Here is a 72,089-nt window from a genome sequence, read left to right on the forward strand (position 1 = left end):
CAACTACAACTTGCACTGATTTTTCTTCAGGCTCATTTTGAGAAAAGCAAGGCAATAAACAACCGGTCACTTGCATCACTAGCCAGCACGCTTGTGTCTTAACTATATCAATTACACATGGTCAGTTCTGTACAGATAAAGAACAATATCTATTTGCCACTCAAACTGTAGTGCTATACAGTAGTGTGGGTATAAGACATATAAACTTACAGGCTAACTCTGCTGTCACCCTGGCTTTGCACTGTGGTAACTCCAGCCAAGCTATTCCTGATTTACACTGCTGTGAGTGAAATCAGAATCAGAATCCATGGGCCAGATCTTCAGGGGCTGTGAATTGGCATAGTTCCACTGACATCAATGGAGCAATGCAGATTTCCACCAGCTGAGGATCTGGCCCTCTTTCAATTGAATAGCTATAGTGGATACACCTGCTAGCGTTTCACACGGTAAAATAGGTAAGAGGAAAGGTTTAAAGATAAACCTCCATTGTAACAGGACTCATTCCTTCGTGAATTTTATATGTAAATTTCCATGAAATCCAAGTTGTAGCCAGCTTCTAGGTCTCCTTTGCTTCCCACAGAACAGCTGCGTTCCCCTCCTTCTGTTTACCCATTTCCCTCCTTGTCTGCTGTCAGGTGGTGTGGAGAATGATGGAGTTATATATCTATATATATCATATGCACCTCAGTTTACCTGTGTGATATTATCATGCCTGAAGGCACAGAGTTAAATTAAAGGAGGCTGTGAGAGAGCAAGCAACAGGAAATTGAACAATGGCAAAGATAATGTGCTACCATAAAGAATGCCACAGGTCCCTGAGGAAACGGTGAGGAAGGTACTGACTGGGGAATACCCTCCACTCAGGCTAGAATGGTTTATTCTTCCCAATGCTACGCCTATAATCAAAAGGAATACTTTGCTGGCCTAAAAGGGGGTGGAGGGTGAGTGGCTGAGGGCTGCCCAGGAAGCATCAGTGAGCACTGTCAGGGATGAAAGGAGACCCGGAGAGAGAGCTAAGTACTACAGGAAGCAGGCTGGCTCTCCCAACCCAAATATGGGAATAAGATGGCCCCACCTGAGCTATGGATGAAGAGGTTAAGCTCAGGTAAGGAAATGTACGTATAAGAGACACTGTTGTTTTAACCCATTTTCCTAGATTCTGTGTTCCTTTTGGCAAATAAATGCTACTGTGTTTGCAGGGGTAGGGTGTGGGGTTTTTTGGTTTGGTTTGATTTGGATTTTTTGTCACTTTAATCAGATGCTGGCACAGACTTAGAGGTAAAGTGCTTAGAGATGCTGAACCCAGTTGAGCCTGTTGGGTTAACATGCTTGGTAAATAGGGGAGCTGCAGCCAAGAGATCCAGCGTAAGCGTGCTAGGCCTGTGTGTTCCACACAGAGAGGGGGAAGATAGTGAAACCTGTCCCCAAAGGGGTACACCTGAGACGGACAACAAGGAGTTTCAGGCACAGCTCCCCCAGTAACCATGACAACTGGGTTAGTCACTGGGCCAACTTTAGATTATGAGCTCCTCAAGGTAGGAAGGTGGGTTTTTTTGTTTTTTTTAACCTATAAAATAGCTTATAAAATTATGGGCACTCCTGTGGGGCTATATACATACTACTGGAAGAAGGGTGCTGAGTCTTTTGGAAAGGAGAGAGTCCACAGCTTCTGAAGAGAAAGGATAGAAGGACAAGAGAAAAGGGAGGGAAGAAAGAAATTGGGAAGGTGAAAGATAAGAAAAGTGAAGGGAGAAAAGAGGAGCACAAAAAAGCAGGTTCCCTCTCCTCTTTTCTCTTCCCCTTTTATTGTTACCTTTCAGATCACTTTCCCCTTTCCCCCCCTCCATTCTCTTCATTCTCTGATGCCACCTCCCCCACTCTGAGCAGTTGTTAGTATTAATGACTCCCCCCACTTGGAGCCAAGTCAGCTGAGGTCAGATGCAATGTGAATCCTGTCAGAAGGCATGTACTAAATTGAGTCTCAATGAGTGCCATGTTCAAATGTTTCTATTACAGATAGGCCTGAACCAAAACCGTAGATCCAGAAACCACCACAGGAAATGGGAGCTTGAAATCCATATCCAAATTTTGCCTCTGAGGTTCATCGCTAATTTCCATATAAGGTATAATTTAGTTCAAAATATGTCGGGGTTTGTCTGGGGATTTGCAGGGCAATTTGTTAATTTGCCGCAACATTTTCAATATGCTCAGTGGTAAATATGCAGCGCAATTCACTGGGAACAATGGAAACTTGTGGTAATGTTGCTGTGTTACCTTGTGATAAATATCCTGTGTCACCACAGTAGCTGGTCTCCAGATTGAAGCAGACTTTTGCGAATCAGCAGGGTCAGCATTGGAAGAGCATGTGAATATTGTGCACTTGTAAATATTTGAGCACATCTGTTTAGCTCCCTCACAAAAGCCACTGGGAAAAACTACTTCTCATTGTGCCATGCAATGCTGTTACCCTGCTCTAATTGTCAAATCTGTCGAGTTGTTTTTCTCATGCGCACAAAAATTAAAAATTACTATCCTCATTCATGATTAATTCAGCTGCAGTGCAGCATGGTGTCACACTGCATTTTTTAAAGTATTTAATTCCACTTCACAATCAGAAGAGTTTTAATTAACTTTTTGCTAGTTAATTGTCCCCCCCCCCCCGCTCTACAGGTTTGTGCCACACTCTGGGGATATTGCCCCACTGTAATTGCTTGCAGTTCCCACTGGCATCAGGGGAAGCTAGATATGGGTATCCATGGAGCTCCTAGACAGGCTCAAAACCTGAAATTCACCTGCCAATCCCTCAGCACTTCCTGACCTCCCTACAGGTTAGAGCCCTCTCCTCTTATGTCCTGTTTGCTTGCTGGGGAGATGGCAGTGGTCTAACTCCTGCCTCATTTCTAATTTATTTGGGAGAGCAGCTGGCTATTGCTTTCCCTACATCCAGCTCTTTGTATGGCCATGGGATTACCTGGCTTGCTTGCTCCTTTTACTTTAAATCTTTGAGGAGGCCCAGTAAGATAAGCCCACTGGAAATGATTTGGGGGTGGGCTGCCTGCCTGCCCACCCATCCTCTCTCCCCCCTTCAAAAGGCTGTATGGAGAACAACTGCTGTTGCTATAGCTACTTGCCTTCTTCTGGAGCCTGATACACCCCAGAAAGCTCCATGCTGTTCACTCCCCTGGAGATACTTTCCTTGGAATGGACTTTTTTTGCCACAAGACTGATGACGGGGAGGTCTGATCCTTCCCCTCCTTCCTGCAAAGAGATTATTCCCCGAAGAAAGGGTTGCAGTCCAAAAGGTCTCCCCTTTCTGCGTTCAGCCTATAGCAAAAGACAAGAGGCTTGTTGTGAAGAAAGAGACCATAGGAGAAGGTGACCCAAAATAGGACCCACAGTCCATCCAGAACTTTGTAAACCTCTGGGAAATGGAGTGAACCCCTAGAGTGAGTTTAGGATTGGTGAAGAAACTGTGGAATTTTGCATAGCATTGGTGGGCCAGCCAGAGAACATGGAGAGAATATAGAAAATGGGGAGGAACTTCCCTCCACCCTACCTGAGTGCTAACAGTTGTTGAAATCTTGGGAAAACTGTCTCTTGTGACTTAACATCACCCCCAGGCAGCTATTTCTTGTACAACTAGCACTTACTCAGCACATCTTTAGGTCTTTTTGACCTAATATTACAGGGGTCATATTTTCACATGGATAAACTGTTCTGGAACAATTTCTCCAATGTATTAGGCACAAACATGCTTTCCATCAACATCAGGCATGCATGTCTTATCTCTCCACCTGTTTTTTATTTCCAGCAATCAGATTTAATGTGCATGGCAAATCCCACTCTCCATTTACGTTTGTTTCTGTCAGTTCCCTTTGGAGCCTAAAGGATTGCTGATCTTATGGTTTCTTAATTTTGCTTTCTTGAAGAGGTCTACTTCAAGTGCCACTTCCTTAAAGTCACTAGTACCATTCACTGTCCTTCCCTAACATTTTTTTTAAGGAAAGAGAGAGAGAGCAGCTTATTCTTATCTGGGCATGTGAGGATCCAATACGTGCCCCTTGGCGAGCATTAGCACTTGCAGCAGCATGGCTATGGAGGGACCAGCAGCTGCACTGTTCGATAAACATGTATGGCCAAATGCTACTTGTCTGTCAGTGAGGAGAGCCATTCAAAGCAGCAGGATTACTCAGCTGAGTAAGGCAAGTAGGATTTAGTCAATGATAGGACATTCACCACTATTAAATTGTAAATACTGGGCCCAATAGTGCCCTTGGATATGCGCACACAACTACTGCTGAGTTAAATGGGATCACTTTCCCAGGAGCTAAATGGGAGAAGCTTCTGCTGTAGCATGGGGATGCATAAAGTGAACTTGCTGCTGCCTTTCACAACTAAAATATATAGTTCCCCCAGCCCCAGATCTGAACCTCATTCCACCACAGAGATTCTACCCAGAAATCAGTGCACTGCAGTCCCATGCTTTTAGGGCAGAACTTTGTATGCTGGGGCCACTGACTCCATCCTGATGCATAGAAAGGTGAAAGGAGCAACAAAGGGAACCTGCATGGATTAGAAAAGCCAGTAGAGTCCTCAGATACTATTCTTCATTTGTATTCTGCATAAACATCCTTATGGTTTCATAACTTTATTTTCCCTTATTTAATGTTTAACATTTTTACATGTTAACAGCATTAATGAGTAACTCATCAAAGCCACACGGTACTCTCTTTTTGGGAATCAGTTGCTAGCATAAGGCTTGTTAAGAGGATGAAACCTGCATGAAACTTCTGCAGTACTCAAGTGAAAATGTAGGGCTATTTTCTTCTCTCACTGCATGGAGATTTGCAAACTCTGGACCCATCCCACCCTAGCTCCAGCTGACTTCAGTGGCAGTTTTGCCCACACAAGGATGGTGGACCATATGCTCCACCCATGGGAGGGGGCAATAGGAGAGGACATCTCCCCAAAGATGATGGTGATTCCCTTCCCTGCATTTCATCTTGGGAGGCATAGGGAAGGGGTGGGATTCACCCCAAACTTAGTGGATTCTCAGGGACTGCTTGGATCTGTGGAAGGCCACATGGCTCTTCACTACCTCTTGTCCCCCAGTATCCAGTTTCTGGCAGCATGGCTATGCTGGAGTTGTGCTACTAAGAATGCCTCCAATCCATGGCTACCCCTGGTCTGAGGGGCTGTTTCATAGAAAAGGTAAAAAATCCCATGCTGTGGACTTCAACGACACCCCTAACTTTCCCACCCTTCCCTCAGCTCACCCAGACGTGGTCCCCACGCTGGCTTCAGACTGTTATTATGCTGCATAAAGTGTCAAACATACTATTTTATATATATAGTCATTTTGCTTTCTTGTCTATTACATTCTGATATAGCCTTCATACAATGGATGAGCCAACCATTTTGTATAATATAACCCACCCCACCCTCAACTGAGAAAAAACAAACAGAACAAACCCATCCATTGTCCAATAACTGAACCAAAGCTTGATCAAACTTCCTTGTGGTTCAGGAAGTTTAGAAAACTCAGTTCCGCATTATTTCTCATCATTATTTCTCAAAGGTCCATGAACACACTGTTTTCATGTAATTTTTGACTCCATTGGAAACATTCTTCCTTTGTACGTGTTAAGTACAAAGGAAGAATTCTGGAAGGAAGGAGAATTCTGGTACTGCAAGGGATGACTTTGCCTCCTTGGACCCATATCAGGCCTTGGAAAGGTGGCTGCTGATATTTTTGACAATTTAGTCCACTACCTGGACACTCTGGAGGACAGTATTATCCTGTAAACATGTGCATGCATTGGGGATTATGTTACCGTAGTTTATGGAATTGTCTTTATATTGTTCTTACACTTTTTTCCAGATCTGAATCCATCCATATTTGGGGGAGGGGGAGGGATGAGAAAGAGGATTTGACTCAAATCATTTCTGCAACAGACCACTCTAACCATCCTATAACTGTAAGCATCCTGTAATCATCTCAGTTGAAGGTCTTGTCTACACACAAAGGTTGTACTGTTGTAACTAGCCTGGAATAGCTAAAGTGGTAATGGGTTTTGCTTTGCGTGACTGGAGTTTGCTTTGGGATCTTTTTCAGTGTTTAATAATATTATACAAATCAGAATGTTCAAAACTTCATTTGTGCCTGTTCTCATATGATAACTATAAAAAGGAACATATGTTAAAGAAGACAAGAACCCACCTTTTAACTCTTCTGACATACATTTGACTGAGAGTGGAAATGAATAAATGTTTTGCAAAAATAGGAAGTGTCCATCTTTAGTAAGAGTCCTGGGTGATTTACAGAGCAGTCTAGGGGATTTAGACATCTTTTCCACTAAAATTAAAGAAAGATGTGTGTCTCAATCCTGTAGACTGCTTTGAGAATCTCAGCATATTTGTCTCTGATGCATGTATGTTTGTATGCAATTGCCAGCTTTACCTTATTCTGAATGGCTATCAAGATAAGTTAAAGCAGACAAATGCATAAAAAGTCCTATATACACTGATTTTGGCAGCAGGATTGGTGGGATATATACTTTAAAAGCTCTTAGCAGTTCCATATGTTCTAATTTATGGACATTTTTCAGATGGAAATCTACATTATCCATTTGCAGGCAGATCTTAGAAGCATACAATTAAATCAACTGAACCAACTAATTAAAAAATCCCTCAAACACTAAATACAAATATAATGATGACAATAATGAACCTTAACCAGACCTTTCTGTGCTAATAACTGCCCCCTCCACCTATCCTGCTGCCAAGGTGAGGCTATGGATTGCTTTTCTGCCTGGTAAGTGCCAATTGCACACTGGTGCTTCCCTAGAGATGTTCACTTTCCACACCAGAATTTTTTCCAGGCATATTCCCTTTCTGATTCTCCTTTGGAGAATCTCTCCTGTGGGTTCACTCCCTGAGCAGAAAGGGTCAAACAGATGTTCTCTGTGGGCTATGGATCATGTCTTTCAAAGATGTTTTGTACATGTAGCAGTTTTCAGAAGGTGACGTCTACAATTTTCTGTATTTCTGAATAGTCGGCTGCTATTTAACCTCTGTTCTCTCTGATTCAATGTGTTGTTCTTTCTTTTTTAACCATATAGGTAAAATAATTGTGAAATGTATCTTGATGTAAAATCATAGCTTTATTTCATTAGCCCGCCTCCTGATGATTTTATAGTGGATGCTGCTATATGCAAGTGCATTTTCTGAATGAAAACTCAGTCAAAAGAGATCTGAAAGACACAGTAGCCTAAAACTTTCTAATTTACAAACCTCTGAGGGTTAACACTCTACACTAAGTGTATCCCCAACCCACTGCAATATGCAAAGCTATTAATTTTTGTAGGGAGAATTATAGCAAATAGAAATACATTAGTATAAAATGAATTAGTCTTGCTCTCCGCGTGTGAGAACAACAGTAAGACTTATTTTATTAACGAAGTGCAACCCCTTCAGCAAATGGGATATTTTGCTGTGATTCATAATAAATATATACACCATTACAATGATGTTGTGCTTAAAAAAAAAAAACACCACCACCCTCTAAACTAAAAACCAGATAAATAAATAGAAGGAGTATTATTTGCAAGGAGGAAAATGGGGAAAAGTTCTGCAAAGGGGGAAGGGAGCAAAAAGTAACAGCCATGCCACCGGCACGAACAAGTTCCTGGACTGTGGGAAGGGATGGGCTGAGACAGACGTGCACTTGGAAGGAAATTCTGCACACTCAGCCCTGCTATGGGAGAGATGCCTCCTACTTAAAGGAGAATGGGGAATTCTTAAAATGTAGGTAGGTAGATCGGTAAATAGAGCGAGTCGTAAATTTGAAAATGAATTTATATTGTTGAAAAATGATATTTTTTAACATCAGAAATTTTTATCAAAAAATTGTTTTATAATAAAACTGGAAAATGAAAACAATTTGATTTTTTTTGTTGTTTTGGTTCTTTCTATTTTGGGGTTTCCTTCTTCCCTCTCCTATTTGCCTTTTTCTGGTGGCAAAATGGAAAAAGAAAAAAGGAGTAGAGAAGTAGGAAGTGGGTTAAAAGGGAAAAAGAGTTTTAAAAAAAGTGAACAAAACAATAAAAATAAAAATGAAAAAGAAAACTTTCCAAACAGAACATTTGTGAACAAAATATCATTCATTTGAAAATCACTGGAATGAAAAGTATTAGGGCTGTCGATTAATTGCAGTTAACTCACGCGATTAACTCAAAAAAATTAATCACGATTAAAAACATTTATCACAATTAATCCCACTGTTAAACCATACCAATTGAAATGTATTAAATATTTTGGATGTTTTTCTACATTTTCAAATATTGATTTCTACTACAGCACAGAATACAAAATGTACGGTGCTCACTTTATATTATTATTTTTGACTACAAATATTTGCAATGTAAAAATGATAAACAAAAGAAATGGTATTTTTCAATTCACCTCATACAAGTACTGAAATGCAATCTCTTTATCGTGAAAGTGTAACTTACAAACGTAGATTTTTTGTTACATAACTGCACTCAAAAACAAAACAATGTAAAACTTTAGAGCCTACAAGTCCACTCAGTCCTACTTTTTGTTCAGCCAATCACTAAGACAACACAAGTTTGTTTACATTTATGGGAGATACTGCTGCCTGCTTCTTAATTACAACGTCACCTGAAAGTGAGAACAGGCGTTTGCATGGCACTTTGTAGCTGGCGTTGCAAGGTATTTACATGCTAGATATGCGAAACATTCATATGCCCCTTCATGCTGCAGCCGCCATTCCAGAGGACATACTTCCATGCTGATGATGCTTGTTAAAAAAATAATGCATTAATTAAATTTGTGACTGAACTCCTGGGGTGGGGGGGGGGGAAAGAATTGTATGTCTCCTGTTCTGTTTACCTGCATTCTGCATATATTTCATGTTATAGCAGTCTTGGACGATGACCCAGCACAAGTTCGTTTTAAAAACACTTTCACAGCAGATTTGACAAAATGCAAAGAAGGCACCAATGTGAGATTTCTAAAAATAGCTACAGCACTCGACCCAAGGTTTAAGAATCTGAAGTTCCGTCCAAAATCTGAGTGTGACGAGGTGTGGAGCATGCTTTCAGAAGTCTTAAAAGAGCAACACTCAGATGTGGAAACTACAGAACCCGAACCATCAATAAAGAAAATCAATCTTCTGCTGGTGGCATCTGACTCTGATGATGAAAATGAACACACATCGGTCTGCTCTGCTTTGGATCGTTATCAAGCAGAATCCATCATCAGGGTGGTTGAAGCATGAAGGGACATATGAATCTTTAGCGCATCTGGCACCTAAATATCTTGCGACGCCAGCTACAACCGTAACAGGCGTTTGCATGGCCTCACTTTCAGGTGACATTGGAAAAAAAAGCGGGAAGCATTATCTCCTGAAAACTGCAACCAAACTTGTTTGTCTGAGCAATTGGCTGAAGTAGGACTGAGTGGACTTGTAGGCTCTAAAGTTTCACACTGTTTTATTTTTGAATGCAGGGGGTTTTTTTGTACATAATTCTACATTTGTAAGTTCAACTTTCATGATAAAGAGATTTCACTACAGTACTTGTATTAGGTGAATGGAAAAATACTATTTCTTTTGTTTTTTACGGTGCAAATATTTGTAATAAACAATATAAAGTGAGCACTGCACACGTATTCTGTGTTGTAATTGAAATCAATATTTGAAAATGTAGAAAACATCCAAAAATATTTAAATAAATGCTATTCTATTATTAACAGCACGATTAATTTTTTAATCTCGACAGCCCCAAAAAGTATTGAGACAATTTTCATAAAATACATTTTTCAGCCAGCTCTGGTGAGTGATGTCAGAGCACTGATTCCTGCGAGGATAGGATTTGGGGAGGTGGATTTGAGCATAATCAAAGCAGACACTGAGGTTTTTAGAAACCAGCAGGACCAAGTTGAGTTCAACGTGCCATAGCAGAAATGACTTCTCATTTGTTTACTTTGGGTTTTCTAGTTAGCATGAGTGGCATAATGCAATTCAGACAACTAACTTAAATACGTGAAAGGCCTTGATGTCAGTGCCTAGAAAAAATAACTCTATTAGAAACAAGGTAAATCAATTTCTCCCAGGATACAAAACATTCAGGTCATGTACTTCCTCACATATTGTGACTGACATGTTCACTTTACCTTTAATCTATAGCACCAGCATGTTACTTTTAGGACACAATAGCACTTTCCCTGTGTCAGAGACATCAGCAAATTAGCTTCCTATTGTCTTGATAGCACATGGCATTGAAGGGGACACTAGACTTCTAAAACCAGAAAGAAGTGCTAGATGATGTGGCTCTTTTAACACTGAGCTGAACAGCTTGTGAACCATTTCTAGCTAAAAGTGTCAGCTACGATTAGCACAAACATCAAACAAAGAGAAAACAAACAGCTATTGTATGGGCAGAAATGGATTTTCAGAATTCTGCAGTAAATAAAATAATGTGCTGTCTTAGTCAGTGCCCCTGTGATGATACAGTTTGCAGAATTTTTACGGGCAGGCTGCCATACTTATTTTCATTTATCTGCCTCAAAGCACCATTTCAAAAAGTGCAAAAGCATGTTGTTGATCGAGTAGATTGTTTATAGCTGAACTGAGTATTTCAGAACAACATGCATTGTAATAAAGTGGGGGAGGGGAGACAGACGCATACACAGCTGCAGCTTCTTGAATCCTTTGTCAAAAATGACTGCCAGAAAGCCAAGGAGTATTTATTCTGTCTTAGGAAATGCAATAAGCGAATCCCTTCCAACCACATTAGGTGACAGGAATGGACAAAAGCCATAAAATCCACTAGGTCTAGACTTCCTAAAACGCTTTTCCTGCACCTTGTGCCCATATTGCCACCCCCTTTATGGTGCTGACCTTTGACATGTGCTTTGCTATCCAGTGATGATCTGGCTGATGGTAAATCCTGGATATCCACCACCCCTGTGCACCTTTTGAGGTTTATTGCCACTGTAACTAGAGGTCTTAGGGAGCAAACATCAACAGAAGACTTTTTGTGATAAGCAATCTTTTGGGAAGGAAAATGTATTTGAAAATAATTGTATAAATTAACCCCAAATCACTGCTGTAAGAACAAATGGATGCTCCCTAATACCTTGCTTGGTACACACCATAGCTTCAGTGATCCAGTCATTCAGTGACAATGATGGAAGCCAACATGATCTACTCCAAATAGGGTGATCAGACAGCAAGTGTGAAAAATCAGGACAGTGGGTGGCAGGTAATAGGAGCCCATATAAACAAAAGCTCCAAATATTGGGACATCTGGTCACCCTAATTCCAAATGCAAGATCTTAACACGCCAGAGAGGCCACAGCAAAAGCGAGGAGGGGACTTAACATGACTTTAGGAGATAAAGCTATTTGCTAACCTGACTCTGAATTCACAGAGATTCCAAAGCCAACCCACAAGCAGCGGGTCTGTGATTGCTGTGGCAAACAGCAGCACACAAGGCATGCGGCTCCAGCGGTTCTGATCACTAATAAGAGTTCGTTTCCCCAGCACACACAAGACTACGATGACAAAGGAGGACACTAGCTCCCACAAGACCTCAGTTATTCAAATCTAAACAAATACCAGACTGAAAAATACAACCGTTGCAGGGTGCTTGGGCCACTGATCTACGTAAATGTAAATCCTTGCCCCGCCCCCACTTCAGGCCTGGCTCCCATAGTAACCTTCCACATATAGTGCCCACAGAGGTTGGCGTGGAAATGAGTTCCGTATGAGGAGGCACTCTCGCCTGCCCGCTCACCTCACTGGACCCCTGGGCAGGGGCGGAGGGCCAAAGTGAGGCCCTCTGCACTGGGGTGAGTTTCACCCAGTGTGTGATTGGAGTAACTTTGGTTCCTGCCAGTTTGCTCAGCAGACATTTGGAGTGTTCACAGGATATTCTTTATGGCTCGATCCTGCCTGGCACAAATTACTCCCCAGTTTTGCTGAGCACCCTCAGGTTCCCTGGGAATCAGTGGTGGGGAAGGCACTCAGCACCCCACAGCAGGGCTTGGTACTTTACCACATCGAGCCCTGTTTGCTGATTTCCGTCATTTTCAGATGCCATATTTTCTACATTAATATTGAACCCACCAAGTCTTTCAAGGCCCATCTTTCCAAACCTCAAGTTCCCAGATGCTTTTTAATACCCTTCTCAATGGTGCAATAAAAGCTGGATATTTTATTACTTCTATGAATTATTATCCTAATTTATAATTTGCCAGACTTTTTTTTTTTGTTAAACGTCAAAATCTGGACTGTATTTTGCCGACACCAAAATATGCTGCACCCATCACATTTTTTTTCCTCTGAAAACCTGTAGCCTAATTTTTAAACAGACAAGAAGAGGATTTTTCTGAAAGGGCACAGTATCTTCATCTCATTGTCACGGACGTTGTTTTACATCTTTCCACGGAATGCGTAAAGGAGTTCCTAAAATAAAGAAGATAACCTAGAAACGTACACAAAAGATTGAAGCTGAATTAATTGGTTATGAAATCTTCTGAACTTTGATGTAATGTACACTTCTGGGACGAGTCACAGGGAGCCATATTTTTTAAATAAAAGCATCAAGCACCTCAGTTATCTGGAATGCATGTGCTGGGCAAAGTTGGAAGCCTTGGAACATGTGCACACACAGTAGACACCTAAGTCCAGGGAGTGAAACACATTCAGGGTCTGGTTCAAGCCTATGGGAGTCAATGAGAGTCTTTCATAGAAAGGTAGGGCTAATAGGGACCTCAAGGGCTCATTTAGTCTATCGCCCTGCACTGAGGATCAGGCCTTCAAACAGTAAGGCCCAGATCCTCAAAGGGATTTAGGCACCTTCGATGGCTAAATACCTTTGAGGATCTAGGCCCAACTTCCTACTGTGATATGCTACAGGCTTGACATGAGCCTAGGGTTGCCAGCTTTGTAATGTTTAAAAACTGGACACTCCAGCAGAGTGCTGGAACCTCCCCTGCCCCGCCTCTTCCCCCGATGCCCCATCTCATCTCTTCCCCAAGGCCCCGCCCCCATTTACTTCTCTTCCCTCCTCCCCTCGTTGCTCGCTGCTCTTCCCTTCTCCCCGCCCCCGATCCAGGCTGGGTCGGGAGGGACTCTCCTGTGGAGCCAGGGCTGGGAGCTGCAGCTGCCTAACGTGGGCAGGAGGTGGACCCAGCGGAGCAGGGGTTGGCGCAGGGGATGACCCAGTGCCTCCTGCCTCCCCCGTCTGCAGTAATCGGACTTTGGGTGTCCAGTCAGTAGATCTGACTGGACACTGCCAGGTCCCCTTTTCAATCAGACTTTCCAGTCAAAAACCAGACACCTGACCACCCTCCAATGAGCCAGAACAACAAGCTGAGTTTCAACTGCAGTGATGTAGTAGGTGGATGCACGCAAAGACAATCCAAGCGTCCAATGGGGGTCATGGAAGCTGTTTGCATGGACAGAGCATATTAAATAGTCCTAACACTCTAGGGACTTGCCTAGACTGGGAAAATGATCTGTTACTAACAACGGGTGTTAGCAGTGGGGTGCAGCTGAACTGATATGGAACATGGTTGATATGCTGTGCAGGACAAGAAAAAAAAACCGTGTTTGGATTCATTTGAAAAAAAGTGAGGTTTTATTAATTTACAACCCATTTTCAGATCTGTGAAAACGAAGAGCTTTCAAATTGTCAACGCAATTTTAAGGCTGGAAGTAGCAAGGACTAATTCTAGTTCCTTTTTCTTGTTGTTATTCTGTTATGAACAAAGCCAAAGAAAGTCTCGGCGAGTCTACCAGAGCAAACTCTTTGGAAGATGTTCAGTATAACTGTATTTTGCTGAATACCTGCTCTATGCTTTTGACTGTAACTAGCTTGACAGTTGACGAAGTAAAAATCTCTTTTTTCATCCCATCTCACAATTCGAGAACCAGAGACTTGGGAAAAGTAATATTACAACCTCCTTCCAACGTATTCAGTACAGTTTACTGAAATGGTTCACTTGAATCATACAGTTTCATTTTTAGCTTGAGAAAGAGAGCTGGGAAGTGCAAATTTCCTTCAGAATTCAGGGATCCTCATTTCCCAATACTTTATACCCTTTCACCCTAGATATGGAGTGTCACAGCCAACACCCTGCTAATGGGGACTACAAGGCACTTCCTTCAAAGCACATCAGTTCCACCTTGTAAACTGTAATTTAATACAGAGGCTAAAAGATTTCCGCTCTGTCTGTACAGTAGCTGGCACAACGGGGCCCTGATTCAGGTCTAGGGCTCCTGAGCACAACTGCAATGCAAATAAATAATAATACACTGCTGTGTAAAATACAAGACTGTCTGAGAAAGACATTTCCTCAGATGCTCAGGAATTATAAATGGCTTCTCATCCAACTGTGATGAGGAAAAAACTGCCTAAATCCAGCAAAAAAGGAGAGATGGCATCGCCCTACGTGACAATCTGCCACCGAATGAGGAATGGACAGTGCTGACAAATGGACACAAGGGATGAGACCCCAAGCACCGTATGTAATCCTACCACAGGCAGGTTGTTCCTGCCTCTGACCAATACCAGAGGGGTCTGTCTTTTTCTTGCACATTGGCATCACTGCTACAGCTTGTCAAGGCAATAAAATCTCAGAGAACTGAAATGGCTTGTGTGTCTGCAACACTGTCCTCTACTGGATGGACTCAGAACAACTTCACTGTGTACCAAAGCCCCTAAGGCTTTCTTTTAAGTAAGCTAGTGGGGGCCTGGGCTTTATCTGAGTTCTAGCTTAGCTGTGAGCATTAATTTGCAAGTGGCCAAGGTGTTCATCATTATGACAATTGTCAAGTTCTTAGCTGAGCTTTTAAACAAATTTAAAAAAAAAAGAAAAAAGAAAAAAAAAAAAGACTGACGTGACTTATTAAATCAGAACTAAAGGAGTACTTATGGCACTTTAGAGACTAACAAATTTATTTGAGTATAAGCTTTTGTGAGCTACAGCTCACTTCATCGGATGCATGCAGTGGAAAATACAGTGGGGAGATTTATATACACAGAGAACATGAAACAATGGGTGTTACCATACACACTAACAAAAGTGATCAGGTGAGGTGAGCTATTACCAGCAGGAGAGCAGGGGGAGGACCTTTTGTAGTGATAAGCAAGGTGGGCCAGTTCTAGCAGTTGACAAGAATGTGTGAGGAACAGTTGGGGGGGGGGAAGGGGGAGAGGAGAGAATAAACATGGGGAAATAGTTTTACTTTGTGTAATGACACATCCACTCCCAATCTTTATTCAAGCCTAAGTTAATTGTATCCAGTTTGCAAATTAATTCGAAGTCAGCAGTCTCTCGTTGGAGTCTGAAACAGGAATAGAATATGCTGCATATGTGCAATGTCATGACATTAATGTTGCTCTTGAAAACCTTCACTGGTGCATTTTCTGACTTCCTGTGGTTTCAACTGTATAGACCTAGTGTTGCCTCAATGCACTTAATTTCTTGGTTTGAGAAAACAAGGAAAAAATGTCCTGTGTTTAATAATGTTAGCATGAAGATGGCAGGAATTAGGTTGGGAAGTTATTTATGATTTGTATTGAGGTAGTATCTAGCAGGCCCAATCATAGACTAGAGCCCCATTTTGCTAGGTGCTGTACAAACCCATAACAAAGACAGTCCCTGCCCCAAGGAGCTTACAATTTAAGTATATGACACAAGACAACAGAATGGAACAGACAGATGGGAGGGATCACAGAGAAACAATGAGACAACACTAGTCAGCATGAAAAGCAATGTTCAGAGCTCACCACCTGTTCAGCCATTGTTGACGGGTTCTTGTTGTTTTCTGTTTATTTGTTTTTGGTGAGCATGACAGCAGAGGGGAGAGAGTTTTAAGGAGGGATTTGAAGGACAATGTGGTGGCTTTGTGGTTGTTACCAGGGACTGCTTCCACATTTGAGGGACCACCTGGGAGAATGCACGAAAGTGCTTGTTTGAACATTTAACAAACAGACTCTGGAGACTGGTGCCACTGGCACAGCGGATGCAGGGGTCGACACCTGGGTAGCATATCAGAGATGAAAGGCGGGGCGAGGATGGGCCGTGAAGGGCCTGGAGAGGAAAGATGAGACATTTGTGTTTGCTGCAGCAGAGAAGGGGGAGCCACTTCATTTCAGTGAATAGGCTGTGATGGGGGATGTTCTCACCTTTACTGCTGTGGATAATTTTCTATCACAGTTTACATTGTGTCTTCATAACAGGAAAATACAAAGTTGTTCTAAAATAAAAGCTCTATATCTTCTGAGTGTTTCCAGATGCAGATGTTCATTAATAGCCAGGAGAAGGAACAAGTTGATATTTCAATTCAACTGAAAACAAGCTCATTTGTTTTGGATTTTGTGTTTCTTGTATATAGTGTCAACACTGGATTAAATCTGTCCAGTTCTGTAGGAGGGTTGAAGAAGCTTGCTTTCCTCTGATAGAATGTAAACTTTTCTATGCATTCTGCTTCTGTCAAGAGTCTTACTTGGAACCTCTTCCATCTCCTCCATTGCTCCTTTTTCTGGATGACTAATCCTGCCTTCTTGTCCCAGGATTTGTACCATTTCATACCCAATTCTTTCTTTGTCCTATAACAGCATTTGGAGGTCTAAATACTTCTTATTCTTCCAAAACTCAAGCTTCTTCCATAATGAAGATAAGAGACACCAATTATGACACTTTTATGGCAGGCCCATGGGTGCACAAATACACCCAGATGCTGCTACTTTCCTCCTTTCTCTGGAGGTCTGAGGCATAATGGCTGTAAGCTGAACATTTTGGATCCTCAGAGATATATTGTGCTTGGTTTAGGGGGGAAGATTCAGTTGCGTTTTGATTTAATCTGAAGGGGTTCACTCACCCTCTTTATTAACAGTATGTACTGGGGTTTGATAGTGTTCACTTACATTGTAAGAAAAATAATGGTCTCCCCTTCAAGAATAATGGGGACAAATTCTATGGTGTGGGGTATGCAGGAAATCAGACTAGATTATCAGAGTGCTCCCTTTTGGCCTTACAACCTATAAACAGAATCAAGTTTGAAAAAGGAGGTCCCACAGAGTCCATACCCAGTGTCTAATTCTGGCACCCACAATCCTCAAGCACAATTCCTATTGCTATCAAGATCACTCGCTTAGTTCAAAAGTTGGTTTGTGCCAGGATGCTACAATATCAGTGAGAGTACTGTGAAGCACTGCTCAGGGTATCTGTCCTGCCTCTCACGCCAAGCTTTCATATTTTTACAAACACTTTCTATTTGTCCAGGGAATGTTAGAGTAGCTTGGTTTATGTTTACCCTTTGAAAGGAGTGAGTTAGTTTAGGTAAAATAAGAACTTCACCCAAAACGTAAACCAAGCCTGAAGCTTAGCTGAGTGTTGTAAAAGCTTGGTTAACATATCTTTGCCCCCGTCCCCCCAACGTACACCCCTTAAGGCTGCTTGGTCTAAGTGAGTTATCACAAAAGACTTCCAGGTATAGGGCCAGGTTTCTCTCTAACATCTACTTGGGGGAGGTGATGCTGGGTACAAATAGTTCCCTCCATTCATGTCAGGGCCAGGAACAATGAACGTATCTACACTGGGGCCGTGCAGGGACGGCTCCCTTCATACGCACCCAGAATTGAGAAGGAGGAGGGGCAATGAGTCACTCTCCTCACACATGGAGCTGACCAGCAACCTGTCTACATTAGCATTTTTTCACAAAATGTCACACTGTTGCAACTCCAATGGCAAGAGTGTTCACGTAGAGAAGAAACCATCAGGGGCTGGCATTTTAACCCATGTTTTCTAGATCTGCTCTGGGCAGGGTAGGATGACACAGTGGTTAAAACCTGGGAATGCAGGTTAGCTCTAGCCAAGTGCCGCTAGTCCTCCAATGCCTTCCCACAATTCCCCCGCGTGGCCAGAAAGGCCCACAATTCAATGAGAAAGAATTCACAGTGCCTTAGCTTACTGAGACACAAAGAACCATGGCATATGTTTGAGTCCTAGTGACACACATGAGGAGTGGAGGACCAGTTTGGACGCAGAACTCAAGTTTTATTTTCCAGTATGGCTGCTCCCACTTGATCTAGGCTAACTTGAAAGGAGTAACTCTGCAGTGGAAGACACAATCTTAGTGAAGAAGTGGAGCTAGGATTTTCAAGCATCCTCGTTAAACAGTGTCCAACAGCATGTACACAGAGATTGATGGCCCTTAACCTCGGTTTACTTCTCAAGGCCACAATTTTTAACAAGATTACCATCCCTGATGAAGAGCAAATATCATCGTGTGTACATTACTGGCATATCAACAACTGAACATTAATAAAAATAGACCTTGAGGATTAATGCAGCATGTGGCAAATTGCCAGTACGATTATGACAAGTCCCATGCTTCTTCTTCTTGGGGCAGGGGGAGGGTTCAGGGCACAGTTTCCTGCCCCTGAACTAGGGTATCTACTGTCCCACTAGTAACCCAGAGAAGGGTAGTGGAGAGGGAGGGACCCGGGCCCACCCTCTACTCCAGGTGCCAGCACTTGAACTAGTGCTTCCTTCCCCTGGGCTACTTCCCTGTCCTGCTCTTCAGCTTGTGGGACTTCCTGCCCTCTCTCTCTGCACAAGCCAGGTGTCTCTTTACCTAGTGTCTTGGTCTTCTAGCCATCCACAGCACTTCTCCAGACTGCTCTCTGCTCCAACTCCTTCCCCTGGCTCATTGAAGCAGGGGTTTTTTATCAGATGACTAGCTTCAGGTGCTCTAACTGGCTTCAGGTGCTTTTAATTAATCTATAGAAACCTTTCTTCCCTTTACAGGGAATAAGGCTTCTCCTCATCCTGGGACTTACATATCTCTCCTCTATCACTCTCTTGCTGTCGAGGAAGCCCCCCCGCTCTAGGCCATCAGGTAACTCAGGAGGGTGGAAGACCAAGCCCCCCGCTCTGGGCCCAGGCTAGCCTGAACAGTTCTCCCTCCTGAAAGCTGCTGTGTTATACCTTCTGTTTGCCTTGTTTTGTTGCATACTTTGATTTGGTTCTTGATAATTCTTGTAATTGTCACAATAAAATTTTTTTTCTGTTTCAAAAAAAAAAAAAAAAATCACTCTCTTGCTGTCGAGGAAGCCCCCCCGCTCTAGGCCATCAGGTAACTCAGGAGGGTGGAAGACCACGAGTGTCGAGGAAGCCCCCCCACTCTGGGCCCAGGCTAGCCTGAACACTTCTCCCTCCTGAAGGCTGCTGTGTTATACCTTCTGTTTGCTCTTGTTTTGTTGCATAGTTTTGCTTTATCCTCTTTGGTGATTCTTTGTAAGTGTTACACAAATAAAATTCTTTTCTGCTTTAAAAAAAAAAAAAAAAAAGCTCTCCTTAAAAAAAAAAAAAAAAATCCTGGGACTTACATATCTCTCCTCTATCACTCTCCTGCTGTCAAGGAAGCCCCCCCGCTCTAGGCCACCAGGTAACTCAGGAGGGTGGAAGACCACGAGTGTCGAGGAAGCCCCCCCACTCTGGGCCCAGGCTAGCCTGAACACTTCTCCCTCCTGAAGGCTGCTGTGTTATACCTTTTGTTTGCTTTTGTTTTGTTGCATAGTTTTGCTTTATTCTCTTTGGTGATTCTTTGTAAGTGTTACACAAATAAAATTCTTTTCTGCTTCAAAAATCACTCTCCTGCTGTCGAGGAAGCCCCCCCGCTCTAGCCACCAGGTAACTCAGGAGGGTGGAAGACCATGAGTGTCGAGGAAGCCCCCCCACTCTGGGCCCAGGCTAGCCTGAACACTTCTCCCTCCTGAAGCCTGCTGTGTCATACCTTCTGTTTGCTTTTGTTTTGTTGCATAGTTTTGCTTTATCCTCTTTGGTGATTCCTTGTAAGTGTTACACAAATAAAATTCTTTTCTGCTTAAAAAAAATAAAAATAAAAATGCTCTCCTAAAAAAAAAAGAAATCACTCTCCTGCTGTCAAGGAAGCCCCCCTGCTCTAGGCCACCAGGTAACTCAGGAGGGTGGAAGACCACGAGTGTCGAGGAAGCCCCCCCGCTCTGGGCCCAGGCTAGCCTGAACACTTCTCCCTCCTGAAGGCTGCTGTGTTATACCTTGTGTTTGCTTTGGTTTGTTGCATAGTTTTGCTTTATCCTTTTTGGTGATTCTTTGTTAGTGTTACACAAATAAAATTCTTTCTGCTTCAAAAAAAAATCACTCTCCTGCTGCCTTCTAGCCATGCTGTATCACAAGCAACACACTTGTACTTAATCACTGAAGAGAACTTCTAATAAAGAAAACTTTTCCTTTTTGTTCCTAAAAAGGTCAAAGTCTTCTTTTCTCTACGTGACAATGTGGAAAAAAGCCACAGCCTTGCTTTCTTCATGTGAATTAAATTATTTCCATCCATGTGTTAAAAAAAAAATCCTTTTCACAGACCTTCACCAATATTTTTGTGAGATCCACAGCTTCTGATGTCTCTGTTCCTTAAAATATGAATCTAATTGCGGAACACAGCAATCAAAATTTACTGCTCATCTTAAACATTAATCCTTTTTATTGACTTCCCAGCCAATAAACTCAGCTCTGAACTGTCAACAAATTCCCTTCAGATTTATTTGAGAAACAGAGGGGCTATACTACCTGTGCATGTGGTAGAAGCTGCTCTCTTCCCTGCGGAACTAAGTTTCATTTGCACTTCAGAACTAGAAACAGTGACTCTATTTATATTCTTTCCTTTTAAGGCCTGCTTCTGTGCCCACTGAAATCAGTGGGGCTTTGCCAGAGCCTTCAATGGGATCAAGGTGAAGCAATTGATTTGTTTACAGTTTTATAGTGGATGATTTTCTACCACTTGTTGCACTGAGTGAATCTCAGTGAGACAAATACCAGTTAAGTAAAGATTCCTATTTGTGTCTTCCAAGAACTTCAGTGGACTCAGCCCAAATTGTATCTTGACTTTAAAACCTAAATTAGTCAGCATTGATCCAGTACTGATAAGCACCCTTTTGCACTACCTAACTCTAGACCAGGGAGATAGGAGGAAAGGCAGGGAAAGTGTTGGGTCTAAATCAGAATGACTCAGTGCTGATTCTGATGATACATGGCTACATTCATCTAGCACACAGACATCGTAATTCTCCCCTTACTCACAACAGTACATGTCAGAGAATAGCTCCACTGAAGCCCATTCAGTGTCAAAGAGGGGAGGTGAGAATCGGGCCCACTGTCTGCATATAGGGAGCGTCAGGCATTAAGAACTCCCTCTCCAAAGTTCTAGCGCCTTTTGTCTAGTGAGTTGCAGGAGCAGCCACATTAGCTTATGTGACATCAGCCAGCTATAATCACCTGAGCACTTCTCACATGCAGCGTTTGGCAGACGGCTGTGCTATGTAGATACACAAGCCAGCACATTAGACCATCCAGGCACACTTTTGTGATCAGATCTGGGGTGGCCCTGCTTCCCTACTTTGTGTCACACATACAGCAAGTTTCATGCTCTTGACGTTTCCCAGAAATTCAAAGTGACAGAACCGGAGGTATCGCAATCTGGAACTCTTAACTTTAGTAAACTAGTGAGAATACTGGAATGTGCATGTTCCTTATTTAACTGCGTCACCAGCTTTTCTTATATGCTGCTAAGCACAGCAGCCCAGGATACATATTAGACAACTAACATCTGGACTGCATATCTATTAGGACCGTACGCTCAGCCACTATAGATTGGGGAAAATCCAAGCCAAATGGGAATCTCAGATATTTTCAAGGGTCAAAAATAAAGTCATTTTAATTTTCACAACTCTGGTGAATATGGCATAATGGCCTCTGTTATACACTCATACAAAAGTCTCACTGCAGAAATAACCTGAATTTTAAACTGGGAAGCAGGTTAAGCATCATGGTTGACAACAGATGCATCCCAATGAGATTTTCTCCTAGGAAAGTCCTGAGCATGAGAATGCTAAGTGCTCCTGTCTTCTAAATGAAAACCAGCAGTAAGTGAAGTGGATGCATCGCGGTTGTGTTCTCACACTGATGTAATAAACTCCAGGTTTCCCCCAGTAGGTTTCTCTTGGTTTACCGCTGAGAGGGCTACATGTGCCCTAAATGGGCAGGCATGGGAATGTGTAGCTTACATAAAAAGAAGCAAACATGTAAATGTCATAAAAGCCCCTCAAGATAGTTGATGGAACACAGTCCAACTCCCTTGCTACTGAGTAATAAATTCAGAGCACATAGCGCAGCAAGCACAATTTTGCACATAAAAGAAAGCTGGTGGAAATGGGCCTTTTAGCCAGCTTTAAGACTGGACCAGAAAAAAAACAGACCTCCAGAGTTTCACAAGTATGTTTCTAGGCGAAATTCCACGTGCATCCCAGCGTATATGTAGTGTGATCGTTAAGGATCTTGGCCAGCAGCTCCATAATCCTCTCAATCTACAGCGGATTTCCAACTGATGTCAATGGGAAGTTTGCACAGTGATCACCTGTAGAGCATGGCCTTTGTGTAGTAACTAAACTCACACTTTACTATTTGTTCATAATACTGTTCCTTTACGGAGGAATGTCTAGTTCCCACCTGACCTAATTTTCTGTAACTGAGGCAGGGGCAGCAGTACCTCGCCTCAAGCCATGAACGAGGCATACACAGATCTGGAATTCAGGCAGGAATTGGTATTTTGACTTTCTTGCACTACCTTGATTTCAAGCTAATGCCTTGTATGTTCTTGGGGGCACTGTCCTTCTTAGGGTGGCCAATCACTTATCTCACACTAAAGAAAAGGAATAGATGTGGCAGTACTAGGGAGACGGGGTGGGGGGAGAGACTGGAGAATGGCTTCCCCCCCTAAAGATATTTTCCAATTTTTAAATGGTTTTCAGTTTTTATTTTATTTCAAAAATATAAAAAAAATTGCAAGACCTTAATAAACAACTTCTTTTTGGAAATTTCTGGCAAAATAAATAAATAAATGAACACATAACCTGTATTGGAAAGCCCTCTTTTTTCTTTTCTTTTCTGTTAATGACTCGGGCATCAGAGTAGCAGAGTGTGGAAGGATGAATGAAGGTGGACTGCCCAGTCAGAATGCAGTATTAATTAAGGAAATAGGATAATCAGAAAGATTTGAATTAGTACTATTGTACTGATTCTTCTCTGAGTCATGCCTTTATTATTCCTTTCCTTTAGCTGTCTTCTGTGTCTCCCCCTTCCAGCTCCCAGTGTCATCCTCCCTCCCTCCTATTCCCTCCACCCCACTTCACATGTCCGTCACTGGCGCCTCTTGTGGGCGGGTGGGGTTTCTCTACCCATCATATGCCTCACCAGTGCATGGACTAACAGATTGATATGTTCATGGCTTGCACACAGAGCAATTTGATAAAAACAAATACTTCTGCTGGAAGGCTGCAACGGAGCAATTCTTTATTTTGGAACGATAACACACAAGAGCACAAAAAGAAAGAGACAAAACAGGCTGCTCCCTCAAACACGGAGGCATAACTCAACCCACCTAACTCTAGGCCAGATTTCTGCAGACTGACTCTCTGAACGCACACTTCCCTACAGACCCCCCTAGCCTGGAAGCAGGACTAGGATACCACTTAGGATTTAAAGTGACAGTTCGTAATTTTGAACACACCACACATATGTGACAGGTTTCAGAGTATGTTAGCCGATGGCCAAGGATGTTTGGTGAGGTGCCAGCTATGCCCGTTTTATACCATCCGTGATTTTAACCACTAGGACGCACTGTCCCTTCGCGGCGGGCAGCCCGGGCTAGGCTGACGGATGCCCCAAGGTCCTAAACACCCGTGACTTTAACTGCTAGAGCTCAGAGCTCCTTCGCAGTGGGCAGTCAACACTGACTGACAGGTGCCCCAATGGCAGCACTAAGAGCCTCTCCACACCCGTGACTTTAACTGCTAGAGCTCAGAGCTCCTTCGCAGTGGGCAGTCAGGATTGACTGACAGGCGCCCCAAGAGTTTGCCCCGTGGAGGCGGCACAACTCAACGCTAGGCTCTTAGTACTCTCACCTAATGGCCAGGCTTTATAGCCAAAATGGCTGAGGTTCTTTAATTGTGTTGGCTGCTTTACAGTAAACCAGAGAAACAAGTCAGGCTTATGCACAAATGGTTACCAAAATTTATTAAACTAGATTCTAATCATGTGGTTACAAAATTGCTAGTGCCTACTTATTTAAATGTAGAGATGTTACACACACAAACAAGTTACAAAACTGAAGCCACAATCCCAAAGAAAGAAAACAAAGTATAGAGCTCTATTTCAAAATATGTGTACACTAAAGATAGGAGATCAGGTGTGGGTGCTTCTTACCCTCCTTGCATCTCTCGATTCCAGCGGTGCCAAGCCAGGATCGGTCACTCAATTCCGCGGAAAGACGAATAAGGGACAAGGCTTAGGGACCCTCTTAGCTGCAGAAGCCTTGGGAGGCTGTCACTTATCTGACCAGCAGATAGTGAAAAGCACTCAAAAATCATGGTGCTGTAGGTCCCATACTTATACCTCTATACTCCTTTATTCTCTTTCTCCTTTCTTATGCCAAATTGGGGCTGGTCTGTCTGGGTGACGCCAGCTCTCGCAAGAGTAGTTTACACTTGCAAGGGAGAGAAACAATAAGTTTCGACTACTGGACATTCCTTTTATTAGGGTAAATATTTTCCCACCTAGGATGTTGGGGTGTGTGCATCACGCTATTTAGTAGGGGCTAAGAGCCATGTCTGTCACAGCTTCTCTGTCTGCTGTGAGCCTAATCGTTGTATATGTTCCCAGAGGCACATTGTAGCAGCACACCTGTGCTTCTAACGGCTGTGCTGGAATTTATGTTAAGTGCCCTGTTGTTTTGGCTCCTGTGTGTTCCCAGCAATGCTGGTCTGAGGGGGGGGGGGCTGGCTGTCTGGCTACAGAGTAACAGCCGTGTTAGTCTGTATTCGCAAAAAGAAAAGGAGTACTTGTGGCACCTTAGAGACTAACCAATTTATTTGAGCATAAGCTTTCGTGAGCTAGAGCTCACTTCATCGGATGCATACTGTGGAAAGTGTAGAAGATCTTTTTATACACACAAAGCATGAAAAAATACCTCCTCACACCCCACTCTCCTGCTGGTAATAGCTTATCTAAAGTGATCACTCTCCTTACAATATGTATGATAATCAAGTTGGGCCATTTCCAGCACAAATCCAGGTTTTCTCACACCCCTCCCACCCCCCCCCCACAAACCCACTCTCCTGCTGGTAATAGCTTATCTAAAGGATGACCCAACACTCTCACAAATCTTGGGAGACAGGCCAGTCCTTGCCTACAGACAGCCCCCCAACCTGAAGCAAATACTCACCAACAACCACATACCACACAACAGAACCACTAACCCAGGAACCTATCCTTGCAACAAAGCCCGTTGCCAACTGTGCCCACATATCTATTCGGGGACACCATCACAGGGCCTAATAACATCAGCCACACTATCAGAGGCTCGTTCACCTGCACATCCACCAATGTGATATATGCCATCATGTGCCAGCAATGCCCCTCTGCCATGTACATTGGTCAAACTGGACAGTCTCTACGTAAAAGAATAAATGGACACAAATCAGATATCAAGAATTATAACATTCATAAACCAGTCGGAGAACACTTCAATCTCTCTGGTCACGTGATTAAAGACATGAAAGTTGCAATATTACAACAAAAAAACTTCAAATCCAGACTCCAGCGAGAAACTGTTGAATTGGAATTCATTTGCAAATTGGATATAATTAACTTAGGCTTGAATAGAGACTGGGAGTGGCTAAGTCATTATGCAAGGTAACCTATTTCCCCTTGTTTTTTCCTAACCCCCCCCCCTCCCCAGACGCTCTTGTTAAACCCTGGATTTGTGCTGGAAATGGCCCACCTTGATTATCATGCACATTGTAAGGAGAGTGGTCACTTTAGATAAGCTATTACCAGCAGGAGAGTGGGTTTGTGTGTGTGTGTGTGGGGGGGGTGTGAGAAAACCTGGATTTGTGCTGGAAATGGCCCAACTTGATTATCATACACATTGTAAGGAGAGTGATCACTTTAGATAAGCTGTTACCAGCAGGAGAGTGGGGTGGGAGGAGGTATTTTTTCATGCTTTGTGTGTATAAAAAGATCTTCTACACTTTCCACAGTATGCATCTGATGAAGTGAGCTGTAGCTCACGAAAGCTTATGCTCAAATAAATTGGTTAGTCTGTAAGGTGCCACAAGTCCTCCTTTTCTTCACACATATGTGCACACTGATGTCCCTGTGGTCGGAGTTAAGCTTTTCCATTATAGCACTATGGTGAGAAATCTAGTGTGTGTTTTGCAGGGGTATCAAATTCATTCTGAAGAGAGGGCTTAATTCTATTTTTAGCTGTGGTCTCTTGGCCAGGACTAAAATGTAGAGCTACATAATCCTGTCAATCTACAGCGGATTTCCGACTGATGTCAATGGGAAGTTTGCACAGTGATCACCTGTAGAGCATGGCCTTTCTGTAGTAACTAAACTCACACTTTACTATTTGTTCAGTTCCGTCTTGAGGCATTCCATATTGCTCAATGAGAAGTATGTGCCCTCCCCCCAGGCCCTCTGCTAATCCTGCACTTTGATGCTTTGTCTTCCCATCCTCTTTTCTCTCTCTCTCACTCCCTTTTCCCTGTCTTTTGTGGGTCTTCTCCTTTTTCCTTCCTGAATTTCCATCCCTGCAGTATCTCCCAATTTTCCCCAGCTCCCACCCAAGAGCTTCACTCCCAACCCCTTCCCCATTCCACCCCTAAAATAAGCAATGATGCGGATAGAACCTACATTAAGATGTTGTTATGCTTTAGTGTTAACATCCCAATGGGATTAATGGTAAACCAGGAAATTCACTCTCCCTCATTCTCTGTTTCAGGCTGTCTGCGTTACACTGCATTGGTTCCATTCTGATCATTTGGGAAGGTTTTCTTTAAAATTATGAGTTCTAGAAATTTACTTTAAAAAAAAAGATTAAAGTTTAGATTCTGAATGCATCATGTGGGCTGGATCTGGCCTATGGGCCTTAAGTTTGGCACCTCTGGTGTATTGTGTTATTGTACAGGTTGGAGGTGTGGGGGCTTATTTACAGAGTCTGTCAGTGAAAGTGGTAAGCGTGATGTGCGTGAGTTAAAATATGACAAAGGAAAATACCCTGAACTGGACATTTTCTTAACGGCTTTCAATGTGTTTGCTGCACGTAGGAACGTGCAGTGTTTCTGTTAGGTTTAGAGACGAGACATGTTCCCTTATGTTGGTGTTGGAGCTCGAATCAGAGCTGATCCGGTGATCTGGCCCCTGTGTTGTCTTTTACAGTAGTGCAAAGTGAATGTAAAATGCTATCAAATGAAAATGGTAGCATTTTGCACCCACTTTACATGGGTATAAATGGCTACACAAGAGGCAGGGCCATTGAGAATCAGGACTACTGAATATACAGGTAGCTGGCAGACTGTACCTTTCCCCTCTCGTTCATGTAAAATAAAGTGGCCAAAATCATCTCTCACCCATCAATTGAAACATGTATTTGCCCTTTTCAGATCACCCCCCTTGCTTCCAATTGTATCAAGATTAGACTTCACACACTTGCCTTCAAGGCCCTGCACAACTCTGATTTGGTTCATATCTCTGACCCCATCACGGTTAATGATGCCAGCATCAACTCCCCTTCATTGCCTTCTCCTACACCCATCTTTGTGCACTCTTCCTTGCACAGAACATCCTTCCAATTCCCAAGCCTCTGTCCTCTTAGGAACACTTCTTCCCAGAGGCCATACATGTAATACATGAAATTGTACCAGATTAAAGAGAGAAAAAACTAACTACAGTGATGCCTTCAGCTGGGTCCCTCAATACATCTTAGTACCTCTTGGGTGAAACTCTGGCCACTTTGACTTCAATGGGATCATAATTTCACCCTTATTTTCTGCATCCATCGTCTACATTGTAAATTCTCTGAGTCAGGGATTGCCTTGATGTTTGCATCTTACACATCACCAAGTGCCTGAAAAATAGCAAATAATGATAGCTTCATCAATCGGCTTTAATCTCATAAGACTTATTGCAACTGATGGAGCTTTCAGACTCTCAAAATTTCAGTGGAAACAGTGCCAGAAGTAAGCCCTGTGCCTGACAAAACCTAATCAAATGCACAAGTTCCCAGGGAGGCAAGTGAATAAAACAGATGTGAGCTTTCTAGACCAAGACATTTTCATAGTTGATAGCACTGTCACCTCTACAGAAAACCCAAGGTATCAAACAATGCAAAGAACCATATTTGTAAACACATATGTCCAAACTGCCTTTTCTGTTTAAACTCAAACTTCCCAGAATTAATTGTCATGGGGTAGATAACTACTCATCTGAAATGTTGTGTAGAAAGGATTTTTTTGGTCAGTTTAACGGAGGTGCTGGTAGTGGTCTATGTTGGAGGGAGAAGAATTGTTTGATAGGATTTTGCCAAATTCTGGTTTATAATAGAACTGAAATTGCATGCTTAACCACACAGTCAATACTGTACTATCATAATACTGCAGTTCTATATTGTTTTACCAGTAATACCTCTTTTTGAACAGACAATGGGGCTGGAAGGCATAATCTTCACGCGGCGATCCAGAAATAGAACTGACCTACCTCCAAATAAATTTCCTTTAGGACCCCTTACATTTATTTAGTCAGAAGGATTTTCTCTTTCCCTGATCAGGACTGAATGTGAATCATGATCTCAATGATGAAAAGCCAGTAATTCACTTCACTAGTCAGCTCTCCATCCGCTAGGTTCATTTATTAAATTAAATTCCAGCTGTTGCCTGATATTCATTTCTCTTTCCTCCCCCTCTCTCTCATACACACACACACACACACACAGAGTGACAGTAGTGCTCATAAATAAGGTTGTCGTATTTAGGCCCCTCCTTAACAGCCAGCTAATTAAATATTTTCAGTGTCAGATAGAAAGATGCAAAACTAGCACTGCTTAATCAAAACCAACCAACCAAACAAAAACCCGAAACAACCCCACAACCAAAACCAAACCAGGGCAGAATCCAAAGCCAGTTGGAATCGGCATAGTGGCCTGGGATTTAATGGTGCTTTGATGATTTACACCAGCTGAAGACCTGGCCCAACATCTCCAAAAGCCCCCTTGGTAGCCATTGTTATGTCAATTTTTCTGAAGATTAAGGGCTTGTCTAGATGGCCCCCGTAGTGCGAAATATGGGATGTGAGCTGCAGGGCTGGCTAAAATGTTGCACTATAACTGCCCTGAGTAGACCCTGCTAGCATGATCCGAGAGGTACCTAGCTCACGTTATTGTAGTCCTGCAACATTAAGGTGAACAATGTACCTTTTCGTTTGTACTATCGGGATATACACAGGGCAGTTACAGCGCCACGCTTTCGCCTGCCTTGCATCTCACATCCCATAGTCCGCACGGCAGAGCCATGCAGACACGCCCTAAATGCATCTGGGGAGGATTTTACGCCAAGGGAAAATGTTCAGTTCTGCGGCCCAATACGGGACTACATTGCTGTTACTAGCGTTCCCAGCAACTATGTGTCCATGCTTTACAACTCCCACTGTGTCCTTTCCTTTTCTGAACTGTTCTTCCAATGACTTTAAGGTGTGAACTTCATTCAGACCAACTCTGCACATGTCCTCTAGAGATGCAGTTTTGCATTTAGACCTGCCCTGGCTTACAAACCTTTCACTACAAAACTCATGTCCTTCATACCCTGCCAAAATTAGAATCTGCTACTAAACCAAATCACTTGAACATCATAAAGTTGGGAAAAAAGGTGAAGTAAAAATTCTGTGAAAAATTCTGTCATTGTACTAAATGTGTAAAAGCTGTCTGGCCCTTTATGCTTAGACCTCATCCTGCAAACTGCTCAAAGGGGGAGGCAGCTGTCTGAACCGTCCCACAGAAATCGCTTTAAACACTAAGGTCCTGTTGCTTCAAGGTGTTCAACAGAGACATCAGTGATTTCTGTGGGACGGTTCAGACAGCTGCCTCCCCCTTTGAGCAGTTTGCAGGATGAGGCCTAAGCATAAAGGGCCAGATCTCGTCAGCTGATGTAAACTGGCATAGTTCTAATATGAGCTAAAGGATCCAGGCCAAATTATAACAGTTGAGGATGTGGCCCTCAATATTGTCTCTGAAGGTAAACAGGACATTAGGAACTCAGGGAATTTCAGAGGGATAAAAGCAATAGTGTTAGTAAGTTTCTGAAATCTCCTGCTGCACCTCTACAGTAATATGTTTTGTGATTTATACATATCAGGTACCCATAGAATATGTTATCCAGATCAGCAGTGCAACTGTCCATGCTGCAGACGGATAATGGCTAAGTACAACAGCAACAATTTTCAGCATATAGTGGGTCCAGTGCAGAAAATCGTCTTGTGTTCAAATTCTATTCTCACTTGCAGTCATTTAATGCCATGGATTTCAGTGAGGATACATGGGTGCTGGAGCAGTATCTGGTCCAGTATTTGAGAAAGTGAGACAGCAAACCCTTTTCTTTCATGATCTATTAATATTTTTAAAGATCAAATATATTACCTCCTGTAGATCAAATTCTGCCCTCTCTTATAGATCTGTGTTCAGAATTTAGCCTAATATGTGCCCTTCCTTAAAGGTTTTGCCATGCAATTTCGTTATTACTGTGACGGAAAGAAAAGTGGAAATGATAGGTTTTTTCACTGTAATATGGAAGCCAATTTATTAAAAAAATTTTTAAAACGATTTGCATGTTAAGAATTTTTAACTTAAAAAACTTTATGAACCTTGCTTTTGGCATCTTGAACATCATAAAACCCCAGTGTGTTTGTTCTGCTTGATGTCAGACAATCTACATTATTGTCAGGTTAATCATCTTACATACAAATAATTACCCCGATAAAGCAAATGTTGAAGGACACACGGCAAATGAGACTGACACACTTGCTCAATCTGATGAGTTTGAATTTAGCTGAGATTAGAATTATTAAACCGTGGCTCAATTATATTTCATCGCAATGTGTTGCTAACACATAGAGTGGAGATCATTCCAAAAATTCATACTTCCTCTCTGAGACTTGTACCAAGCATATCAGGGCATAGTGGCATAGTGTTACAATAGCAATATTTAAGTCAACCAACCAAACTGGATGTGTTAAACAGTAGCTGATGATAAATTGGCTGGTCAGTATTGTAGGGTTTTTTTAAACTGGGGGGAAAAAATCAAAATTCAACTTATGGTCTTCTGTGGTTTTAATGCCATGATTTTTTAATACACCAACCTGACACAGCTACAAATAACAAGATCAGTAGTGGGCATTTTTGTAAAAGGGATGTGAGCAAAGGGGAGAATTGAGGGGGCAGGATTAAGTTTCTGGTGGGTAGTAATTACAGTGGTAACATCCGTGATTGTGGATGGCGTACAAGGTGAGGGCTTTCAGCTGACAACTTTTCATTTCCTTGCTTTTGTGGTTGTGTGTCAGGAATAGTATGTGTGTGGCAACTTTAACCATTTCACAATGAAGATTTATGTACTAATAACATATATCTGTATAACAAAATATTTGGGGAAAACTTTTTTAAACAATTGATTATGTTTATATCAAATGAAAAATTTCATTTATGCTAAACATTAATTATCCCTTGCATCTTGTTCAAGAGAGACATGATAGCCACATTTTGGCAAACATGGGCCAGGAAGAATATTCAAATATTGGAAGACCTACATCATTTACTTCCAAGCTATTCTCTCCTATTCTACAAACACCAGTCAACGTCCAAACATATATTTGTATACAACTATTGTGTATGTCATATTTCACTATGATGGGATGATTTGGTTTCTCTTCGTATTTGCAAATGGCACTTGTTAAACTAGGCTCCAAGCTTATGAACACTTACATATGTGTTTAACTTAAAGAACATGAATAGTCCCATCAACTTCAATGGAGCTATACATGTGTGTAAAGCTAGGTATGTGATACGTAAGTATTGACAGGATCAGAGCCTTAACTGGTAAGCAGCTGCCAGATTGTAACCTCATATGCCATGACTCACAATAGATGACATTCACTCAGGGGTACTGGAGCAGTTCTCTGAAGGTGGGGGACAGTTGGAGGGGATTCCACCTCTTGCACATGGCAAAATTGGGTCCTTTGCTAGCCCAGTGTGTGGGAGGACATTGGGGTGGGGTTAAGGTAGACACGAGGACCTTTCTGCAACTTTGCTGTGCTGTGAATGAATACGCAAGGTGTAGGGTGCTGGGAAAATCAGGCTCGCTGAGTTCACAAATAGGTGAACCTAGGGGCCAAAAAAGCCCAGCACAAGAGGCATATGGGGGCCAGAGCCCCAGTTTCAGCCCAGGAACTGGAATAGTGACTGTGAAGAAGCTAAAAAGGAGCCCTGCCCCCTGCCTATATGCTGGGGACGGGGACGGGGGGGGGGAGATTTTTTTCAACCCCCCTTGCCCCACTCCTGCATAGTGCCCATTTACTCTGGCTTTGTACAGGTGGTGAATTTCACCCAAGTCCTGACAATCAAGATAACATGTCTGAGAAAATGTCTATGCTGGAGATTGATCCTGATTTCATTCATAATGAAAACTAACATCCAGAGGCGCTGACTTTCTGACTTCTGGGGGGGGTGCTCGACCCCATGCTCCACCCCAGCCCCCACTCCCACCCGCACTCCACCCTTTCCCCCAGGCCCCACCCCACCCCGCTTTTTCCTGCCTCGTTCCGGCCCCTCCACCTTCCCCTCCCCCTCGCTCCGTCTCTTCCTGCCCCCGCTCCTCCCCCCACCCTGCAGTGCCTCCTGCCTGCCGCTGAACAGCTGATCCCCAGTGGGCAGGAGATAGTGGGAGGGCAGGGGAGGAGATGATCAGCAGAGCCTGCAGGTATTTTTTTTTCCATGGGTGCTCCAGCCCCAGAGCACCCATGGGGTCGGCGCCTAGGCTAACATAATTATTCTATTAATTTATCCAACTTCAGCCATATCTTTCTGAGGAGGAGATCATATAAGCATAAGAGGGAGAGGGAGAACAATTGCGGTGTGTTGGTTTTATCTCTGAAATTTCTCCCAGTCATACTAAATTGTTTGAAAATGGGAAGCATTATGAAATCTTTGCATCCTACAAGCTTTTTTCCTCAAGCCAAAAAAAGGGGAAATATGTAAAAATTATGCTTCCAATAAATAATTAATGTGTGTGAACTGAAGACATGTATCTGATTCGCGAATCATTTCCCCTAACACTGCTTTTCTTCACTGTCATTCTACAGAAATGACACTAATAGGAAAATGTGTCCCAATGTGCTATTCTATTGCACATTAAACATGCTGAAGAAGGCATGAACTTGGTGACTATGAAGTCAATATGAAGTCAATTTCTCTCAACAAGAGGAACTATCATTCCAGGATAGTAGATTAATACTGGCATGACACCACTCCCTCTCTCCCCGCTCTGTCTCATGTAACATTTACCTTTTATTGCAAGGTAACTGGGGTATTTATTACACACATTATCATAGAATCATAGAATATCAGGGTTGGAAGGGACCTCAGGAGGTCATCTAGTCCAACCCCCTGCTCAAAGCAGGACCAGTCCCCAACTAAATCATCCCAGCCAGGGCTTTGTCAAGCCTGACCTTAAAAACTTCTAAGGAAGGAGATTCCACCACCTCCCTAGGTAACGCATTCCAGTGTTTCACCACCCTCCTAGTGAAAAAGTTTTTCCTAATATCCAACCTAAACCTCCCCCACTGCAACTTGAGACCGTTACTCCTCGTTCTGTCATCTGCTACCACTGAGAACAGACTAACATGTAACAAGCACGAAACAAGAAAATAGTTGCTCCAGGTAGACATTAGTATAAAATCACAACACTGACCTTGTCTCTGGGCAAGTCTCATCCATTCAAAAATAAAATAGCATTTAATTTAGGGTTACCAACCATTATTTATATCTATTGAAGTGCCATCTTACCTATTTAAGATGAATATACCACACCTCTCGCATGTAGGCTTAAAAATTTTCCCATCTATTGTGTCATGGAAGTACAGCCTAGGCTCCCAATTCAGCGACTTATTTTCTAGCCTTCTAGTTTAAGCCACAACTTCTGATGGGGTCGCTGATCTGCTTACAAATTACTATGTTTAAAACAGGGCAGTAGAAGAGGGTTTTGTTTGTTTGTTTTTCTCTCCCCCTCAGAATTTGATAACTGCTGAATTAAAGATGTTTATTTGCTACTTAATCAAAAATTACATATATTTTAAAATTCCCCTAGTGTCTTCTGCTTTTTCCCGAACCCACACATTCTCAGCAATGATGTTGTAGAACTCCATATTTCACACAAATAGATGGGCCTTTGCATGCTCAGCATAGGACATTTTCCATACTTGAGAGGCCTATTGTGAAATCTTTGGCTTCATGGACTAGAATCATAGAAAGGAGGAAGAGATCAGGCTTGACAAGCCAGCTCCTTTAACGTGGGAAGTGTCTTGCCTATTTGTTTACTATTCTCTGAGATTTTGGAAGAATGTAGAAGTCCTCCAGGATGAGAGAATGAGAAGGAACTCCCAGAGGTGAAGGAGAAGGTGTGGACGTGAGAGGGGAACCTGGGGGAACAAGATGGGAAATGAAGAATAGAACTTTGGAAGGTGAGATGGGAGAGAAGGTAGGAACTTGAGAGGGGAACCCTGGGGGAGGGGGAGTTAGAGAGACTTGGCTGATTGTGGTTGCGGGAAGAGATGGTAATCCCAGGGAACGAAGAACTCTTTGCTCCCTCCATGTGCTGTGTCCTGATGCTAACTGGCCCCATGCATGGGATCCTGGAAACCCCCTGCCCATGCCTCCAACCCCTGCATGATGCTCAGATACCACATAATGATGATAGTTATGCCTGGTGGGGTGCTGTAACTGTGGGTATGTCTACACTGCAATCAGAGGTGTGCTAGCAACATGCCGGCTCAGGTATGTCTATGCTCCAATCTAGCTAGCTCAGATGCCAACAGTCATGAAGCCAGAGTATCATGGACTGCAGCACAGGCTCGCCACCCGAGTATGTAGCAAGGCATGAATGTACTCAGCTAGCTAGCCCAGGCTAAGGACCGTGATCCAGTGGCTTCACTGCTATTGGTACCCAAGCTAGCTAGATTAGAGTCAGCTCAGGTATGTTTACATATACTGCAGTCGTACCTCAGATTGCAGTGTAGACAATGGCCATACTCTCTATGGCCATACTTTCAAGTGTTTAGGTTTCTTTTAAATTTAGTGCTGACTTTGAATTTCCTGGGTTTTCAGGGCTTAGTTTTTTGATATCTAGAACAGTGTTGTGAGAGGGGTTTTTTTTTACTCATTGTTCCTTAACACGGTTTTAAGGAACATTTTATCTGGGATATGAGACAGAAGTGCTGTCATTCACTATCAAATATTAGTCACCATGGGAACCTTTGCAAAATCATGCCAGTTGTGTGCTGCCAATATCTGAGCAAGGGAACTCCCACGACATTTTTGGGATAAGCCCCATGTCCTAGGGATCTGGGTGCTGCAGAGGGAAGTAGTGAGGGACTGGGGAATTATATTCATGCATTTCCCCACATACAATTCCTCATAGCCATCACTGAGTCATGAGGAAACACCAGGGGGCAAACAAACTTTAAGACGCATCACAATTGCTGACTGGTCTAGATGCAGCATGGAGTCAGATGGCTGAATCATAGAAGATGTATTCTGGCTGGGGAGCTCAACCTGTACAAGAGAATGCAGCATTTGAAATGCAACCCCCATTAGGGCCACAGCAACTCAGCTGGGTAGAACTTAATGTCAAACTGAGTTAAATATTTCAATTTGGGAACGTCAGAACGTTTTGATCAGAGATAGCTAAACAAAGTGTTTCAACTTTTCCTCATTTAAAGTTTGTTTTGGGGCAAAAATTCTCAGTTGAAAGTTTTTGGAATTCAGATGTTCAGTTTTTTTATGAAAAAAATCAAATTTTTCCATGGCAATCAGACATCAATGAAAACATAATATAGTTGAAAGCTCAATTTTCTGTTGAAAAAGATGACAGAACATTTTCCACCCGCCCTATAAGGAGGCTTAGAGATAATTAAGGGGCAGGGAAATCATCCCGACTTGCCCTTCAGTGTAATGGTAGAATGCTAACAAGGAGTTCCCATGCACTTAAAAAAAAGGAAAATGCTTTCATCAAAAAATCAAACTTCCAAAGAGAAGTTTAAATTGTGTGGCCTAAAATGTCCTTCAAGTTCTTCTAGAAAGAAGAAAAGAATGACAGTTTGCAAAAATCTACTTCTACCCCAAAAAGATATCTGCCTTCCATGTTACATGATTAAGGGTCAGCTAAGAAACTAGAAATAAAGGAAAACAGATCTATCTACACATTGGCAATTCCATGCAGTCCCTCAGCTCTGCAAGATGCCAACAAATCCATTACTACAAATGCATTTTGCACCAGGAGAGTCCCAGTCCTGGATTTAAAGGCTTAATAGAGGAAGATTGGGCTGGGGAAAGGAAAACTCCACGTCCTGTTCACTACTTCCAATGAAGAAGGATTTTCCCCAAGTGAAAAGTAAATTGCTGAGAACACGCAACTGAAATAATTAAAATTACTTGAGGGTTGTTTTGGGTTTTTTCCCCAAATTCCCATGGTACTCAGTGTCATAAGGCTCTATTCACTCTACAGTTCCCACTTCTTGAGTCTTAAATATTTATCAAATGACTGAGGTCCTTAATAGTCTCCTATGTCTTACAAAAGACAGCAATATGCTGCAGAATTTGACCTTGAAAATTATCTATAGTCTCACTCATCAGGGCCGATGCTATTTTCCTTTTTAACAGCCTTGGAAAGCTGTGGCAGATAGACTGGATAGCTGCGCCACACATGGAAAATTTTAAAACTAAGGGGATGTAATTTTGGTATAAAGGCATGAAGGGATGCTACACAGACAAGGGGGTGGATACTTGTTACTGAAGCTACAAGCTAATTAATTTAAATTGAAATAAGTTTCATTGAACACAGAAAACAACTTCTCCAGATAGGGAGGAATCAAATCCTCAAAAGTGGGGGTGGAATTAAAAAACAGTAGCAATCTTCACGTTATGGCTTCATAAGCAGCTATTGGAGATGCATTAGAGATATTAGAGCACAGGCAGAAAAGGAAGAGGTTAAACTGTAGAAACTACTATCACTCACTTCCAGCTCTAACAATTATCTGATTCTGTGAATGGCCTGGTGAATGACTCTCATGTGTTTCAGAGTCTATACTGGACATTGAAATACTGGGGCGGGAGCAGCATCTAGAAGATAGGGAACTGGACTCGGCGTCAGGGGATGCAAACTCTATTCTCAACTCTGTCTCATATAAGTGGTCCAACATAGAAGTCTGCAGAGGTTCAACTAAATCAGTTTTAAACTTATTGTAGATTAACTGATGCAACTTCTGTGCGTGGTTAAGTGTGCACTTACTAAGATGTCACATTCAAAATCCGGGTAAATCAAAGGTAGGGTGTCGTCTCCATTAGGGTAGGGTGTCGTCTCACAAAACTGATTCATTAGAACTGGACAGATCCAAATGCAGGTTGTTTCTCTTACATAAAGTATAAAATCCACTGATTGTGAAATCTGTACTTGACGAAGGAATTTGGTAATTATAAATATCCCCTTGGGATCAGGTCCAAACCAAACTCAACAAGAAGTTCATTTTGCTTCAAATGACTTGCTTCTGTTTGTTATCCTCAAATATTTTTAATGACCACTAGTTCACAATGACTAAACCTTACTAAGCTCTTGCCAAGTTCTTATTACAGTTATTACCTGTCATTAATACAACACTTGATGTGTAAATCTCCAAGGACTTTCAAAATATCATTATCCTTATTTTACAGATGGTGAAACAAAGATAGAAGGTCAAGTGACTTGTCCATGGTCACATACTGAATCAATAGCCGAGCTGGGAATAAGAGTTCATGGGTGAAACCCTGGTTTCACTGTAGTCAACAGGAGTTTCCAGGTTTCCGGATGCCTGGCCCCATGCTCTTTTCGTTGGATCACAGTATAATGCGTGTGCTAGGTTAATGCAGAAATAAAAGACTCGAAAAAAAGAATTTTGGTGCTAAAAAAGTTGTCTGACACAACAATTTCTGTCCTTTTTTTTAGACACACTAAAATGCCAGATATGGGTTAAGTCACACACCATAAAATGCAATTAAAGTTGAACTGAAAGGACTTCTTTTAGAAACAACTGAAAACAAAATACTCTAATATCTAATACATTCCATTGAAAAGAAAATGAAGGTTTGTCTGGTTGTTAGTTTGTTTATTCTCCAATACTGGTTTTTTTAAGGGTGGATAACATCACAAATACCTAAAACAAAGTAGGGGTTTCAGCTTTAGGTGTTTGGGATGTCATTAACTCTTCAGGGTTCTGTGTCTCTTCAACATTTATGTCCTACTGGGCTAGTAAGAGATAAAGTTATTTTAACAGAAGTTTGACTCAGCGAAGACTGAGTAAAACCATAGCAAAGATCCTAGGATGTGGCCAAACGTTTATAATTTTAGCAAAACATAAAAACCCTAAGCATCACTAGAATCATTACAAAAATTCAAATAGACTACCGGATCAATAGCCAAACAACTGAAAAGCGCTAAAGAAAATTGCCACATGCAATAAATTACCTCCATCCTCGTCGTAACACCTTCCATTCACCCAGCTGGCTGCTTTCCACTCCTCCACCATTCTCGGGGAAAATTCTCCAGAATACCCTGAAGGTCAACGAGTCTAAGTTCTGATGGATCAGGGAAAGAGTGGGTCTCAGAGTCAGACAATTAGAGCTGGTCAGAAAAATAGGCCTGCTCCTCATGGAAAATTTCTACCAAAATAAAATAAAAATTTTCCATGGAAAACTTAGACTTTTTAGTGAAAAATAGAAAACCAAAAATGTTTGGATTCAGTAGTATACCTGTGCTAGCTTTAATTCGGCTAGCTCACTAAAATAGCAGTGAAGACACAGTAGTTTGGGCTAGTGATACACGTATGTATCCCAGGAGACCAGAAGGTCTTGCACAGTCCATGCTGAAGCCTGTGCCATCATGTCTTCACCTCTCTTATAGCAAGCTAGCCAGATTAAAGCTAACACAAATATCCCAAGCCAAGCGGCAGATCCCACCTGCAACTGCAGTGTAGACACACCCTATGTGTTTGCATGGAGTCGAACAAAATGGTTGGGGCCTCTATCAACACACATTTGTGTTTTTGTATTTCTTTCTTCTGTGCAGATCTTATGTGCATGTGTCAAATCACCAGAGTCATTAAATTAGTAAATCAAGATGATTAGACAGAAAATAGAGACCTTTGCTATTTAATTCTGGGGGGGAACAACTTTTAAAATTCTGTAACAAAAGCATGATCTACGGGCAAATATTAAAATTATGCATACAATGAACACACTTAGAAGTGCATAAGAAAAATTAATTTAAGCACCATTTTGCATAGCATTAACACTAGTAATTTTCATTTTTGCTTTAAAAAGTTTGTCATTCCAACACTTTGTTCTTCCTTTGGAATCACTTCTGTGCGCACATATTTAGAGGGCATGACTGGCTACCATTGGGTCAGATTCCAATAGATTCAGAGCTACATGAATAAAAGTAAATCCTGCTGAATGGTTTCAGAATCTGCATTTGTCAACAGGCTGGTGCAGTCAAGCCTAGGACAGTGAAGATGTAGTTGTTAACAATGGGACAGATTCTGATGCTCTTGTTAAATGTACCATTGGTTTCAATGAGAAACCTTGCAGAATTAGGTACTATTCAGTGTGTGTAAAGGTATTAGAATCTGGCCCATAGCTTTGTTCATTGCATAGTTTTACATTGAGGAGGGAGATGCAGTCATCACTTTAAAAATATCAACATTAGCCAGCATTTATCACATATCATCAGTATCTGAGATACAACAATTTCCCCCATATTTAGCAAAAGAAATAACCATAATAACGGCATGCTATTTGTGAGCAGATGTTGGCCTTTTAATGACAACCACCATTGCCAGTCATTAATTTACTTAAGTAATCAGTCCTCTTTTTTGTTTTTTTATATTAAAAAACTATGCCAAATATCAAATTTTATTTATTCTAATCAAGTTAGCATAAATAGACGAAACTAAGCACATTTTTAAAACTTGAACAAAACTTAAAATAAATTATGAGGGTGTTTATATATATATATATATAGACACACACACACGCAACAGATTATCATGCTCATAAAGAAGAAAAGAGATACATTAGCTTGTGTAGTACCACAATATTTCAAGAGGAAAAAGACTTCAAAAATCAGATCCTAAATAATACTATAGCTTTTTGGGACAGAGGAAACCTCACAATCATTCAGTTAGCACTTAGGACAGACAAAGCATACGACCTTCCACAGTGCGGAGTTGGGAAGGGTTTATTATATAAATAACCTCCCCAAAGTCCCCAATAGTGTTCTAACTTGCTGTCATTTCCCCAGAGAAGGGCCCAATCCTGCAAGCAGTTTCGCACATCCATAGTTATTCACATGAGGAATGCTTATTGAACACTATGGGACTGATGCATAAAGTTATGTATGTACTGGTTTGGAGGATTGAGACTTTGAAGTAAGGGGAGACTTTTTCTGAGTTCACTTTGCTCCCTATGCTGCTACCTGGTACAAAAATGAATTAAAATCCTAACTCCATAGCTTCACTGATGTTGAGGAGTCTACATGTGCTCCCTACAACAGGACCAGTAGGCATGCAGAGTGTGCAGACAGCATGGCCCAGTAAGGTAACACAAGATGGGAATCTGAGGAGATCCTTGTCCCAACTCTGCAATCCTTAGGCAGCTGCATGGACAGTCTCTCTCTCCATGCTCCCCTGCTGCACAACCCCACCTCCCCCAAACCCTACCAGCAGAGTGGAACTGGGCTGAGTTCTAGGTCGTCCCAGCTTTAATTTACGTGGTTGATAGAGCTAGTCAGAAAACGGAATTATCTGTTCTGTGGGAAATTTCAACATTTTGAAATTTAAGTCCCAAGTTAGACTAACAAGTCCAAATTTTGACATTTGCTGAGGAATAGAGATTCCAAAGTTTGGTTTCAATAATATCAAAATGCTTCACTGCAATTAAGTCAAAACATAATCATATAAAATATTAAAATTCTTATTTGATAATAACACAAGACTGAGCAAAATTTAAATAATATTTTACCGCACCAACATGAAACAAGAAAGTTAAAATGATTCATTTCAATAATTTTCCATCAAAGAATCTGTCAAAATTGACACGTTCCAACAAAACATTTCAGTTTCAACAAAACTGTATTTACTGGTGGAAACCTGTTCCACTGGAAATTTTTTGACCAGCTCTAATATTTAATGGCTTAGGGCCATTAAATCTTGATCCTTTACTCATTCTGAGTAGCAACTTACTCCACAAGAGGTCCCATTGATTTCAGAGGGAGCACTCAGGTAGTAAAGGACTATTCAACAGAAATCAGGGGATCGGAATCTAGTCTTGAACGGCTTAGTAGATTATTCATATAGCACACAGAGGGTTTTTTTCGTTTTTTGTGGAAAAGCCCATCATTTTCTTGTAAAAACAAGTTCAGAAACGTCCCCATACATTTTTTACATTTCAGTGGGCATGAGGTTTTCTTTTTTTTCCCCCTCACCACACAAATTGCCAACTATACTACCAAGCAGAAATCCTAAATCAATGTTTTAAAACAAGCCAACTGTTTAGAAACAGAAAAAGAAACTTAATTGGGAAACCAATCCTTTTAAGACAGAAAGATGACAGGGAGGGAGCACTAATTTGTCTTATTGGAATAACTGCATTTTAGGTTTTCAGAGTAAGATATATGAGGCTTGGGCAGCCAAAAGGGTTAGAGCAGGGCTCAGATTTTAACACAAACAGAGGGTAATCTGGTCTGGCACGGTCTGGTCACTGCAACAGAGTATCTGAAGGTTAGGTTTTATGTTTATTAGCATCATCCAGATGGCGTTTTATGTCCTTAATAACTTTGTCCCTGACTAAGCCATGAACCTACTGTTTGACAAACACTGTAGGAAATATCCATCAGCAGAAAAGTCATTTTGTAATGAGAGGCATAGCCCATACATTTAAGGTGCATACATTTTGCTTCTGTGTACCTGTCACCTTTTGCTCTGTATACTGAACATTGTAAGGTGCTCTAGGCAGTTGTCCTTAAACTAAGGTGTCAAGACACACTGGCAGTCAATGTTCAATCAGTTGCAGCTGACCCTGTCCTCATTCCAGAGCCCTCATCATATTATCAAAGAGGAACAGGGAGGGCTCCCCACCAACAGCCTGCTGTCCCCTCATACTCTACATACCCATAATGTTCACCACAGAATGGTCATTGCAGCACACGCTGTCAATGCTGCAACAGTTCCTCCTCAAGGGACCTTCTCCTTTCTAGTGCTCGAGAGAAAGCATGTGCCCCTGGCTGAGGCATGGCACTGGGATTCGATAGGAGGGTTCCATTGCTCTGTCTCCATCATACTTGCTATGTGACCTTGGGCAATTCACGCCAGGTCTTTGCATCAGATTCTCCATCTGTCAAATGAAGATACTACTACCCACTTCAAAGGGCTGTTGTGAGGCTCAATCATTCCTATTAATAAAGGGCACCTTTGTATCTTCTGGGAGGAGATGCTATCTCAGAGTGATTGTTATTAACATAGCTTGACCTGCACAACTGCCCTCTGGCATTCACCCCAAATACTTTCTTTTCTCACAGAACCTCATGGCTCTCACTTATTTTCATGCCAGACACAAAAGTACTTTAACCAGTGGTATTTATGGGAGAGACAGCACGGCTTTGGCCTATCATCCTTAAAGTGGCCATATGTCCCACTTATACTGGGACAGACCTAGTCCCTACGATAGCTCAGTGTCCCAGGAATTTCTTTCAGGAGAAATGTCCCAGTTTTTCATTTCATCCGTCAATCTGTGTGGGCTTTTTTTATTTCTACAAAACGTTGGTTCACGACATATCGCTATAAAAAGCAGGAGTTCCTCTGTGTTTATAAAGAACAAACAATTCAGTGGAATGAGCATTCAGTGTGATGAACAGCGTCTGGAGAAGAGCTGAGCAAATAATTGATTTTGGTTCAGGCCTCCCCCCAAACCAAAAAGAAAAGGGAAGAAAAAAAATCAGCTTGGAACTGAAATTGAATTTTTTTGTTTTTTCCTCACCAAAACAAAAAGATGACCAAAATTTGTTCTTCCCAAAACAAAATTTTTGTTTTGTTCTTGCTTTGGGTGTTCTTCAGCCTTTTTGGGGGGTTCTCTTTTTTCAAAAGAAAGTGTTCAAAATAAAATACCATTTCCCAATGATGTTTAAACATTTTGTTTCAAAATGGTCAAAATGAAATGTTTTGAAACAAAGTCAAAATGTTTCATTTCAAAATCCCTGAAACAAACCATTTTGACTTTTACTTTTGAAGAAAAAATGATTCTTTCTGCCAGAAGTATTTGCCAAATTCAATCCAAATTCACAAATAGTTTCAATGCCACACAAAAAAATCAAATTAAAAACTGCATTTGTCTGTGAATTCACCGTTCAGAAAATAAATTCTCAGAAAAAAACCCATCTCAGTTTAAACTTGGATTATACCTACTGAACTTGCATTGGTAGATTTATTAGCACAAGCTAAATTTGATAACCAATGTTAAACCAATATAAGAGAGTCCACACTGTCAAGTTACACTGATGTAAAAGGATGTGCGTGCCCTGTAGCATTCCCTGCTGGTTTCAAGTGATTCTGCAGAGGCCTGTTTCAGTTTTCCTGTCTCTCAGGGCTTCATCATAGAATATCAGGGTTGGAAAGGACCTTAGGAGATCATCTAGTCCAACCCCCTGCTCAAAGCAGGACCAATCCCCAATTTTTGCCCCAGACCCCTAAATGGCCCTGTCAAGGATTGAACTCACAACCCTGGGTTTAACAGGCCAATGCTCAAACCACTGAGCTATCTCGGCTTCTTAATGAAGTCCACAAATGCTTTCCTGTGGCTATCATCATCCTGGCTTGGGGCTAGTTAAACAACCAACAGTTAAAAACAATCTTCGAAGTCCCAAAATAAAGTCCATTACCACAGCATAAAAGCTCATACTCAGGTCTGGCATCTCCAGCCACTCCTGGAGCTCTTCCTCTGTTTCAGTCTGTTCTGCTCCCCACTACAGAAAGGATGTGGACAAATTGGAGAGAGTTCAGAGGAGGGCAACAAAAATTATCAGGGGACTGGGGCATGTGATTTATGAGGAGAGGCTGAGAGAACTGGGTTTATTTAGTCTGCAGAAGAGAAGAGTAAGGGCGGATTTGATAGCAGCCTTCAACTATCTGAAGTGGGGTTCCAAAGAGGATGGAGCTCAGCTGTTTTCAGTGGTGGCAGATGACAGAACAAGGAGCAATGGTCTCAAGTAGCAGTGGGGGGGGTCTAGGTTGGATATTAGGAAAAACTATTTCACTAGGAGGGTGGTGAAGCACTGGAATGGTTATCTAGGAAGTGGTGGAATCTCCATCCTTAGAGGTTTTTAATGCCTGGCTTGACAAAGACCTGGCTGGGATGATTTAATTGGTGTTGGTCCTGCTTTGAGCAGGGGGTTGGACTAGATGACCTCCTGAGGTCTCTTCCAATCCTAATCTTCTATGATTCACCAAGCTGCCAATCCCAGCTCTTCCTAGGTGGAGCTGAGCCTTCTTCAACTCTCTCGTTCCCTTCAGGTGGCTTTAGCAGTCTTTCTTCTTGGGCAGACAGGCCATGGAGAGGAGGAGTCCCATTTGCCTTCCTCCTCACCCTTAAATAGGATTTACATAAGGTGGGAATCCTTTGTTTCCCAAACTTGACCCCCCCCCCTTCCAGTGGAAAGTTACAAGAAGTCCCAGCTAATGTTTAGTATCAGGTGACAAGACCACCTGACTCAGTAGTATCACAGCACCCATGACTCAGTGGCAGTATGGAGCATCCCCAGGAACACCAAGCCTTTCCACAGTCCATTGTCCTCGTTGATGGGCCACTTAAAGATGCTGTCTTCAAAACATGCTCCTTTGTGAAGGAGACAGGAGGGAAAATAATAAACACATTTGATCAAGATCAATGCCCCACATTTTCCCATAACTCCTCCCAGCTCTGCCTGAATGGATGAGAAGATCTTAACGGAAGGTAAGATGACGTTTGCCACACTCTTCAATTTGGATGACCCTGGAAATAGGTGGCCACACAATTTCAGTAGTGGGGGCTTTGGGACTACGTACGCTGTCCGAGATAAAGAGACACATGGGTTCAAGCAATCCTGTGATAAACCAGAGTACATTGATTTTACATTTGTAATTTTAAAGATGAAAGAGTATGAAGCACCATAGGTTTGTTATTAAGAAATGCTGCGTTAGCCACTTTCTTTTGAATTCATTCAGTGCAGCAAGTAGGAAAGCTATTTCCTCCCCCCCACCAAGAACAAGTTCTTTTCAGATTTTTTTTTTCCTGGTTCCCAGCAATTTTTGATTTCAGATGTAATGAAGGCCAATGTGGTTCTCTTCTACACCATTTCAATTTTTGAAAATAATTGATGAAATCTCTGTAATTTTATACTTTTATGTTAAAACATAGGATATGTATAGTCACTGCTCAGCATGTCCAGCGAATTACGGCTTATTTGGGATGTTAAATACAAAGATTATAAAAGAGGTGGTTGAAGTGCTGCCAAGCAAACTAAACTTAGTGTTCATGGTATCTGGCTAAATATATGTTTTTTAAGTAATAAGAGGGAGTTGCTATTGAAACTGCAATCATCTTTCACAAAAATACTGTTTTCCTTGAAGACTTCTATACAATAAAGTTATATCAGTACTTGGATACAGTGTACTTATAATTAACGCAAATATAGGGGAAAGCACACTAATCTTTCTTAAAACTGTAATTCTTTTGTTTATGAAATAATGCAAACAATAATTCAGCATGCAGTACTCACCATGTGCTGACAAAGACATCACCAAATCATAGCAAAATGTCCATACTGATAGATTATCAGTTTGGATGGCTGTAACTGGGTGCATTATCACATGCAATCGATTTATTAAATTAGCTTGTATCTAAACCTCACACTCATGTTACCAATGGTTTAGAGGTGAACCAAGGAAGTAGTATGTAGATTTGGATTAGATTTAGGCAAAGGTTTGGTGTTTGAGTTCAAATTGCAGCTACAGTTTTGGTTCAGGTTCAGATTCAATGCAGCTGAAATCTCACAACCCTTATTTATGAGATTTTAAGCTCACCAAGGGCAAGATCTCATCAGATCGGTTGATATCATGTGATTTCCGCCATGCCTAAACCCAAATGGAAAAATAGGCCTCTTCTGGTTTTGGATCGGGCCTGGAACAAGAAGTCATGGGTTTATATACCCAGATTTAAAAGCTGAAGTCCCTGAAATTTTATCTGAGGTTCTAGTTTTCACCCATTAGTAACTAAGATGCAAGATTTTTAAGTTTTTGAAAATACCTTTTACTTTAAGCAGATCACATGTAAGAAGGTTATCTAATGTAATAGCCTTGCTCACAGGCTCAAAAAAGTAATAAAGGAGGTTTAGCAATAAAGCCCATTGATATGGAAAAAAGTTGGACAGACTAGGGTTCGAGAGATTGTTTTTGCTCAGTTGCACATAAGATATTCCAGTTGTGATTTGTATGTCAGTGAAAGTCGAACTTTACTTTTACAGATCACAGCCCCAATCCAGCAAACACTTATTCGTGTATTTAAGCATCAGAGGAGCCCTGTTGAAGTCAGTGAGAGTACTCATCTGCTTGAAATTAAGCAAGTGAATAAGTGTTTGCAGTATTGGGGTCCACGCAATAATGTATTGCAGCAATTTGTGTGTGTGTATGTGTGAGGGTTTGATCATTCTTTATCTTTTTGCTGATAAAATAAAAATGATTCCCTTCCTAATTCTTTCTCTCTCTCTCTCTCTCTCTCTCTCTCACACACACACACACACACACACACACACACACAGAGGACAGTACATACACACAGGCTTCAGAGTAACAGCCGTGTTAGTCTGTATTCACAAAAAGAAAAGGAGTACTTGTGGCACCTGAGCTGTAGCTCACGAAAGCTTATGCTCAAATAAATTGGTTAGTCTCTAAGGTGCCACAAGTACTCCTTTTCTTTTTACTTACACACAGTATATACACACAAATTTTGAAATGGATTCTCTTTACTTGTACTAACTAGAACAGCTGCTCTTCAAAACTCAGCATGTCTTCAAAGTCCAGAGGAAGATCAGCATAACTTCCACTCCTCTCCTTCACTTGAGAAAGTTCTGCTCCCCAGCTCTCTGGTGATGAAATGAGCACCCACCATGTAGGAGACTGTGAAGTAGGAGCAGCCTGATTAAGAACCATCCAGAGATCCCAACCTTTCGCACCAGTAGGTGGAGCAGCAGCACCTGCCGGGGGAAGGAGACAGGAGAGGCTTGGATGAGACCTATCCATCTGTTCTCTTCCAGAGATTCATTTGGTCCTCTTCCTTCCTTGGTACGGTGAGTAAGGAGATGACCCCCAGTTTCTGCTGTTTTCCTCTCCCTTCTGGAGGGAAAGGCAGGTGAATGCCACAAAACACACAAACTTTACTTTCAGTCTATATTTTCTAATGTCTGAAATCTTTTAAAATGCAGGAAAAAGCACCTGGTATTTCAGACATTTCTAGAGGAGAAATCCCTAGCTTGCTTTCTTTCCTTCTTTCTATATATATATATATATATATATATATATATATATATATATATATACACACACACACACACATACACACTCACACAGATTAGAAAAAAAAAATATATATATAGCCTTAAACATTCTTCATTCTGGAGAAGTCCAAATGATGGGATTCATAGAAATGGGGGTGGGGAATATCAGCGCCATAGATCTAGTTGGGTACATGAACTGCTTTTGGATACATTTCTCCTCTTGTCCCCATTCCCCTCCTCTTGCTGCATTCTGTCACTCCAAACTGATGCTGTGCCACATCACATTGAAATCTGTGATGACAACTATAAAAATGAGGGGCTTCCCCTCCTGTTCTGATGTATGTTAACCACTGGACTCAAATAAACCTCTCTGGGGATGCTGCACCCAGATTAACAGCAACAGAACTAGAAACCATAACAACTCCCCCATGGAGAGTATTCTGCCTCTGCATTCCTAGATCCTTAGAACAGCACCCATCTCTATTGGTGTCTGGGCTCCTTGTGCTTCAGAGTGTCTGCATTAGAGCTGATCAGCATTTTTTGATTGATCAGTTTTTGCATTGGAAAGCCTCGTTTTTCACACTTGATATTTTCCATAAACAAGTGTCAATTATAACAAAAAATTTTGATTATCCAATTGGGAGACTCAAAAGGAAAAAATCCCATTTCAAATCAAAACGATACCAATTAAAAATGAAATTTTGTCTTCAATTGAAAATGTCAGTTTTTCTGTTTCATCCCTTCTGATTTGAAAACTTCAGATGTTTTCGGTTTTTGAAATAGCATTTCAACGTTTTTTGTTCCAGCTGGGAATGGAGAGAAATTTTGAAAAGTCAAAATTTCCTGCTGCAGGTAAACAGCTCTAGTCAGTATTAAGTACCAAATACAAATGGACGGCTATTTATTTAACAAATTTGAGGCATCTCTCAATCAAATTCTCCAGGCCTTATGCAGGTGAACAGTGCCAATGGGTAAAGTCAGCAAGGTTTGGCCCCTTGGGACTTACACTATGAGCTGATCTAATTAAAGGAATTTTTGCAGTGTCCCATTTATGAATTTTTCCCCATATTACAATAAAAAGGCACAAATCCACATTACATTAAATTTTCCCTCCAGAACAATGTACTTAATGGGATGGCTTATAGCTGGCTAAATTGCATGAAATGTCAAAATTTAACCAGATTTAAAATTAACATCACAACAGAAAATCTTTTGGTAGAAAAAGATACTCAAGATGATGCAACTGGCAACATTCAGACTTTTAATTAACGTGATTAGAGACAAGAGACACCTCCCTCCCATCACTCCCCCCGCTGCCTGTTTTATGTATATAAACATCAACAAAGCAGAACTGTATGGAAAACTTATCTTAATGTTTTGGATCTTTGAAATGAAATTCTGAAAATTAAATTTAAATTTCAGGGTTTTTGTTTTGTAAATTAGGTATTTACTTTTTTTCATAGGCAAAACTACAAATAATGTTAGCTGGAAAGAGGTATCAATTTTCTAATTTCGATGTGAAAGATTTCTTGAGATCTAAATTAACTATAGTTACGGATACTATTATGTATTGTACAGCGCCTAGCCCACTGGGGCTCCCTTGTGCTGTTTTGGCACTATCACAATACACACTTTAAATAATAAGTAACACACAACAATACAGAAGAACAAGCTGCTGGCCCTAATGGAAACTGAGCTGACAAAGGACTCTTTTCTTCTGAACATACTGGTCACGCTGGGGGTGCTTTTATGCGTTTTACTAAATGTAATATTACTATTAATAATAATGGTGATGAGGCAAATGTCAGCTGAGTGATCCCAATGATTCTTTCATAGTCTTCTTTCCACGTAAACAGGGACTTTATTGCATAACGTTAAGCCCTGATCTTGCAAAAACTTATTGCACATTCTTAACTATATGCACTGTTGTGTTCAATGGGACTACTCACAATGCATGAAGTTAAACACAGGCATAATTATTTGCAGCATGGGTGCTTAAGTCAGTTTAATTTTTAAAAACTTAAATAAAATAAGCACAATGGAATGTATGCCTCAAATGAGAGTCACGTTTATTCTTGTTTTTTGAGGAAAAGATCATTCAGGAGGGAAATCCTGGGCCCATTGAACTCAATGGGAATTTTGCCATCGAATTCAAATGGGGGTAGGATTTCCCCCCATGCCTACATAGTTGGTGCTATTGTTTGTCAAGAGAATTTCTTTCAGCTCTTTTTTTCTTCATTGTCTACATACACTGCCACTTACTGGACACACAGTATATCTATTCATTTGTCAAGGTGGCCTGCACTGACAGGGAGGGTCCTTGACAAAGGTCCCGCTGTTCTTTGCAAGCAACTCTCATCTCAGACCTGACAAACTCCCTACACCAAACACAGGTCTTGTGGTATATTTAGCCATAAAGAGTAACATGCAAGGTATCTACAGAAACTTTGTAACTTCTCAAGATTCATAATCATTGTGAGATGTATGTACAGGTAATAATTAAGGAATAATGTATCTATGCTTAAAGTCTGCTTTCTGGACTTGGACTAGTCACCAAGGGATAATATGACTTGGTGATGGCCCATTCAAGCAGGAGGGATTTATCACCAGACCCTGGTTAGCCAGTGATACAATGCAAGGCTCAATTGTCTAGCCTTGCTCCATCCCAAGACTTTCAGTGGAAAACCACCAGAGACAACTGCAAATAATTGCGGCCACTTGGAGGTAAAAAAGGAACATTACAACAGACAATCACCCCACCTATAAATAAAGACAAAAGACTGGGTCAGTATAACACAGAGGGCGGAAAGGCACTCTCATAGACTCAGAGACTTTAAGGCCAGAAGGGACCATCATGATCATCTCGTGTGACCTCCTGCATATCGCAGGCCACAGAACCTCACCCACCTGCTCCTGAGTTACTGAAGTCCTCAAATCATGATTTATAGACTTTAAGTTACAGAAAATCCACCATTTACACGAGTTTAAACCTGCAAGTGACCCATATCCCATATTCTGCAGAGAAAGGAGAAAACCCTCCAGAGTCTCTGCCAATGTGACCTGGGGGAAAATTATTTCCTGACCCCAAATATGGCAATCAGTTAGACCCTGAGTATGTGAGCAAGACCCACCAGCCAGACACCTGGGAAAGAATTATCTATAGTAACTCAGCCCTCCTCATCTAGTGTTCCATCACCAGCCATTGGAGATATTTGCTGCTAGCAGTCACAGATCAGCAACATGCCATAGTAGACTATCTCATCATACCATCCCCTCCATGAGCTTATCAAGCTCAGTCTTGAAGCCCGTGAGGTTTTTTGCTCACACTGCGCCCTTTGGAAGGCTGTTCTGGAACTTCACTCCTCTGATGGTTAGAAACCTTCGTCTAATTTCAAACCTAAACTTAATGATGGCCAGTTTATATCCCATTTGTCCTTGTATCCACTTAAATAACTCCTCTGCCTCCCAGATATTTATCCCTCTGATGTATTTATAGAGAGCAATCATATCTCCTTTCAGTCTTCTTTGGTTAGGTAAAACAAGCCAGGCTCTTTGAGTCTCCTCTCATAAGGTAGGTTTTCCATTTCTCAGATCATCCCAGTAGCCCTTCCCTGAACCTGTTCCAGTTTGAATTCACTCTGGATCCATTCACTGAGGAGACATCTTGTCGAGCAAGGGTGTTTTGTAAAAAGTTGTATCCTGGTTCCTGTGAAGCCACCGGCTCTGCAACAGAACTTTGCCGGGGGAGGAACCTACTTCATTAGCCATGAAAAGTAACCATTAATAAGGGTAGGCCCTCGTTCTCATTTTATGATTTTGCTGTATATCGTAACCATTTTTTCCATCACACTCTCTTGTTTCTAGTTACCTCTCCATGCTTTCTTAAATAAACCTATTTTTGTGTTATAATAAGTGCTCAGAAGTGCTGTGTGTTCAGCCACTGCTCCTGTAAAAGATAAAACTGCAGTACACTGGTCCTTTAGGGGCAGAGTATCTGGGATTTCTGTGAGTAACTGTTGTTAGGGGCTGAATATCAAAGGGAAATACTTCAAAAGGATTCAGGGACTGGGGTGCACCTATTGTTAACCTGCAACCTGTGAAGACAGGGCTGACGTAGCCCAGCTTAAGTGGCTGAAAGCCTGGTGGTGTTGAGGAGTTAGTACTCAGTCACCACAGGCCAGATTGCCTCTGGCTAGAGGTGGGAGGTAACAAGATGACACTCAGTTCCTCCGTACCCCAAGAATCATCACACCTGCATTTTCACAGGTAGACAGCTACTGTCCAGCCAGGCTTTTCGTCTCTTTATGCAGACTTCATTCTGGCTAATTGCACCCCTGACGTCCAGTTGTGGATGTCACGTACATTTATTACGTTAAATTCTAGAGTATTTAGTGACTTGGCTAAAGGACTTGTCTGAGGTGCATCCTTTGTGAAATATCCTTTGAAAGGGCTGTTTTAATCTGTCCAGGCCTTCTTCAGGAATCATCTGTTGCTTCCCTTAAGAGATGCCAAATTGTTTCCCCCCATTCTCCATATAAAGAGATAAATCTATAAATAGAGGTAGAAAATAATGTTTAGTGAAATTAATATCTAGGTTGAGCCCAGTACAATGTTAACACCTAGGATGATGTAGCAACCTTAATCTTACTGTGCTGTATATTCTACTCAATATGATGTGCACACAATAGGATGCTGTTGTATATTCCTTGTTTAAAATTTTAATTATGTATATGCTGTATGCATCCCATTAATTTCGATATTCAACAGTAAACATAATATGTAGTAAATCTATTCTCCTTATTAGTCAAAGTAAATCCTCTGACTTCAATGGATGGAAAGGTATTTTCACTGTGGAATCAATCACCTTTTTTGAAATATTATGTATATATTACATAATAATGCTTTGTCAAATGTTATAATACAATAAACCCTTTGAAATGAATACCGTGTATTCGGTGATAATTTCAAGGGCAATTTCTGTGGGGATATTAGATATTGTTCCAGAGCTTTTCACAGACAGCTCTGCCACAGTCAAAATACCACCGCCTTTGCATCCTTCATATTAAAATTATTCTTACTTACTATAGAAATTCCTCTTGATACCATCAGTAGAGACACATTATATATTTCCTAGGAAGAATTATTTGTAAATGTGAGTAAAAAATTTCAATTTCCAAAGTCCTTACTCCACAATAAAGAACAGAACATTGCATTTTTTTTAAATGTCAGTTTAGTCTAAAGTTTGGCAATAAAAATTATCTAAAATGCTTGGAAATTTACATTTTTGTCACTCCATAAATCAAAACTTACTTTACATATTAGAACAATTTTTGTGAGAATTTTGGATCGGAGTTGATAACCTTTTGCCAAGTTTTAATGAAATGCAAATTGAAACATCTGAGATATTAAACAGACAATCAAGGTTTGTGGTTACACCATAACATTATTGCCCAGTAACATTGCATTCTAAGGCCCCGATCCTGCAAACACTTGCCCATCTGCATAGCTTTAAACATGTGAGTAGGTCTATTGAACACAGCGGAGGATAAAGAAGGGCTGAGTAAACACTATTGCATCAATAACTTGATAATGTTGTTATATCAGTAGCTTATAAGTAAACTGTTTTCCTAGCAGGACCTTCCCCCAAAACATGTAAAACCCTAAAAGAGCAGGCAGGGCATGATCATGCAGGTTAAGTAACCAACCGAAGCTTGATTACAGTATCACTAATGGCAGGGAGAAAGTACATAGCTTAAATAATTAATGCTTTGAGATCAGAGAGTGTACTGTGAGCGTAAGGCTAGTAGCTCACTTAGTATAAAGGAGCCTGGGTCCACTGAAGCCAGCGGGGCTCTGTGGATTTACTGCAGCTGGGGATCTGACCCCTATCTTTAAAATGTCCTACAAATGCAGAAAGTAAACAAACAAACCAAAGCATTGGTTGAGAAGTCATGAAGCACAGGTGTGCTTCAGCTAAGCAGCCTAGGAATGTCCTTGCACTAGTGTGTCTCTGCGGTGTGGGCAGCATCTGGCCGGTTATGCAGCCCCTGCGTAGGGGGTGACGCAGTAGTACTCTTGCATTAATCTGTTCTCCAGGCAGGGAAAAACACTAGCTAGTTTGAGAGCTGATAAGCTTTTAAATTATTCTGTATGGTGTCAGCTCTTAAAAACTTTCCAACATTGACTCTGCAACTGGATAGCATGACAATAGCTATTACCCTAACTTCACCATGCTTTGCAGAGGCATTGTTACTGAGGGTGAGATTGTCAAGGGAGCCAGTCACAATAGTCAGGTGACTTTCAGTGACATTTGGGTGCCTAACATCACAGGGCCCTGTGAAAACCCAGACTAAGTTATTTCAGAGGATTGAGAAGTTACTACGCAGTGTTGTTGTAGCCGTGTTGGTCCCAGGATATTAGAGAGGCAAGGTGGCTGGGATAATATCTTTTATTGGATCAACTGCTGTTGGTGAGAGAGAGAAGGAGAAGAGTTTTGTGTGAGCTGGTCCAATAAAAGATATTACCTCACCCACCTTGTCTCTCTGAGAGGTTACTGTTATTTTAATTTAAGTTGTTTTTTTTAAAAAAAATAAATTACCACTATAGCGTATTTCAGACAAAAACAATGATCCAAACTCAACTTGGCAGGTTCCCACACTACACCTCAGTGCACCATCTTTCTCTCAGAGCCGTACACTTTGGGCCAGATCCTCCACTGCTGGAAAGTGGGGTAGCACCACTGGAGTTAGTGGAGTGACATTCCCCCCCCCTCCGCCCGCCAAGGATTTGTCTCATCGAGAGCAACAGGAAAAGAAAGCAATTATGAGGCCTGAGGTGGAGTCCACAATATTAACTGCTCGGGCATGCTCAGTGTTGGAAATGGGAGGACATCACATGATTCAGTGTTCAGGTTCACATAAGCATCCAAAAGTCTCACTGCTCATTCTTACTCGTCAAATTGCTTGAGTTAGGCTGGACATTTCTCAAGAACAAGCTTTCTTCTTGTGATTGGCCACCTCTGGCTCTAGACACAAGAAATGAAAAGACACGCATCCAAATAGTTCAGAACATCAACATTCTTTCAGCAGCATTTCAGTCCTCAAAATGGGCAAAGATTTGTGTAGGGGGTGCTATTTACTATTATTTCTATTGTAGCAGTGCCTACAAACCCAAAGCAGTGACCAGGGTCCCACTGTGCTAGGTCCTATACAAACACAAAGCAAAAAGACAGTCCCTGCTCCAAAAAGCTTATTTTATGCCCTGGTTCACCAGTCCCCCTACTAAAGGACTCAGTTCCAGAGTATACTGGACATAATTGGCAGTGGAGCGGTTTCATTTTTAACAGACAATGGGCTAAACCGTGCCTTTGCTACTTTGAGAAGGGGTGCAGAGCAGGGTCGATGGAGCTGCTGAGCCCAAGCCGTAGTGTTCGCTGGCGTTCCGACAGCACTGAAGGCAGAATGCTTTGTTCAAAAGCCCTCAACTCTTCAGGAGATCCATACTTACATTCTGAACTTTGTTTCTCATCCTTTTCATCCAAAAAATTGGCAAAAAAATCATCTTGGAAGGCTTAGAAATTTACATTTTTGTCACTCCATATATCAAAATCTTACTTTACATATAAGACCAGAATTACAGTCTGCTTTACCTAAATTGTGGTGTCTTTTAGGATTGCCTAGTCTTCTTCCACATTAATGGATTTTAATCCTTCCTTCTATTGAACTTTACTCATTAGATTTCTTAATTCATTATCTATTAGATTCTTATTTAAATACAACAAAATAAATTCCTCAGAATTTGCCTTCCTAAAATCTAATACCACTCCACTACTAAATTCAATTAGCCCGGTCTTTAGTACGGTGACTTTGAGTAGCTCATGATGATTCATACCGAGCTTCCTTATTATTTTCAGGTTCTCATTTGGTTATTTTCCTATTGATAACTATTTTTTCTTTCATTCTGCCAAAAGTATGCTAGGTCATTTACAAACAGATCTAACCAGTTGATGATTAATGGCTTCTCCTCCAGTTAGATTCCTGGTCCATGAAGTTATCTTCTATGTAACGCATGTTTGGCTGCATTTGCATGCCCAAATTTTGCATGCAAATAAAGATAGGCTTTTTAAAAGGTGTGTTCCTTGGTTTCAGTTGTGATTTAAAAAAAAAACAAAAACCAGAAATATTCACCTTTTCATGAGGAACAAGACCAGCAACTCTTTTCACACAGTCCAGCAAAAAAACTTTACGTGATCATGATTTTCAGACACTATTAAGCTAGCTTTGATTTGCATTAGCTATCTAGGATTAAGAAATTTTGTATTCCTTTATCAATCCTGAGTCACCTACTTTCACATCACACCACATTCTTGTAAGGTTACAGGAATTTTAACTTAGAAAGTCAAAAGTATTCTGGAGCTGAGCATATTTAGTTAAATTTTCCAATTCTATTTTAAAGTAATGCCACTACATCTGATACCCCATATTTGTCTGTGATAAATGTAATATGCAAACATCTTCCATTGCATAAACAGCAAAGGAATGGCACAACAATATGCTGAAAATCTAACTTCCATCGTCTGGGGAACAGTCTTCATCTTGTTGAGTTAATGAGTGTTGCGGTCTAAGTGTTGCGTAAATAATGGTTTTCATTACCAAAAGCTAGATTTCCACACCCTGGCACTGACTAAAAGCAAAGGCCAAGAGGTTTCCCACAGAAGAATACAGAAACCAACGCTAGATGTTTCTTGTTCCAAGACTTAGTTTTGTCTTGCTCTCTTTGGAACCTATTTCCGGTGACAAAGTCCAGTAAAATTATTATGTGGTTTTTCTGGGATCAGACATAAAGCACACCCTATGCAGAGCAGCCTTTCCCTGCCCTTGAGGTCATCCACCAATGCGATTGAGGGCATTCAAATAAAATGTTTTTGCAGTGGCATAAATCTCCCCTTTTTCTTATCTGTGATGAGCGTTTTGAGGCTTGAACCTACTGAGTGCTCTCGTTCTGATCCTGCACAGCGCTTAAGCACGTATTTTAGTATTGCTTATATCCCACCTGTGGAGTCATGCCTAGAGTCACCATTACTTCTGCAGATGGTATTATCTTTGATCCAGGGGTCTGCTCTTGCTAATGCCATGGAAGATAATGTTCAGAGACAGTGAAAGGAAAATATACAGCCTAGCTGTATGTTATCAAGGTAGACATCCCTTCTCAAGAAGTTCTGAGGAAATGAAGATAATAACAATGACAGCATTTGTGTGTCATTAGAACCCCCATATGTGCACAGCCTTTTCATAATCTTCATATTTTGTATTTGATGCATTATAGTTAATTGCATAATATCCTACAAGGAAAGCACTTCTAGAACATGTCCATTGTCTTTCTTTGTTTGCTTTTTTGTAAGGATGCTATATATATAGGCTGGAATTTGTAAAAGAATCCAAGAGCCAAGTGCTCCTATCCCATTGAAATCGGATATGAGTTGGGTACCTAACTCTCCCGAGCTGTTTTGAAGATCCAAGTCCTACTGCTTGCAGACATTTTAAACAACATTTATTGGGGGAATTCTGCTCCTTTATACAAATGAAGTTTCACTGAAATTAAAGTAACTAAGCCCTGGTCTACACTAGGACTTTAGGTCGAATTTAGCAGCATTAAATCAATGTAAACCTGCACCTGCCCACACGATGAAGCCCTTTATTTCAACTTAAAGGGCTCTTAAAATCGATTTCCTTACTCCACCCCTGACAAGTGGATTAGCGCTTAAATCAGCCTTGCCGGGTCGAATTTGGGGTACTGTGGACACAATTAGACGGTATTGGCCTCTGGGAGCTATCCCAGAGTGCTCCATTGTGACTGCTCTGGACAGCACTCTCAACTCAGATGCACGATTGTTTGCCGTTGCTCTGACACAGGGAGGGGCGACTGACAACACGGCTTACAGGGTTGGCTTACAGGGAGCTAAAATCAACAAAGGGGGTGGCTTTACATCAAGGAGTATTTCAGGCAGGACTTCACGGAGGGTTCCAATAAGAAATGGTGCACCTAAGTTATTGTTCTTATTGGAACAAGGAGGTTAGTCTGGCCTCTGTTTGATACATGGCTAGATTTACCTCGCTGCACCTTCTCTGTGAGTGACTGCAGTGTGACCTAGAGGAATGAGTCCCCTAGACAGGGGAGGAGGCAAATGAGTACAAAACAAATCTGGTCTATTTCTTGTTTTGATTCACTCCATCTATCTTTTACATCTTTGGCTGGCAGCAGACGGTGCAGAAGGACTGCATGCCATCCACATCTCATGCCTGCCCGGCAGAAGATGGTGCAATAGGACTGCTAGCAATCCGTATCACCTGCCTGCTCACCATAAGATGGTTCAATAGGACTGACTGCAGGACTAAAGAGAATGACCTGATCAAGTCACTCCAAATTTAGTCCCTGCGCCCATGTCTGCCCAGGCGCTCCTGATCGACCTCACAGAGGCGACCAGGAGCACCTTGGACATGACGATGACAGCTACCAGTCCTATTACACCTTCTGCTGCCACAAGGCAAGGGGTTGCTGCTGCTGTGTAGCAATGCAGTACCATGTCTGCCAGCACCCAGGAGACATACGGTGACGGTTACCTGAGCGGGCTCCATGCTTGCCGTGGTATGGCGTCTGCACAGGTAACTCAGGAAAAAAGGCGCGAAACGATTGTCTGCCCTTGCTTTCACGGAGGGAGGGAGGGAACGGGGGCCTGACGATATGTACCCAGAACCACCCGCGACAATGTTTTAGCCCCATCAGGCATTGGGATCTCAACCCAGAATTCCAATGGGCAGCGGAGACTGCGGGAACTGTGGGATAGCTACCCACAGTGCAACACTCCAGAAGTCGACGCTAGCCTCGGTACTGTGGAAGCACTCCACCGAGTTAATGCACTTAATGCACTTAGAGCATTTTCTGTGGGGACACACACACTCGAATATATAAAACCGATTTCTAAAAAAACGACTTCTATAAATTCGACCTAATTTCGTAGTGTAGACATACCCTTTAAGAGTAGGCTTTGGATTTTAGGCAAATATATCTCATTTTCCTAGCGCAGGAAACCCAAAACTGGTACAAAATCAGGAGTTTATAATATTAGAAAAATTCATGTAAAATTCAAGTACTTTTCAATAGAAGGACCACAAAGGCAATTTGGATTATAAGTAATCCAAACAATAGATAAATCATATTATGGGTAAACCATAAATCCTGGTTTAATGGGACAATCCTATTTGGAAACATGTGGCATTAGTATTTATTATTTTATTGTGGTAGCAACTAGGATCAAATCACAAAATGGCGTCCTCCATGGGACAAAAGTGCCAGAATGTTTTCCAGAGTGTTCCGGACCTGGCTAAAGAGGCGAACCCCTACATAACTCCCATAGGGCCCCACTTGGGGAACCACTGTTCTAAGTGAATGTACGATCAGATAAACACAAATGGTACTTTCCCACAGCCTTCAGATATATCCTTCCAATGACATTGCAGCTTCTGATGGTTTTTCCCTTCTAGCTGGCAGTGGGGTTTTAAAAATTACGTATTATGTAAATGATCCATAATTATAGAGATTGTAAGGAGTGCCATATTTGCACAAATTATGGATACTCTGGAACTATTACTCTCAAGAGGTAGACAGAGAAGCAAAGTCATAAGTGGATTTTGTAAAATATAGTGTTGTGACACTATATGCATCTGCATTATAGTAACGATGCTAATCACCATACAAAGACGAAACCTCAAATAATTGTCATTAGAAAATAAAAGCGCTCTCTGAACGGTCATTGCTTTACAACTGATGTAAATTACATGTTTCTTAATGCTAGATACAAATCTGGATTGTTCTGAGGAAATTGCAGGCTCAGGGATGGGACGGGCAGCTTGGTTGGCACTTGCTAACTGAATTCTCCAACCATAAAGAAAGGACTGGGAACACTTCTGCAGCTCACGGAGCCTTTATCGTAAAATCTCTTCCTGCCTATGCTTAGAGAGGCAGTGGATTGGGGACTGGCCTGTGGATTGGGGCTTCTATTTCAAGCTCAGCCACTGACCTGATTTTTCACCCTGGGCAAGTCACTTCACCTCTCTGTCCCATTTCCCCTCCGGCTCTTTGTTTGCCTTGTCTGTTTTGACTGTAAGCACTTTGGGGCAGAGACTATGTCTTATTGTGTGTTTGTACAATACCAAGCACAAGGAGGTCTTGGTCTCAATTGGGGCCCTGAGGTGCTACAATAACAACCAACAACAAACTATTCCAAACTAGGTTTTAAAAATGTTCGGTTAAGTCGCAATATATTTTATCAGTTCCTCAGATATGGTATCTGATTCCATGAAGACCAATGATCCCCAGCATTGAGTATGTTCAGAATTAGATTACAGTCAGGGCGTTCCACACTTCCCTGATCCTGTGTAGCCATTTGCACCAGAGCAAAGTGAATGCAAACCAGGTGTATGGTGCTACTGAATTTTGCCTATGTGAGATGCAAAGAAGCAGAGAATTAGACTCAAGGTTTCAAGCGTACAACATAAGCGAACAAAATCATTTTTGCCTCTTGGTGATTTGCAAGCTGATAAGAAAGAATTACTGTGTCCAAAATAGTCATTTCCATCCTGTTCCACAAAGCCATTCATAGGATTTAAGAAAGACTCTCTTAGAAAAGTTTCAGAGTAACAGCCGTGTTAGTCTGTATTCGCAAAAAGAAAAGGAGGACTCTAAGGTGCCACAAGTCCTCCTTTTCTTTTTTCTCTTAGAAAACACTCCTGTAATAAAAGTGCATTGGAAAATTCTGCTACAGGATTTGCTAAATCATTGTTTGCCTTTCTGCGTTTAGGTGTATACTCCTTATTCTTTCAATAGAAGTAAATGAGTTAATGCAGATTAACGAGAATTTCCCATGACATTTACAAATGTAATTGTATCATATATTGCAATATTTTATTTGTGTGCATACCGATGTGAGTCATTTGTGTGTTATGATGAACTCAGGCCAGAAGCTAATCAGATTAACTCAGGCCTATGGCTAGGACAAACAGAAAAAGGGGCAACTTTACGAAACTGTGGGGTAGTAGCAAAAAAGAATCAGGCAATGTAGATATCCTCTCCAGAAAAATTTGAAACACCAGGTTCAATGTCCTGCATTTAGAAAGATTTTAAAGCATTTAAAAAGGAGCATAGTGTGATGTGTTTTTAACTTGACTTCTCGACCAGAATAACTTGTCCACAGGAAATCGTGACATTTACCAAAAAACACTGTTCCACGAGCAGAGTGTCCCAATGGACTTGAGTATCTCTCAGATACACACATGTAATTATTACTTTTACCCATTTTCAGATCCATTGCACCCTCTCTATCTGGGGATTCATGTGTTCCCCCCCAGTACCATAGCATCTGAGCACCACGCAATCCCTTTGTATTAGAGTCTTTCAATCTCTCCCTCCTTTTTAGTGCCTCTCTAACTTTTTCTTCTTCTTCTTCTTCCTGGTTCTAAATCTCTTACTCCTCCGAAGCAGTGCCCAGCCCGGCCATAGACTTCTTGTGTGACTTTGGGCCCTGTGGTTCAGTTCCCCATCTATAAAATGAGGACAATACTACTTCCTCTTTCCCCACCTTTTGGCCATCTTGTCTATTTAAACTGTAAATTTTCTGAGGCAGCATCTGTCTCTTATTATGTTTGGGTACATTGTCTAGTTCAGTGCAGCCAGAACCTCAGTCGGGCCTTCTAGATACTCGTGTAATGCAAATAAATAAATACAATCGCACAACAAAAAAACATACTGTTATAATTAATACAGACAAAAGAGAAGACATTTAATGTGGCAGCGATTGGTGAGCAACTACTATTAAGTAGAGAATAAGCAAGGAGTTTAAGAACGTTGGTATATTCTCTTAACAACATATTGCTAAACTTTTTGCAGTTATACTTTTTCAGTTACTGTTTCAGTTTTATTCTCAATCTCAGTTTCAATTTTTTAAATACTAACATTCTAACAATTAATTTTTGCAACTCAATTCACCACCGTAACTCAAGCGCGAGAACATGTTTTGTTTTAAAATGTAATGTGTATCCTTTTGTTTACATGAATTCCACCCAGATAATTTACCTGTGTGTGGAAAAGTTAGCCAATAACTTTCTTAAACACTGTGCTTTCCTGGATTCCCCTCTGGTTACTGAGAAGTACAACAGATTTGTTAGATAGTTTTGATCCATTTCTGAAACTCTTCGTATTGCAGGTAAGCACTTTATCAGGATCCTAGCATTTAAATCAGAACACTGTAGTTCATTTGATAGCAGAGAGTTTAATTTTTATATCAGCTTTTATACCTGAAATACAGTAAACCAGTATCTTCAACTTATATTACCCATCATAAACTTTTTTAACCTGTGGCTCATTTTCAAAATAATAAACGTAACTATTCCATAAAAATATCTCAACATAGCAGAGCCAGAAAAGTGAAGGACATGAACAGATGGCACATCAATCTTCTGCATTTATACAATTTGTTTTTTAATGCAAATAGTGTGGGTTGCCTGCTCTTGCTTTGGATATTGTTCCAAAGATGAGCACATTTTCTTATCTTTCTGGATCAATGTGACATTTGCAGTTATCATAAAGTGGGAGCCCATTTAATGATGCTAATGCTTCCTTAATGTAAAAATAAAATCACCTCCTTTAAAAAAGCAAACAGATTAAAAGTCCCAAAGAGACCATTGAAATCTGTGACATTTGCAGTTACTGGTGGCTAGATAGCTTGATTATACACAGGTAAAAGGTATCTTAAAAGCACTGTTTATGCTCATTAATCAGAACATTAAATTAGAATGTTAGAGTCTCCTCAGCTAGAAAAAAATAAAATCCAATAAAATTGTATTAATACAAAAGAATCAAGGCATTTGTAAAATGTATAGTTTTGATGGGTCACTAAATTATTTATGGTCTTATGCCAGCATGGTATATTATCTATCTTCAGATCTCAAATGTAGCATGAGCTCTGCATTCTTGTTTCTATGCATCTGAAATAGACTCAGACAGAAGTACCTGATTGGTTCAAATATCTGTCATGGTGCCACCAAACAACTTACATTATTACTATTTGTTTTGCTTAGCTATCTAGAGGAACCAACCTAGATCGAAACCCTATTACGTTAGGCATTGTACAAACAAAGTCAATGGAGTATGGAAGTCAATATGTTATTAATATTAGTTATTTGTATTACAGGGGTGAGACTGGGGCCCCGCTGGGGTGGACACTATACGTACACACATAAAGAGATAGTCCCTACCCCAAAGAACCTGTAATCCAAATAGAAAAGACAAAGGGTTATTATTATCCCCATTATGCAGATGGGGGACTGAAACACAGATTGCATGACTTACCCAAGGTTCCACAGGAAGTCAATGTCAGAGCTGGGAACTGAACCTTGATCTCCCATGCTGAATATTTAATTCATTATATACCTCTCCTTTTTAATTTACCTAAGGCTGCTGCTGAATTTTCAGTCAGCCACCGGAACTTGAACGCCTTGTGCAGTTTGGTGGACCTTGCTGCAGAATAAAAAGGGCCTTTTACTGCACATACTTGATGATTCAGACAGAGCATAACCATCCTTCCTCTCTTTCAGTATTTTCTTCTGTTTCACATTACTCCCCCCTTCCTGGGCTGTGTGTTGCAGAATTCTCTTCTAGCTTCACTGGTCATATCACGTAGTCACTGCAGACCCCATCCTTTGAGGTCCTGACAGTGCTCCCCTCTCGTTAGCACACCGTGCCTTTCAGGATTGGGCCTAGATGGAATATTGGTAGGTCGCTGGGGCTCAGTACACAGATACCACATGCTTTGTGGAGAGCTATTTCTAGGACTGAACATTGGGGGGTAGCAGAATTTCTTCCTATGCAGGCAAGAAACTGGATCACTCCTTCCTCCCCCTACTGCAGGGATTTTTTTATTATTATTTTATTTTAAAGCACCAAAGATGACATACAATTTGATGGATTTTATCCTTTTTTTTTTTACTCCCCTGAACTACTATATAAATATTAATAGCTAAACACATTGCAAACAGGTGGGACCCATTCTGCCTCTGGAGAGCTGCCACGGTTAAGTGATATCTCAGATGGGGTGACAGAACTTTTCCATGTGGGGGCTGTCGCTCCATGCCAACCCATTGGACACACCCTGAGCTGAGAGCTCTTTGTTTTTTGTGGTAGCTCTACAACAGCTTGCCTTGGTCTTTTAACAGCTCATTCAGAAGAGGAGGGACGGGGAACAAGAGAGACAATTTTCAGTTATCTCTTCGGTTCGGTTCATTCTTCGATGAGGACAGTTGCTGACAACAGCAGTGGCTAACAACACCTTCCTGTGTTTGAGGACAACGTATTCAGTCCAGTAAGAGCGAAATATTCATTTGTGGAACATGAGATAATTCAGCTTTATTCCTCCTTGAATGCTCTTATACCCACTGTATACTTATTGTACACAGTACTGTGGATAAAGACCTACTCCATGTGCTTAACTATACATATAAGTATTATCATTATCATATTTATTCAGTGCCCACAGTCAGGTAGGCACTTTACGGGTATGGTCCCTACCCAAAAGAGCAACAAGGGTTTATAAGAAACGACAGGTCTGAGTGTAAGACAGAGAAGTTGGGAAAAATTAAGGTGGTGGCCTAGTAAGGTCACACAGTTACTCAGATATGTTATATGTATGCCTGATGCTCCACTGTGCAAGTCCTTGCTCCCTCTCCCTCTCATTATGACATCCATCAGATAGTATCTAAAAGAGAGATACTGACAGAATTATTCTCTCAATCCATTTACATCCTATAATGTTCCTATCCAGCCTTTACCCATCCTTCATTGCTTTAGATTATAGATAGAATCATAGAATAACAGGACTGGAAGGGACCTTGAGAGATCATCTAGTTCAGTCCCCTGCATTCAAAGCAGGACTAAGTAAAAAAACTAGAACATTCCTGACAGGTGTTTGTCTAACCTGCTCTTAAAAACCTCCAATGACAAAGATTCTGCAACTTCCCTAGGCAATTTGTTCCAGTGCTTAACTACCCTGACAGTAAGGAAGTTTTTCCTAATCTCCAACCTAAACCTCCCTTGCTGCAACTTAAGCCCATTGCTTCTTGTCCTATCCTTAGAGGTTAATGAGAACAATTTTTGCCCTCCTCCTTGTAACAACCTTATATATAGAAATATAATAAAACTGACTACATTTTCCTTCTCATCCTCCCTCCATCCCACATTTTCCCTTCAAACAGAAACTTTCCATCCTATTGTCACTGTGATGATACTGATACACACACACACACACAAAACTACATCAAAATAATGTTATTTAGATTGCAAACTAAAACACTCAAAATTTAGGAAAGGCAAATTTCACAGAAAATTTTCTGTTTCAATAGAAAACCAAAAATTACCTCAAGTTTTTTCCTTTTCAAAAAGTGAACATAATTGAAACCTAAAAAATGTTAGTGGGGTTTTTGGGGTTTTTTTTTTTGTTTATTTGTTTGTTTTGGTTTTTTTCTTGGTCAAAAACCAGAAAATTTCCACATACAGTTTTTGAAAAAAATATTTGCCCCCTGTTTTTTCATAGAAAAAACTAATGTCCAGCTAGACCAAGGGATATGTGAATTTATGCATATACATGCAAATATATATATATAGGGAGAGAGAGTCTTCTGCCTTCATTGCAGCAGCTCCTAAGCCAGAATCTGTCCAAACTGCCTTGTTGACCACTCTGCCAGCAAGGATGGGAAAGGGAGGGGGGTCATATTGGTTTAGATTGCACCAGTAAATTATTGATGAAACTTTGTAGACCAGGCCTAAATTATGCCAGATCTGGAATCAAGGCTGTTTGAGAATCAGTCAGTCATTACTAGCTCACTGACATTTTCCTTTCTCCGCCCCCAGCTGCCTCCTTTGACAAGCGGTTTTCAACACAGGGGTGAATCCAGTCCCTTAACTATTAAAGAAACAAACATTTTAAACCAATACATTCTGCAAAATACTTTCCAAAATAACTTTCACACCACCACATGGCATAAACAAAACATATGGTTGTTACCAGAGGTGTAAAGGTTTTTGGCACACATTGAGTTTGATCTGTCATATGTAACTGACACAGGATCAAGTCACATGTGAGAAATGCAGAGATCACAAATGCTTAATAATAATATTTCTCTCAGCCACGTATGGTCAGGTACTATCAATCCAATCCTAATATAATCTCTCAGTGGATACCTATTGTCATTCCTACTGTCTGCCATCACGTGTGCATATTGCAATGGATTTTATAAAACGTGCATTACAACACTGTTCCACTTCCTCTTGGACTGAATTCATTTCTGCAGGAGCACTTGCTTCTATCAGACAGGCACATTGTATTATTGCTGTTTTTCATCTGAGTGACTTCCTTCTTTCTAGCTACAAAGGCTCAGGAAACCCTTCTCTGTCTTCAGTTTCAATCCACTTAAACCTTTCAGACTTTACTATGTCTAAACAATGACTTTATGTTAATCTCTTTCATATTCCATTCAACATAGGAGCTGCAGGCCTTTATAATCTTACCTGTAAGAAGGTCCTCTGGTTGGTGAAGTAAACTTCAGTTTGTGTGAAGGAAGACAGAGAGTCCTTGTTTTGGAGATAAAGAGGATCTAAAATTATGAACAGGAATCAATCTAACATTGCAGTGTGACTGTGAGTAACTAGACTGATGTGCAGAACATCGGGGGAGTTACCATCACTCTGAATGGAAACCCCTTTGTAAGGTAACTAATCAGCTGGCTTGGATAGTGTAATAAATCCTCTGCCTTGTCCCATCCCAATCTGACCCAGCATTGGCCAAACCTTTGGTTATGTTTGAAAATAGTTCAGTTAACTTTTTCTCCCATGGCTTCCTCCCTCCCCCGCAATCATATATATCTCTAGGTCCCAGCCAGGCCTGGAAAGGCCAGTGTGCTGTAAGGAAAAGGACTCTCTTGGGGTATTTCTGGTCTAACTGGAAGCAGAAACTACCCGAAGTCTCGTGGGAAGGGAATCTGGTCTCTCAAGTTTTGAAGACCCATGAAATTTGGACAGTTCAGGAAAGCTTCAGATAAATATCCCAATACAAAATGCTTAACCCAGCTGAAATGAACCTTTTTAATGGTCTTCCCATCCCTAAAAGTGACATTCCTAACAGTATGAGTCTTGTGCTAAGTTCACTGGAGACATAGTAAACAACCTAGAACTCCAGATCTGAACGCTTAGAATTTCAGCCCATTCACATTGGACTCCAAATCCAAACCTACCTATGATGTGGAAATGAGAAAAGGGTTAACCATTCACTACAAGAGGACATCAGCTCCTTGCCCTTGTTGCAGGGATCTGCAATCTCCTAGGGCAGGGTCAGCTGTGGGAGATCAGTGACTTTGCTCAGTCCCCTTCAAAAGGAACCAGAGTGATTGGCTCCAGGAGAAAGTGGGGGTTGCCCGTGGGCTGGAAAACTCTGATACTGAGAAAGTCCTAACTATGTTGGGCAAGCTGAAATAAATCTAGTCTCTTTTCCCATCTTGTATGTACTCAGGTTTCAAGACCTTTGTTTGTTTCTTTGGTTTTGCCTTTAAAGAGCCAAGGCACTGATTCTAGTTTTGTTAGTTACATGTAATAAATAATCACTGCCCAAAGAGCCATGCACCGAGCTTTGCATTTTATATCCTGTCCCCACATGTCCACGCATCCCACATTGCCTCTATGATTTAGCTTCTGGCTCAGATCTGAAACTGAAAGGGGTCTATCTTCTGGTTCAGAGCAGGCTGAAACTCACCATTGAACACAGTCATTTCTGGTCAAAACCTGGCCAAGATCAAATTTTGGCACTGTCCAGTCCGGATCTCAGCCGCAGCCATGATTCAGCCCAAACCCAGAAATGACTAGGGATATGGAATAGCTTCCACACGAGAGATTGAAAAGACTGGGACTGTTCATCTTAAAAAGAGATGACTAAGGTGGGATAAAGGTCTATAAAATTATGAATGGTGTGGAGAAAGTGAACAAGGAAGTGTTATTTACTCCTTCACATAACACATAAACCGGAGGTCATCCAATGAAATTAATAGGCAGCAGTTTTAAAACAAATGTAAGGAAGTACTTCTTCACAGAACACACAGTCAACCTGTGGAACTCATTGCCAGAGGATATTGTGAACACCAAAAAATATAATTGTATTAAAAAAAGAATTAGGTAAGTTCATGGAGGATAGGTCCATCAAAGGCTATTAGGGACACAACTCCCCTAAACCTCCGAGTGCTAGAAGCTGGGACTGGACAACAGGGGATGAATCACTCAGTAATTTGCCCTGTTTTGTTCATCCTCTCTGAAGCATCTGGCATGGGCTACTGTCAGAAAAAAAAAGGATACTGGGCTAGATCGACCACTGGTCTGTATGTCCTAGTATGGCCATTCTTGTACTCTTATGTTTGTGTTAAGCCTGCAAAAGGTTTTCCTCTGGCAAACGCTCCCAGTTCCTTAAGTTGTCTCCATAACTGGAGAATATACGAGATCATGAATGACCACTGAGGCTCCTGTATTTCCCAGGATTCTCACAATAGGTCTAGAGTGCCATTGGGTTGTCTTCCATACCAGAGCTTGAAAGGTGAAAGTCCACAGAGGATCGAGGGTCTTTCCTGTTGGTGAATAGCAAAGGTGTGAGTAGTTGTTCCCAATGTTGGGAGTCCACATCCACAAACTTTCTCAACATTTCTCTTAATGTTTGATTAAAAAGTTTTACCAGGCCATTAATTTGTGGATGGTAAACTAATGTTCACAGTGTTTTAGCTTTCAATAGGTTGTATAGTTCCTTCATCACCTGGCACATGAAATTAGAGCCTTGATCTGTCAGGATTTCTTTAGGGATTCCCAACTGAGAAAACAGTTTCAGCAGTTCATTTGCTATGGTGGCTGTGTTAGTTGATCATAGTAGAATGACCTGGAAGTACTGTGTGGCATAATCTGGGATGACTAAAATGTGCTGGATCCAGGGTCCCTCCAAGTCTATTCCTATCCTTTCAAAAGGTATATCCGTGAGGGGAAGTGGAATGAAAGGTGCTATGGGGAGGCCCTGAGGGCTGTCAACTGATGCCCTTGTCAGGAACTACAACAGCCGCTCACATCTTTATGAATACCCCGCCAATAAAAACAGGTGTCAATTTGGTTGAGCGTTTTTTCCTTCCCCAGGTACTCTGCACATGGTATCTCATGGATTGGCCTCATCACCTCGTTCTTATAAATGGTAGGGGACCAGAAATTGGGGTCTGACCTCGTTCATCTGCTTATCTCACTCAACATGGTATATCCACTCACCCCAGAGTCCAAAATGAGGCCCTGACTCAGTCATTGGGGTTTCAGTGGTTTGCCATTTGTCACAGTGATCTGATCAAAGTCTCAGCTAAGCTCACTATTCTCGTACAATGTCAGTGTTCCAGGCAAGACTGTTGGTGCTAGGGTCATCAGTCTCTATCATCATCAAGACCCGAGGCGATGGGTTCCCACACCCTAAGGGCCCTTTCTTAGGGTCGGGTTGTTCACCTACCCCTTGTCTCTGATTGCCAAAAGGGGATGGTCTTTTGTGGACTGTCTCCCACAGAATGCTAGCGCTTCTGTCAGTCTCTGCCTAGTATAACCAGGTTTGCTAAATAGGGGACAACCTGACAAGGTTGGCTGTATGGCTCCCCAGTGTCAGTTGTATGTTTCATGGTGGGTAGGGCTTCACATCATCACGTATACACTAGAGCCTTCTTGTCTGACTAATTGTGCCCATACCAGGGTCTGTTCAAAGCCGTAGTCTACTAGTCAGTCGACCCTTTTCCCATTGATTTGAACTAGTGACAGACACCACTAGTTTGGCTGGTCCATTTTTCCAAGATCAAGTCTTGGCTGACCATACTTACCCATAATTACATTCCATATGGGGCATTCCCAGAACGAGCAGCATACCTGTAGGGCTGCGAGAGCACTGGGCTCTGTTTTAGCGGTTTGTAGTTCTCACTGGAGGAGTCATTTGGGAGCACCAATTTGGTGTTCCCAATGCATTTAACAGTCTCTGGTTTCATACAAGGAAATCCCTTTCTGGATGACCGTAGTGTTCCAGGGACCCTGGGACATGTCCCCACTCCCTGGCATTCCCTGCTGCCCCAAGTCCATTTCTAGGGGCCCACTCCAAGGTGGTCCTTCCCCTCGAGTCGTCCTGGGCTCTGTTTGGTCAAGTCCTCTTGTTCTCTGTACATGGTTCCCCAGTGCTATCTGAAGCAATGTAATTTTCAACAAGATGGACTACCTCTGCCAACATCTCTGGGCAATGTTTTAACAACCAGGCCCTTCCCCCAACAGGTAGCGTGTGTGTGAACTGTTCCACCAACACAAGTTCAGCTACTTGTACGTCTGTCTGGGATTCTGGCTTTGACCAGCACTGGCAATGTTCCCTCAAGCCCTGGGCCACCACTCAGGATCATGCTCCTGAGGGGCACGTCTCTTCTTGGAAGTGCCAAGGGTGGGTCTCTTCCATAATAGCTAACCAGTTGAGAATAGCTGTTTTGACTTCTGGGTAGTCCTGCACATCCATCGAGTCCATTTCTCAGTATGCTGCCTCGGCGGGTCTGGGGAGGAAAGGGACCAAGCAGAGTGGCCCAATGTTCCTGCAGCCACTTGGTTGCCCAAGCCTCCCTTTCCAGTGCTATAAGCAAGGACTTGGTGTCATGATCTGGGCCCATTTTTGCTAACTTTATCATTATGGGTGGGGCTGGGGTGATCAGATTTGTTGGGGGCCCCCAGCCGCCCTGGGTCAATTTGAAGACAGATATTGGTTGGACCAACTGTTGCTATTATTTCCTTTAGCAGATGTTGTTGCTGCCTCACCATCTGTTGCTGCTGCTATGTAGCTAATTGTTGCAGCAGCTGCCATTGCCGTTGCTGGGGGCTCATAGCAGTTGGCTTTCTGTCCGCCATTTCAGAGGCCTGTCCGAGTCCCTCTTTCTTAGATGGTCGGTGGGTATCAGTAACTGTCTTTTCTTTTTCTCCCAGCTCCCCTTAGGTCAGAGGCAACCTAATGCCCACTTTTGTCCATTTGTCACCGTTCTCAAGCTGCTGACGGGCACCTCCTACTGGACGGGCCCTGAAAAGTCCTTAGATTCTCTAACCCTGAGAGGGGCAGACGTAACAGCACCAACTGCCTAATCAGCTTGCCGTGGGGCTTGCTGAACTTCTTTTACCCAGCCAGTACACCAGAGTCGCAGTCGCCTTGTAAGCACAGGGAGGGCTGGTAGATCGCCTTCCTGAGGACAGGTCCCCTGAAAGCTTTCAGGGGTCTCCTTTGGGAGCTATGAAGCTGCCATCTGATCTCTCCCAGAGCTGCCCAGCAGCTTTCGGGAACTTCCTGTTATTAAAGCCCTTGATGTGATTGATCAGGGCAAGCCTTGCGGGGTGAGACTTGCCCACAGTGGCTTTTTTACCCGTTCATCACTGGTGTGGGGTTTATATACCGCACCATACATGCTTAGACTTCAGCTGGCCTGGTGAACGTGTACTGGTGCCTACCACTGGAGGGGATCACAGGTGCTTAGCTACGTGTGAAATGTGAGGATTCTCCTTTACATCGAGTGGGAGAAGGATTTGCATTCTGTCCCCCCTGTGGCTGTGAAATTCCAAGAGGCCATCATGCGCAGCATAGTGACAACCTCAAAAGTGCTCAGCTAGCCCCAGATCAGTTACAATCCCATTTTCAAAACTACCTTCTGATCTTGGAGAAAGCCAGTTTGCCAGAATAAAAGCTGCTACGCTGATAAATTCCAGCCTTTTTTCCAGGGCCACCCAGCTATCAATTCTGGCCACTTCTGTGTGACGTATGTTAGTGCTTTTACACTGGGCTTCTTCTCTACTCTTCCAGCTTGCTCCCCAGGCTCTTCCCAAAGTCGACTTCTTGTATATTTCTAGTGCTACTAAATTACAATCCAAGGAGGTCACCCTCACTTGCTTTGGCCCAGCTCAGTTGTGCAGAAATTTGAACATTTGTCTTAGTGTAGCAGACAATTATAGCAAAACAATGCCAATAGGTTTAATTCAATCCTGCGTTCTTGTCCAGTACCTGTTTACCTGCAATCATGATGGCAAACAGCTACTGCAACATTCATGGGACAACAGTGCTATCTGCCTGCATTGATTGCACTGGTTTTT

At 41.7% G+C, this 72,089-nt stretch overlaps 1 long non-coding RNA gene across 1 annotated transcript; it reads right to left on the reverse strand.

The window, feature by feature from the left end:
- Positions 1–3,226: 3,226 nt before the first annotated feature.
- On the reverse strand, positions 3,227–47,402 carry LOC141995622 (uncharacterized). Its single transcript, XR_012641376.1, has 3 exons — positions 47,324–47,402; positions 38,730–38,839; positions 3,227–3,324 (listed from the first exon to the last, which is right to left on the reverse strand). It is a non-coding gene; the product is annotated as an uncharacterized LOC141995622 (long non-coding RNA).
- Positions 47,403–72,089: the final 24,687 nt, after the last annotated feature.

Source organism: Natator depressus, chromosome 11, assembly GCF_965152275.1.
Source record: "Natator depressus isolate rNatDep1 chromosome 11, rNatDep2.hap1, whole genome shotgun sequence".
Taxonomy (NCBI): domain Eukaryota; kingdom Metazoa; phylum Chordata; order Testudines; family Cheloniidae; genus Natator; species Natator depressus.